The following is a 51676-nucleotide window of genomic DNA, read 5'->3' as shown; positions in this document are numbered from 1 at the left end:
CTGTGACTGTACAGACTGTATCAGAGACTGTGACTGTACAGACTGTATCAGAGACTGTGACTGTACACACTGTATCAGAGACTGTGACTGTACACACTGCATCAGAGACTCTAACTGTACATGCGATGCCCAAGCCCCTAGGGGCCACTCCGCTGATAGGTGTAGTTACTGGCAGGAGCCGGAGCAGCTGCTGAGCAGAGGATTGTCACGGTTTTGGCCCGAGGGCAACACAGCTGAGAACCGGGCTCCTGACCCTGCGGGGATACTGGGCATGCGATTCTTCGTTGTCCAAAACCAATAATTACACCAATGCCAAGGTCCAGAAACAACGGTAGTTGTATATTTATGGTAACGGTGGTAACTAGTAGTAACAGTCTCTCCGGATGCAACCAGGTATAGGGCAGACTTGGATAAGACAGAGTAATGGGCAGTGGCGTAGCTACCACGAAGGGGGGGCCGCTGCGAGGCCCTCCCGATCAATCACTCTTGTGACCGCAAGCATTGTTTTGCTTGCGGTCACAAGAATCCGGCTCCGTCTTCCCCCGGCTGCTGCGCGGCTGCCGGGGGTGTCGCGTCTTATCCCCGGCAGCGCGCGCATCCCAGAGCTCCCTGCGCGCCTTGTGCCATGACTTCTGGTTCCGGCGCCCAGGGAGCTCTGGGATGCGCGCACTGCCGGGGATAAGACGCGACACCCCCGGCAGCAGCGGACAGACCAGAGAGAGCGCGTTGTCAGGTGAGTTAAGTTAAGTTTTGTTTTGTTAAGTTTTATTTGGGGGGGGGGGGGGGAGAGGGGGGCATCTATGAGGGTGGGGGGAAAGAGGGGGGCATCTATGAGGGTGGGGGAAAGAGGGGGGCATCTATGAGGGTGGGGGGAAAGAGGGGGGCATCTATGAGGGTGGGGGGAAAGAGGGGGGCATCTATGAGGGTGGGGGGGAAAGAGGGGGGCATCTATGAGGGTGGGGGGGAAAGAGGGGGGCATCTATGAGGGTGGGGGGTAAAGAGGGGGGCATCTATGAGGGTGGGGGGGAAAGAGGGGGGCATCTACAAGGGTGGGGGGGAAAGAGGGGGGCATCTATGAGGGGGGCATCTATGAGGGTGGGGGGGAAAGAGGGGGGCATCTATGAGGGTGGGGGGGAAAGAGGGGGGCATCTACAAGGGTGGGGGGGAAAGAGGGGGGGCATCTATGAGGGTGGGGGGGGAAGAGGGGCCATCTATGAGGGTGGTGGGAAAGGGGACCATCTATAAGGGAGGGGGGGAGAGGGGGGGGGGGTAAGGGGACCATCTATAAGGGAGGGTGGGGGGAGAGGGGGCCATCTATAAGGGAGGGGGGACCATCTATAAGGGAGGGTGGGGGGAGAGGGGGCCATCAATAAGGGAGGGTGAGGAGAGAGGGGGCCATCCATAAGGAGGGGGGAGAGGGGCCATCTATAAGGAGGGCAACATGGGGGGAGAGGGGCCATCTATTTTGGGGGGGGGGGCAACATAGGGGGCGAATACACAGAGGGGGGGCATATATTATTAGGGGGTCACATAGAGTCACTGTACATATGTGCAGTGTGTAGAGAGATGAGGATGGTGCCAGTGTGAGGAGCCTAATATGTCTGTCTGGCAGATTCTGTGGATTCGTGGCTCGGAGAAGTTCTCCTAACGGCCCAGGACGGATGGAGAAGATGAAAAGGAAAGAACTCTGATCAGAGAAGACGTCTCCTGTGAGTCACCTGATATATCTGCACTGTAATGTATATGGTGTATAGAGCCTGTGTAGAGCTGGGGCCACCTCTATATGACTGGATAAGGTGATTTAGTATACTGGATTTGGTCAGTAACAATATGGTGGTGATGGTAGTGGTTGTGGTGTGGCAGTAATGTTTCCTTCCTATACACTGGTATTACTGGTAATATTGGTCTCAGTATACAGGATTTGGTCGGTAACAGTATGGCGGTTATATATATGGTGATAATACTTTCTCTACCAATATGCTGGTGTTATTGGTAATATCTGTCTTGGTGTGTATATATATATATATATATATATATATATATATATATATACACACACACCAGTAGCATCACTTGGTTGTGAAAAGAGGGGGGGGGCCCAAGTTGGCCTCTCGCATCAGGGCCCAGGAGACATTAGCTACGCCCCAGGTAATGGGTGATGCTGCAATAGGCTGTGCTGATAGCGTGCTGAATGATGGGAGAAGATGCTGGGTGGAATGAGACTGAGATAAATACTTGCTGTTGATGATCAGAGAAGATGATGAGAGGAATGACTGAAGAACGGCACCCAGATCTTGAGAATAGATGAGAATCTTGAGGACTTGAGAATAGCACACAGCTAGGAACACTTCTTGTGGAAGTGGAGCAGCAGAGCACACGTATCTCTCTCCTGACAGGGGAGAGAGGACACATACAGAACCTGTCCCCCTGATGGTGGAGGACAAGACTGAGGTAGAGAGGAAGTCACATGGTATTCCCCAGCCAAAGCTGGATGGCCATTGGAGTTACCATGGAAGCAGGGGCAGTCACGTCACATCCAGCCATTGCATCATCACACCATTAGGCATTTACAGTGAAATATACATGAGAAGTACCATACTTGAACACTGGGGGGCGACATAATACCCTTAGGCACTGATAACTGAATATGCATACAAGAAATGCAAGGAATAGAAGACCTCAACACTGAGAGGGGTGACACAATACACACAGTTTGCAGTGAACCATAGCTTTCCAGAACAGGACTGGTCATAATAAAAGTGTGAGGATAAGAGGACCTGTTCTGGGACACTGCATACACACTGCATCAGAGACTGTGACTGTACACACTGTATCAGAGACTGTGTGGGTGACAATTGTATCCATATTACTGTGCAGGAATGCGGGAGAGCTGGATGACGCCCACTGTGGGGGTGGTAATGACGGCTATATAGTCACCCACCGTTCCAAGACTCTTTCCGCTTTATTCCTGATTATCTGTTTGGTTTTAATGATTTGTATGACGGACATGGTGGCGTATTTGGGAGGACGTGTGGTGAACATTGGCGCCGTTTATTCACGTGGCACGACCTATAGTGCACTATGAACACTTCCCAGCCGTGTGCCTCACTGCAGCCGCCCTACAGGTGCACTTATATATTGCACAAGAAATCACTGCAACCACTGTGTATAGTGTAGCCACGCCCCCATGACACTTTCTTCTTCTTGTAGAATAAGTGGAAAAATCATAACCAAGTCTGACGCAATGTTCCCTAACTAAGCGGGTGTGTAGGTTTATAAAAACAACAACAAAAAATCTAAAATGGGTGCAGTACTGTCGACAGAGGCTTTGGCAAAAAAAAAATCTAAAAATCTAAGAAATCTAAATCTAAGTTAAAAAAAAGTATATTTTATTTTGTATATAGATATTTATAAATAATAAACTATACTAAATAATTTTAAAAGTAAAAATAAAAAAGCAAGTAAAAAGGAACCAAAATATTTTTTTGGGGGAAAAAAAAAAGTTTTAATATAAAGCAACAAAAAAATAAATAAAATAAAAAATAAGTAGTGTTGGGTAGCCTATACCTTCTCTTAATATGTGCCACCCCATACACTCCGGCACATGACCACAATATGGCGGTCTGTCTGCTTGGACCCCCACGGTCTTCAAAATCAACCTGATCCCCCATGATGAGATATAGGGGCTCTGCAGCATTATTTACTGCCCCCTAGTGGTCATATCTAGAATACATGCTGTATTTCGCCATCTCACAATGTATCAGCCATAAGGGAGGGTTCACACAGTCAGGTTTGTTTTTTGTTTTTTTTTTATTATAAAGTTTTTATTGTGAATTTTAAAAGTAACAACAACAATTAAAAAAAATAAAAAGGGGAAGACAAAGACAAAGGAAATATACTTCTCCAATACAAAGGAGAGTCTGGTACCACCAGGGGCGTAACTACCACTATAGCAGCCATAGTGGCTGCTATGGGGCCCGCCGCATCAGGGGCCCCATGGCCTGCTCCTGCAATACACTGGGGCCCCCTGAGCCGTCATCATTTGCAGCACCGGGTGGCCCTGCTGGTCTCCTGGGTTTTGCAAATGTCCCTTTAACTGCAAGCACTCCTGACCAGAGCTATCAGTTATGTAGTTATGACTTCACTTGACCATTTAGTGGTCAGTCGGGGGGGGGGGGGGGGGGGGGGGGCCCAATCAAAAGTTTGCTATGGGGCCCAGCCATGTCTAGTTACGCCCCTGGGTACCACATAGATTACAATGCAAGGTGAACAACTAGATGACACATTTACACATTCAGGGGTTTTTTTCATTGCAATTACTGAAGCCAAAGCCGGGAACAGATTACAGGATTTTATTAGGAAAAGGCATCTGAGAAGTGAAGCCCAGGACCACAGGGAGCTGCAGAGATCTGAAGAGTCGGGACCACAGCGAGCAGATGGTGGAGCAGGGTCTAATACTATACCAGGATACAGGGTCTAATACTATACCAGGATACAGGGTCTAATACTATACCAGGATACAGGGTCTAATACTATACCAGGATACAGGGTCTAATACTATACCAGGATACAGGGTCTAATACTATACCAGGATACAGGGTCTAATACTATACCAGGACACAGAGGGGCCTAATACTATACCAGGACACAGGGTCTAATACTATACCAGGACACAGGGTCTAATACTATACCAGTAGAAATATGTAGAAGACGGCACTTCCGTGGCGGTGGTGCTCGAGGTGAGAAAACGCAAAACGCGTCCTTGTACCATATGTTTGCTACACTACAATAAAGAAGCATAATCTACTTGGTGAGTGCCGGGCTCTTCCTAATATCTAATACTATACCAGGACACAGGGTCTAATACTATACCAGGACACAGGGTCTAATACTATACCAGGACACAGGGTCTAATACTATACCAGGACACAGAGGGGCCTAATACTATACCAGGACACAGGGTCTAATACTATACCAGGACACAGAGGGGCCTAATACTATACCAGGACACAGGGTCTAATACTATACCAGGACACAGGGTCTAATACTATACCAGGACACAGGGTCTAATACTATACCAGGACACAGGGTCTAATACTATACCAGGACACAGGGTCTAATACTATACCAGGACACAGGGTCTAATACTATACCAGGACACAGAGGGGCCTAATACTATACCAGGACACAGAGGGGTCTAATACTATACCAGGACACAGAGGTCTAATACTATACAGGACACAGAGAGGCCTAATACTATACCAGGACACAGAGGGGTCTAATACTACACAAGGACACAGAGGGGCCTAATACTATACCAGGACACAGAGGTGCCTAATACTATACCAGGACACAGGGTCTAATACTATACCAGGACACAGAGGGGCCTAATACTATACCAGGACACAGGGTCTAATACTATACCAGGACACAGAGGGGCCTAATACTATACCAGGACACAGAGGGGTCTAATACTATACCAGGACACAGGGTCTAATACTATACAGGACACAGAGGTCTAATACTATACAGGACACAGAGAGGCCTAATACTATACCAGGACACAGGGGTCTAATACTACACAAGGACACAGAGGGGTCTAATACTACACAAGGACACAGAGGGGTCTAATACTATATCAGGACACAGAGGGGTCTAATACTACACAAGGACACAGAGGGGTCTAATACTATACCAGGACACAGAGGGGTCTAATACTACACAAGGACACAGAGGGGTCTAATACTATATCAGGACACAGAGGGGTCTAATACTACACAAGGACACAGAGGGGTCTAATACTATACCAGGACACAGAGGGGGTCTAATACTACACAAGGACACAGAGGGGGTCTAATACTATACCAGGACACAGAGGGGTCTAATACTACACAAGGACACAGAGGGGTCTAATACTACACAGGGACACAGAGGGGTCTAATACTATACCAGGACACAGAGGGGTCTAATACTACACAAGGACACAGAGGGGGTCTAATACTATACCAGGACACAGAGGGTCTAATACTACACAAGGACACAGAGGGGTCTAATACTATACCGGGACACAGAGGGGTCTAATATTATACCAGGACACAGAGGGGTCTAATACTATACCAGGACACAGAGGGGTCTAATGCTATACAAGGACATAGAGGGGTCTAATACTATACAGGGTAGCAAGGAGGGGCCAAATACTAAACAGAGGAACAGAGAAGGGTCTAATACTATACTATACAGGGGCACACGGAGGGACCTATAGTATGCAGGGAAACAGATGGTCCTAATACTATACAGGCACACTGAGGAACCTAATACTATACAGGGACACATAAGGGCCTAATACTATACAGGGGTGCACAAAGGGTCCTAATACTAAACAGAGGCACACAGAGGGGCCTAATACTGGACAGGGGCTCACAGAAGGCCATACTATACAGTGCACAGAGGAGTCAATACATTACAGGACTCCGAGAGGCCTATGCTACACAGGGCACAGAGGGACCTATACTTTACAGAGACACAAAGGGGCCCAATACTATACAGGGACACACATGGCCGGCGTTAGGGGGGGGCAAGCAGGGCAAATGCCCAGGGCCCCCATCCCCCAGGGGCCCCCTCCCAGTTCCAGTAGGAGAGGAGAGCACAGACAGCGTCCTGCAGCGTCTGGGAGTGATCCCCGGCTGCTGCCATCAGGGGTCACGCAGAGGCTGCAGGACGCTGGGCTGGTGTCTGCTCCGTGTGTGTAGCTCCCCCTCCCCCTCCCTCCAGCTCCTCTCTGCACGTGACTTCCTGCTCTGGTGTGGAGCTGTCGGGACGATGGAGGAGAGGGCTGCCGGGTGAGGATGACAGCCTGCTGCTGCTGCAAGGTACATGAGGGGGATGTACCACTACACCCAGCATGCTAGAGGGGGTAAGTATACTGTACATGTAGTGTGTAATGTGTATGAATGTAGGTGTATAATGCATGAATGCAGTGTGTGTTACATGTCCTGTGTATAGTGTGTGGACTGGATGGTTTGTATCTGTATAATGTGTTTTCATGGATGTGTGTGTGTGTGTGTGTGTATATATATATATATATATAGCTGTGTGTATATATATATATATATATATATATATATATATATATATATATAGCTGTTTGTGATTGGGTGAATAAATCCTCACTATACACTACTGGAGTGCCGTCCTCGTGTTCAATTTTTTATATATATATATATATATATATATATATATATATAATGGTGTGTGTGTATATATATATATATATATATATATATTATATATATATATATAATGGTGTGTGTGTATATATATATATATATATATTATATATATATAAAATGGTGTGTGTGTGTGTGTATATATATATATATATATATATATATATATAATGGTGTGTATATATATATATATATATATATATATATATAATGGTGTGTGTATATATATATATATATATATATATAATGGTGTGTGTGTATTAGCACTGCTGACTCCAAGTGTTGAGGTAAGTAGACTGTATATAGGAGCTGCAGCCATTCTCTGGCCTCATCAGTCCTATGTAATTGCTGCAGGTGACCACTGAGGCCGCTGATTGGCTGCAGCTCCTATGTATATAAGGCAATACGGTGAGAAAAAAAAAAAAGGTGGTATTCAGTCCTTAGGTGGTGGTCACTGTATGGCGGTAATATTGGTCTGTATATAAAGTCATTATGTGGCGGTCACTCTTTGGCATTAATATTGCTCTGTATATAGTGTATATATAGTCATTACTGCCATAGATTGACTACCACATAATGACACTATATACAGACCAATATTACCGCCATACAGTGACCACCACATAATGACTATATACACTATATACAGACCAATAGTACAGCCATAGAGTGATCGCCACATAATATTGGTCTGGATACAGAGTCATTATGCAGTGGTCAATCTATGGCGGTAATATTGGTCTGTATATAGTGTGTATATAGAGTTATGTGGCGGTCAATCTATGGCGGTAATATTGGTCTGTATATAGTGTGTATATAGAGTTATGTGGCGGTCACTCTATGGCGGTAATATTGGTCTGTATATAGTGTGTATATAGAGTTATGTGGTGGTCACTGTATGGCAGTAATATTGGTCTGTATATAGAGTTATTATGTGGTGGTCAGTCTATGGCTGTAATATTGGTCTGTATATAGAGCCATTATGCGGTGGTCACTCTTTGGCAATAATATTGGTCTGTATAAAGTGTCATTATGCGGTGGTCACTCTTTGGCATTAATATTGGTCGGTATATAGTGTATATATAGTCATTACTGCCATAGATTGACCACCACATAATGATATTGCCAAATTGCCGCCATACAGTGACCACCACATAATGACTCTATATATAAACTATATACAGACCAAAAGTACAGCCATAGAGTTACAGACACATAATATTGGTCTGTATACAGTGTATATAGAGTCATTCATTATACAGTGGTCAGTCTATAGCGGTAATATTGGTCTGTATATAGTGTATATAAAGAGTCATGCGGTGGTCACTCTATGGCGGTAATATTGGTCTGTATATAGTGTATATAAAGTCATTATGGGGCGGTCACTTTATGGTGGTAATATTGGCCTATATATAGTGAGTTTTCTTCAATAACGGTATGGAGGTAATATTTGGTCCTGATTATAGTGATTTTTTTATTTTATTTTTTTAATGCAATTCATATAAATAGTTCTTGTGTTTACACCACTAGCGGCAGTCCTGGCATGTAGTGGCAGTCCCATAATGTAGCGGCAGTCCCATAATGTAGGGGCAGTCCCATAATGTAGGGGCAGTCCCGGCATGTAGCGGCAGTCCCGGCATGTAGCGGCAGTCCTGACATGTAGCGGCAGTCCTGACATGTAGCGGCAGTCCTGACATGTAGCGGCAGTCCCGACATGTAGCGGCAGTCCCGACATGTAGCGGCAGTCCCGACATGTAGCGGCAGACCCATAATGTAGCTGCAGTCCTGACATGTAGCGGCAGTCCTGGCATATAGCGGCAGTCCCGGCATGTAACCTTCTGAACTGAGTAAGGGCCCTAATACATGGAGCGAAAATTGTCCGAATCAGGACGCTATCGCTCTGAGAGGACACTGGGGAACATGATCAGGTAGTATATATCACAGACAAGGCCTGAGGACACCGGGGGACCTTAATCAGGTAGTATATATCTTTATTGTTTACTATATACAGCAAGGATTGCACACACATCACTAATGATATACTGTATATATACACATAGGGGGGGAAATTTATCAAACATGGTGTAAAATGAAACTTGCTCAGTTGCCCCTAGCAACCAATCAGATTCCACCTTTCATTACTCACATTCTAAGTAGGTGGAATCTGATTGGTTGCTAGGGGCAACTGAGCCAATTCTTCTTTACACCAGTTTGATAAATCTCCTCCATAGCTTTTGCTGCATCATAAAAGAGCCATGTAGTAGGCTCTCTAAGCGAGCTCCATTCTACCAGATTGGCGCTCACTTCTGCGGAATATCAGGCCGTGTAATACGGCCTTAAAAGTGGCCGCACACTTCCAATAACTGCTGGCTGAACAATCCTTCAGCTGACAATTATCTGTCCCATCCGGTCCCGTCCTCCCCATACACAGAAATTTGGCACATCTGAGTGTTCCTGTGTTCTCTATGAGAGGGGAAAGCCATAGCCATACAGATCTGATGCCGGCTTATCTCTCTGAGAACAAAGAGGTTGGGCGTTGATTTTCCATCAAGCTCGACCCCCTATGTCCACTGATATCATCTGTCAGAGGACTGTCCAGAGAGCCCCATACACCTTACGCTGATGGCCGAACCCACCAGGAGCAACAGGTACCACCAACAAAAGAGTAACATGTATGGGGACCTTAAATTGTTGCTAAAATATTTCAGCATTTGGGGCCCCACCTTTAACTTCGCCCAGGGCCACATCTAGTCTAAAACCGGCCCTGGGGACACAGCGTCCTAATACTATACAGGGTCACAGAGAGGCATATACTATACAGGGCACAGAGAGGCCTATATTATACAGGGTACAGAGAGGCTTATACTATACAGGGCACAGAGGGGCCTATGCTATACAGGGCACAGAGGGACCTATACTTTACAGAGACACAAAGGGGCCTAATACTAGGCAGAGACACAGGTTCCTAATACTATACAGGGACACAGACAGGCCTATACTATACAGGGCACGTAGAGGCCTTTATTATACAGGGTACAGAGAGGCCTATACTATACAGGGCACAGAGGGGCATATACTATACTGGACACAGAGGGGCCTATGCAATACATGGCACATAGGGTCCTAGACTACACAGGGACACAGATGGGCCTTATATTATACAGGGTTGCACATAGGGGCCTATACTATACAGAGCACAGTGGGGCCTATACTATACAGGGCATAGAGGGGAATATACCATACTGGATACAGAGGGGCCTATACTATACAATGCAAAGAGGGGCCTAAACTATACTGGACACAGAGGGGCCTACACTAGGGACACAGCAGGGCCTGTACTATACTGGATACAGAGGGGCCTATACTATAGGGTGCAGAGAGAAACCTAAACTATACAGGGCACAGAGGGGCCTATACTATACAGGACACAGAGGGGCCTATGCAATACATGACACATAGGGTCCTAGACTACACAGGGACACAGATGGGCCTAATATTATACAAGGTTGCACATAGGGGCCTATACTATACAGGGCACAGTGGGGCCTATACTATACAGGGCATAGAGGGGCATATACTATACTGGATACAGAGGGGCCTATACTATACATGGCACAGAGGGAGCTATACTATACAGGGACACAGAAGGAGTACAATACTATACAGGAGCTCAGAGGGGGCCTATACTATACAGGCGCACAGAGGAGGCTTATTAATCTATAGGGGCACAGTGCTGGGACATAGAGGCCTATTACCATATAGGGGCATGGAGGGGGCATGTACCATATGAAGACACAGTAGGGACCTATAATATACAGGGGCAGAGAGGGTCCTACTACTTTATTGAGGCACAGTGGGGGCTTATACTATAAAGGGTGCACAGAGAGGCCTATACCATACTCAACACAGAAGGACCTATACTATACACAGAACAAAGGGACCTATACTATAAAGGGCACAGAGGGAGCTATACTATACAGGGCACAGAGGGGCATATACTATACTGGATACAGAGGGGCCTATACTATACATGGCACAGAGGGAGCTATACTATACAGGGACAGAGAAGGGGTCTAATACTATAAAGGAGCTCATAGGGGGCCTATAACATACAGGGGCACAGAGGAGGCTTATTAATATATATACATGGGCATAATGGGAGCCAATACTCTACAGAGACATAGAGGACTATTACGTTATGGGGGCATAGAGGGGACATGTACCATATGAAGACACAGTGGGGGCCTAAACTTTACAGGGGCAGAGAGGGGCCTACTACTTTATGGAGGCACAGTGGGGCTTATCCTATATATGGTGCACAGAAAGGGCCTAATACTATATGGGATAGCAAAGGTCTTATACTCTATGGAGACAGAGAAGGGCCTTATGCTATATAGACAAATTGGAGCAGTAGCTTGAAGGGGGAGGAAGGTCATGTGATCTGCATTGTGATGCGTCTACCACAGATTCTCTTGAAGGATACATTCCCCCGTCCTAATCCATTGCGGATTAGATGCTGATGATTTCATTGAATTAAATAAATACCTAAAATCCAGACCTGATCTTATATACCGTACATACATTAGTGACCAATCCGATTTTAGTTTTCATGTTTTTTTATACATTTAGAACATTGTAATTTTTAGGAAACATAGATAGAGATATTGTCACCTTTGTTATAGGTCAGTGGTAGAACTACAACTCCCAGCACGCTCAGGTAGGACGTAGTCCTCATCTTGTCCCAGGAGGAGTCGTCTGTGTAGCAGGAGTTGGCGGACGCTCCTGTGATAGATATATTCTGGTGTATTGTCATCTGTATATCTCATCCTTTATTCCATGAGACCTTGAGATGTCAACCAGATGCGCAGTGACCAGAGAGGAGCCAACCTGGTAATGTGTGATTTAGTGATCTATTTAAAAATCTCCAGTCCTCCAGTACTTATCAGCTGCTGTATGTCCTGTAGGAAGTGGTTTATTCTCCCCAGTCTGACACAGTGCTCTCTGCTGCCACCTCTGTCCATGTCAGGAACTGTCCAGAGCAGCAGCAAATCCCCATAGAAAACCTCTCCTGCTCTGGACAGTTCCTGACATGGACAGAGGTGGCAGCAGAGAGCACTATGTCAGACTGGAGAGAATACACCACTTCCTGCAGGACATACAGCAGCTGATAAGTACTGGAAGACTGGAGATTTTTGAATAGAAGTAAATTGCACATCTATATAACTTTCTGAAACCACTTGATTTGAAAGAAAAAGATTTTCACCGGAGTACCTCTTTAATTGCGTTTCAGCAGTGGGTTAAAAAAAAAACGGCCACAAAACGTGTAAACACGTCCTGAACAAGCCCTATGTGTACCCTGCGGTTTCTGTAAGAGCAGTATACGAGGACCGGCCTGCAGGTGGCGCTGTCCCTACTGAGGCGGAACGTTCGGTGCCGGAACTTTGTTGCCTGTGAATCCAGTGAGCGGAAGCATATTGTGGTGACACCAGTGCGCTGGGCCGGCAGACTGGACGTTGGAGGCCGGGAATCCCCGGAGATAAGTGCGGAGGAGGAGGCCGGGGAGCGAGCGCCATGGCGGAGAGTATAGTGAGTGTATGAGGAGGGGGCGGCCGTGTACGGGCGGAGGGGAGGCCGGGAGCCGCTGTAGTGTCAGGCTGAGCCGCTGTGTCATCAGTGTCACTCCCGGCTCTGCTGTGTCATAGAGATGTGTACATGTATAATACACACTATACTGGATACTACATGTATAATACACACTATACTGGGTACTACATGTATAATACACACTATACTGGGTACTACATGTATAATACACACTATACTGGATACTACACACACTATACTGTATAACACACACTATACTGGATACTACATGTATAATACACACTATACTGGGTACTACATGTATAATACACACTATACTGGGTACTACATGTATAATACACACTATACTGGATACTACACACACTATACTGTATAACACACACTATACTGGATACTACATGTATAATACACACTATACTGGATACTACATGTATAATACACACCATACTGTATACAACACACACTATACTGTATAACACACACTATACTGGATACTACATGTATAATACACACTATACTGGATACTACATGTATAATACACACTATACTGGATACTACATGTATAATACACACTATACTGGATACTACATGTATAATACACACTATACTGGATACTACATGTATAATACACACTATACTGGATACTACACACACTATACTGTATAATACACACTATACTGGGTACTACATGTATAATACACACTATACTGGATACTACATGTATAATACACACTATACTGGATACTACACACACTATACTGTATAATACACACTATACTGGATACTACATGTATAATACACACTATAATGGATACTACATGTATAATACACACTATAATGGATACTACATGTATAATACACACTATAATGGATACTACATGTATAATACACACTATAATGGATACTACATGTATAATACACACTATAATGGATACTACATGTATAATACACACTATACTGGATACTACATGTATAATACACACTATACTGGATACTACACACACTATACTGTATAATACACACTATACTGGATACTACATGTATAATACACACTATACTGGATACTACACACACTATACTGTATAATACACACTATACTGGATACTACATGTATAATACACACTATACTGGATACTACATGTATAATACACACTATAATGGATACTACATGTATAATACACACTATACTGGATACTACACACACTATACTGTATAATACACACTATACTGGATACTACATGTATAATACACACTATACTGGATACTACATGTATAATACACACTATAATGGAAACTACATGTATAATACACACTATACTGGATACTACACACACTATACTGTATAACACACACTATACTGGATACTACATGTATAATACACACTATACTGGATACTACACACACTATACTGTATAATACGCACTATACTGGATACTACATGTATAATACACACCATACTGTATACAACACACACTATACTGTATAATACACACTATACTGGATACTACATGTATAATACACACTATACTGGATACTACATGTATAATACACACTATACTGGATACTACATGTATAATACACACCATACTGTATACAACACACAGTATACTGTATACAACACACACTATACTGGATACTACATGTATAATACACACTATACTGGATGCTACATGTATAACACACTATACTGGATGCTACATGTATAATACACACCATACTGTATACAACACACACTATACTGTATAACACACACTATACTGGATACTACATGTATAATACACACTATACTGGATACTACATGTATAATACACACTATACTGGATACTACATGTATAATACACACCATACTGTATACAACACACACTATACTGTATAATACACACTATACTGGATGCTACATGTATAATACACACTATACTGGATACTACATGTATAATACACACTATACTGGATACTACATGTATAATACACACCATACTGTATACAACACACACTATACTGTATAATACACACTATACTGGATGCTACATGTATAATACACACTATACTGGATACTACATGTATAATACACACTATACTGGATACTACATGTATAATACACACCATACTGTATACAACACACACTATACTGTATAATACACACTATACTGGATACTACATGTATAATACACACACTATACTATATACATATATAATACATACACACTGCTGTATAATAGACACCTACATACATATATGATATATACACACTGCTGTATGACACCTATATACATATATAATACATACACTGTATAATAGACACCTATATATATATATATATACACTCAGCGGCCACTTTATTAGGTACACCATGCTAGTAACGGGTTGGACCCCCTTTTGCCTTCAGAACTGCCCCAATTCTTGGTGGCATAGATACAACAAGGTGCTGGAAGCTTCCTCAGAGATTTTGGTCCATAGTGACATGATGACATCACACAGTTGCCGCAGATTTGTCGGCTGCACATCCATGATGCCAATCTCCCGTTCCACCACATCCCAAAGATGCTCTATTGGATTGAGATCTGGTGACTGTGGAGGCCATTGGAGTACAGTGACCTCATTGTCATGTTCAAGAAACCAGTCTGAGATGATTCTAGCTTTATGACATGGCGCATTATCCTGCTGAAAGTAGCCATCAGATGTTGGGTCCATTGTGGTCATAAAGGGATGGACATGGTCAGCAACAATACTCAGGTAGGCTGTGGCGTTGTAACCATGCTCAATTGGTACCAAGGGGCCCAAAGAGTGCCAAGAAAATATTCCCCACACCATGACACCACCACCACCAGCCTGAACCGTTGATACAAGGCAGGATGGATCCATGCTTTCATGTTGTTGACGCCAAATTCTGACCCTACCATTCGAATGTCGCAGCAGAAATTGAGACTCATCAGACCAGGCAACGTTTTTCCAATCTTCTACTGTCCAATTTCGATGAGCTTGTGCAAATTGTAGCCTCAGTTTCCTGTTCTTAGCTGAGCGGAGTGGCACCCGGTGTGGTCTTCTGCTGCTGTAGCCCATCTGCCTCATAGTTGGCCGTACTGTGCGCTCAGAGATGCTCTTCTGCCTACCTTGGTTGTAACGGTTGGCTATTTGAGTCACTGTTGCCTTTCTATCAGCTGGAACCAGTCTGCCCATTCTCCTCTGACCTCTGGCATCAACAAGGCATTTCCGCCCACAGAACTGCCGCTCACTGGATGGTTTTTCTTTTTCGGACCATTCTCTGTAAACCCTAGAGATGGTTGTGCGTGAAAATCCCAATAGATCAGCAGTTTCTGAAATACTCAGACCAGCCCTTCTGGCACCAACAACCATGCCACGTTCAAAGGCCTCAAATCACCTTTCTTCCCCATACTGATGCTCGGTTTGAACTGCAGGAGATTGTCTTGACCATGTCTACATGCCTAAATGCACTGAGTTGCCGCCATGTGATTGGCTGATTAGAAATTAAGTGGTAACGTGCAGTTGGACAGGTGTACCTAATAAAGTGGCCGGTGAGTGTATAAAACATACACTATACTGTATAATAGACACCTATATACATATATAATAAATACACTATGCTGTATCATGGACTCCTATATACACCTATAAAGAAGCACATACTCTTATGTATCAGCCTATATCTCATACATATGTAGTAATTTTTATGAAGGTTTTGTATTGCCCCCCAAAAGTTATACAAATCCCAAATATACACTTATTACGGGAAATGCTTATAAAGTGCATTTTTTCCCTGCACTTACTACTGCATCAAGGCTTCACTTCCTGGGTAACATGGCGATGTCACTTCCTGGATAACATGGTGATGTCACTTCCTGGATAGCATGGCGACGTCACTTCCTGGATAGCATGGCGATGTCACTTCCTAGATAACATGGGGATGTCACTTCCTGGATAATATGGTGATGTCAGTTCCCGACTCCCAGATCTGTGCGGGCTTTGGCTGCTGGAGAGGATGATGGCAGGGGGACACTGAGGGACACAGGGCACTGGAGGGACACTGAGCATCCCCCTGCTATCTTCATCTCCAGCAGCCACAGTCCGCACAGCTCTGGGAGTCGGGAATTGACGTCACCACGTTACCCAGGGAGTGACGTCACCACGTTACCCAGGGAGTGACGTCACCACGTTACCCAGGGAGTGACGTCACCACGTTACCCAGGGAGTGACGTCACCACGTTACCCAGGGAGTGACGTCACCACGTAACCCAGGGAGTGACGTCACCACGTAACCCAGGGAGTGACGTCACCACGTAACCCAGGGAGTGACGTCACCACGTAACCCAGGGAGTGACGTCACCACGTAACCCAGGGAGTGACGTCACCACGTAACCCAGGGAGTGACGTCACCACGTAACCCAGGGAGTGACGTCACCACGTAACCCAGGGAGTGACGTCACCACGTAACCCAGGGAGTGACGTCACCACGTAACCCAGGGAGTGACGTCACCACGTAACCCAGGGAGTGACGTCACCACGTAACCCAGGGAGTGACGTCACCACGTAACCCAGGGAGTGACGTCACCACGTAACCCAGGGAGTGACGTCACCACGTAACCCAGGGAGTGACGTCACCACGTAACCCAGGGAGTGACGTCACCACGTAACCCAGGGAGTGACGTCACCACGTTACCCAGGGAGTGAATGTACCGACTAACTACAAAAACAGGAGAGACATCAATCGAGACCAACCTAGAACCTCCGTCTGCCGGGGTCTAGAGCAGGGATGGGGAACCATTGGCCCTCCAGCTGTTGCAGAACTACATTTCCCATCATGCCTGGACAGCCAGAGCTTTAGCATTGTCTATCCTGGCATGATGGGAGTTGTAGTCTTATCTCTCTTATGGCGTCCTGTCTCTGTATGTGTGAATCTTCTCTCGTCTATAGATAATCCGGATCCAGTCTCCGGAGGGTGTGAAGCGCATCAGTGCCAGCAAGCGGGAATCTGCTGCAACGTTTCTTAAAAAGGTTTGTCTCCTTTTCTTCCTAATGGGTTAATGCTGGAGCTGTACCCCCGTAGACCATCTGCTGCACCCCCACGTTACATTACCTGTCATTATTAAAGAAGAATCTTCTGACACCTCACAGACGCACGTCAGATGTTTAGCTCAAGGTCCGAGCGTTCACCTAAGCTGAACGCTTCTCAGTAACATGGGGAAACTGGTGTCAAAGCTTTCAGATACTCTCCCCATTACATGGATGATGGGACCTTTTGACAATGATTTGGTCTCTATAAAAAGACCCTATTACACCAAACGATTATCAGCCATATTCGGACGTTAATCGTCTTGTGTAATAGAAGATAACGACCAGCCGACGTGAATGATGTTGGCTGATCGTTGCTGACGTTTGTCTTTCTACATGCCGAAAGACAACTACTAATATAGCAGCGATCTGCTGATGTCACTCCGGGGAACAGGAGTACATCAGGAGTACATGCCCAAAGTTTTTATTGTCCGGGGTTTCAGCAATGAGATCAGGAAGATGAGACGGGGTGAGTGCGCGGTGATGCTCACAGTAAGGGATTACGTTGGATCACAGCAGCACCGCAACCACATTCAGTGATTGTGGTGCAGCATGACGTTGCGTCGTCTTGTACCCCTATGCCTAATCCTGTCTGCGGTAAAGTGAACTGCTGAAAAGTGCTGCACACCACAATCCATACATCCACTCTCCTTGTGTTTTTTTAGGTAGCGAAAGAGTTTGGATTTAGAAACAACGGCTTCTCTGTGTATCTGAACAGGAACCGGACGGGAGAGATATCTGCCAGCCAAAACAAGTCTCTAAACTTACTGAAAATCAAGTGAGTACACCACCCTGTATGCCAGCGCCATGGACCATAACCCTCCATTACATAGCTACATTGTCCTTGTCTGACTGCAGGCCTGCGACCTGTAACAGAAAACAGGCTTGTGATGCAGAGTTACATCTGTAGAATGTTCCATCTGTGTGTAATGAGTAGGGGGTCACACTGCCAGGTCCCTCACATGTCAGGAGAACAAAGCAGCTTATTCCAGTACTCAGCACAGTGAAGTCTATGATGACTGTGCAGGGTGGTAATGCAGCCCAGACCTGTTCAGCTCCATCCACTTACATAGACAGAGCCGCAGTACCAGGCACGGCCACACTCATATGACTGTCGCTGTACTGGGTATTGATGATTGGGGATCCTAAGGGAGGGACCCCCCACTGATCACACAGACATCTCTAGAGAAGGAATGAGGGTCATTTTACATACTTGACAAAAAAGCCACAGAATCCAAGCAGGGATTTGCTATGTGGTGGCGCCAGGGCTCTTACCATTGAGAGAGTCAGAGAGCCACATTTTGTAACTCTCATAACTGAGTGCACCCATTTATCTGTTTATTCTCCGACTGGATGCAGCAGGTCGGTGGATTTGCTTAAAGGGTTTTTTTTTCTGGAAAGTTAATACTTAGCTATGCTGCCAGAGCTGCAAGGATATGACAATGATGTATACTTACCTTTCCCACTCCACCTCCGCTACCGGATCCCAGGTCGACAGCTCCGTGTTGCTGTCAGTGTTTTGAAAACAGCCGATGATGTGCCGTTCCCACTGGAAATGATCGCTCAGCATAGAGTTTATACTCACTGCAGATGTTATAAAAGCATTGAGAGAGAGATGTTATAAAAACTTTTGGAGAGGGGGGAGCCTAGGATGCAGCAGAGGAGGAGCGGGATAGGTAAGTATACATCACTTTTTGGTCCACGGCAGCATGGCTAAGTATCAATTTTTTGTGGACAGCCCCTTTAAGTGTTTAGAGTGGCTGTATGGCATTACTGCAGCTCCACTCCCGTAGAAGTGAATGGAACACACAGAATGGAACCTTCTGCTTCAGGATTCCTTTCTCTGTGTATGTCAGCCATATCTATAAGGATGGTCCGAAGCTGCCGAGGTTCGGGTTTGTATGAACCCGAACGCTCGGCATCAGATTCCCGCTGTCTGCCCGCTCCGTGCAGCGGGTGGATACAGCCGGAGGACCGCCTGGAAAACTGGGATACAGCCTATGGCTATGGCTGTATCCCAGTTTTCCAGCCGGTCCTCCCGCTGTATCCACCCTCTCCACGGAGGTGGAAGACAGCGGGAATAATTGGCGAGAGTTCGGGTTCGTACAAACCCGAACCTCGGCAGGTTCGGACCATCCCTAATGATAAACAATTCACGGACAGGGGTGCTGGTTTTGAAGGGGTTAAAGGGGTATTTCGGGTCTTTTTCTTTCAAATCAGCTGCTTTCAAAAAGTTATATAGATTTGTAATTTTACTTCTTTAAAAAAAATCCCTCCAGTCTACCAGTACTTATCAGCTACTGTATGCCCTGCAGGAAGGGGTGTATTCTCTCCAGTCTGACACAGTGCTCTCTGCTGCCACCTCTGTCCATGTCAGGAACTGTCCAGAGCAGCAGAGGTTTTCTATGGGGATTTGCTGCTGCTCTGGACAGTTCCTGACATGGACAGAGGTGGCAGCAGAAAGCACTGTGTCAGACTGGAAAGAATACACCACTTCCTGCAGGACCTACAGCAGCTGATAAGTGTTGGAAGACTGGAGGTTTTTAAATAGAAGTAAATTACAAAACTATATAACTTATTGATACCAGTTGATTTGAAAGAAAAAGATTTTTGCCGGAGTGCCCCTTTAAGGTTAAACACCGCAGCGTCTAACCTGTTGCTCAGTCATCCGTTCTTCTCACCCTTTATAAATGTGAGCCGCTCCCGGTTGTCACCTGACGCCGCCTGCAGCTGGTAAATAATGAATGGCTCATCGCTGTTTTGTTTGCTTCCCTTCGTAGACATGGAGACATGCTGTTCCTCTTTCCATCCAGCTCTGCTGGCCCGTCATCCGAGGTTATGGATATTTCCGCAGCTGCTCAATCTTCCAGGCCAGCAAGTGCGCCTCTAGTGGTGGAAGATGATATTGACCAGTATCTCAACAAACAAGACGGAAAGATCTACAGGAACAGAGACCCCCAGCTGTAGGTGTCATTGTCTTGGTATATTGATCTAATATGTTTGTGTCCTGACAGGAGAGTCTAGAATTTTTTTGTGTTTTAATTTTTTGCCAGTGAATTTGTATGCCTTTACATAGGCGTAGAAATCGGCGTATTTTGACAAGCCCGAGTACATAATTTGCTGGATGCTAAACTTTTCTTTGTTGATTAGGAGTCTATGGGCAGCACTGGTTTATTTACATCCTTCCAGACGTCATGGTAGTGCTGTATTATTGGTGTATTGTTTCTTTAGATGAACTATAGATTCCCCCCCATAGAGAGTTATTATATGTGGCCGGGATATTGACATCTGACTGGAGGGCTCCCCATGGTCTTCAGAATGAACCAGGACTTAAGCTTCAGTGCATAGTGATCCTCTGGGCCACATACTGTGCATGGCCCATTTACTCAATTACAGCTTTATTTCAAGTCCGTGTACAGGTGCAACATTTTGACCTTGGTCCCATAATTGTCTGTAATCACAATGTATGGGGTATCCTTGGATATTCTATACATTTAGCAGATCGGAATACCCCTCTCTCTTAGGAACCTATTACACAAAATTATTATCAATCATACTTGGTCAATTACCGTCCGTTCTGCTACATAAACATACCCACAGACACACCGTGCCACTGTGCTACAACAATATACAGTCAGACACACCTCTGCTACATCATCATACACAAACTGTTCTGCTACATAGAAAGACACACACACCTCTGCCACATAAACATTCACAGACACACTTCTCTGCTACATCATCATACACACACAGCTCTGCTACATACAGAGATACACACACACACACACACACAGTTCTGCTACATGAACATAACCACAGACACACCGTGCCACTGTGCTACAACAATATACAGTCAGACACACCTCTGTTACATCACCATACACACACAGCTCTGCTACATACAGAGATACACACACAGTTCTGCTGCATAAACATACTCACACCTCTCTGCTACATATAGACACACAAATATGTATATAAACACAAAATTTTAATATATTGTCCCTATCTACACAGTATCTGGAGTATATATTCCTCACAGTCATGTGACTAATCCGGCAGGTCCTTTAGCCCCTGTTCTTGGCGAGTTTTACTATGGGGCTTCCACTAAAGAAACCTTGATGTGATATACATCACCTCCAGATGAATCTCCTGCCCTGATCTCACAGATCGGTTCCCGGCAGGAGAATGGAGAGGACTGTGCAGCTATCGGTCGCTGCACAGTTCTCTCAGCACTCGGGCACAGCTTTATCATCGATTTGCCTAAACATTAGGAAAGCAGTCAGGGCGCTCTGACAATGTCAGGAACTTTTTAGCAAGATATTTTCTTGTTAATAAGGGCATCTTATACAAAATAGTATACAAATACAAATAGTAAATCTGTGTATGTAATATTGAAGGATGGGTTTTCTTGCTAAGATTGTTTTTCCTTCTTTCACCTGCAGATGTCGCCATGGTCCACTCGGTAAATGTGTGCACTGTGTCCCCCTAGAGGTGAGGATGGGGACATAGAGATAGTGGCAGGGAGTGTGTGTATTATCCCCTTAGATAACACTGTGTTGTCCCGCAGCCTTTCGATGAGGATTATCTCAACCATCTGGAGCCTCCAGTGAAACACATGTCCTTTCACGCCTATATCCGCAAGCTGACGGGAGGCGCAGACAAGTGAGTAGCAGATTCCACATATCTCAGACACCACTGGAAAGGGAGAGCTGAGATAACTAAGAGGATCTCATCCTGACCTATAATTCTATGTGCTTTCCAGATGACCTTGCGCCACCTATCCCAACACACAAAACCCTGTGTCACTCTTAAAGGGGTTATGCAGCATTAGAAAAACATGGTTGCTTTCTTCTGGTGTGCTTTTACAGATTGTTCCATTAAAGTAAATAGAGTTGTAATACCACTCACATCCTGAGGGCAGGGGTGGCGCTGTTTTTGGTGGAAAGCAACTGTGTGTTTTTTTTATCGTGGATCGTTCATTTGGTCTCTCCCAATCCCTTCCTATGTGTATGGGGGCTGTAAGGACATCCACTGAAGCAGGAGCGCTACCCTACTGCTCTGGCTGTAATAGACTCAGAATATGAAAAACTCCTCAGCCTTTTGGTCAGATGGAAATCAGTCCTCGTGTTTTTTTGCAGCCGATGGATCCCATTGACTTTAAAGCAGGTTCTGCCCAGAGAAGCTGCTGATAGGCCGCAGAAGCTGAATACCCCATGAGTTGATTACTGTCCATAACGTTCCTCCCCCCCCCCCCCCCTGCATTATTTATTATTGCCCTTGCGCAAATCTGCTGCCTAGGAGCATTTATGGCGTTTACCCTCCGACCCTGACCCCGAACTGATTGTGAACTGATTGTGTTTTTTTGGGGTTTTTTTGCAAATTGTGTGAATAATATGAGTTGTAGTGTGTGCCTGGTGGTGAGTGTGCCTGGTGTGGACGATGAGTGTGCATGGTGTGGAGGATGAGTGTGCATGGTGTGGAGGATGAGTGTGCATGGTGTGGAGGATGAGTGTGCATGGTGTGGAGGATGAGTGTGCATGGTGTGGAGGATGAGTGTGCATGGTGTGGAGGATGAGTGTGCATGGTGTGGAGGATGAGTGTGCATGGTGTGGAGGATGAGTGTGCATGGTGTGGAGGATGAGTGTGCATGGTGTGGAGGATGAGTGTGCATGGTGTGGAGGATGAGTGTGCATGGTGTGGAGGATGAGTGTGCATGGTGTGGAGGATGAGTGTGCATGGTGTGGACCCACCATGCACACTCCCATTATCCACACTCTCTCAACATTCATACAATTTGCAAAAAAACCCCCAATCACTTCAATTCACAAATTCACAGACAAACATACACTTACGCCTTGAGTGACCTCCGGGAGTATTGGTAGCGGTCCGAATGGCAGAGCCCACTATACATATATGAATATGCATAGTGGGCGGGATGGACTGGGCAGGGTCCGGTGGTGCACGGGGCTGGAGGGTGACGCCCAAAATGCTCTTAGGTAGCAGATTTGCCTAAGGGCAATTAGGGAATTAATAAATAATGCGGGGGGGGGGGGGGGGGGGGGGGGGCGTTAGGGACAGCAATCAACTCATGGGGTACTCAGCTTCCCTGGGCAGGACCTGCTATTAGTTTTGCTTTAAGGCTCAAGCAACATATTTCTTATGACCAGAATGGATGTTGTTTGCAATTAAAACAATGGCCGTTCTTGTCATAGAGAAATGTGTTGCACTGAAGTCAATGCAATTAGCGTCGTTTTTTCACACAGTGTATTAAACAGTTGTTCACTACGGCCATAGAAATAATTGACATGTCAATTATTTCCCGCCTTTGCGCATGGATTTCAAGGCGATTTTCAATGCAATAACGGCCATTGTTCGTACCATGTTTGAACATAGTCTTAATGAATTCTGTTGTGGTGTCCATTGTTTCAAGAAAAGCATTGCTGCGTGCTGCACTGTTATTACGGACCTCCTGGTGGAGCCCATGGTGTTACTGTAATCACCATCATAGATTGAGTCCCAAGCCTAGCAGTATGAGGTATATAGCAATCCAGAGAGATTCTTTAGGATAGGCAATGCATGTATGAGAGGAGGGGGTGACCCCCGGGATGCCCACCATTCAGCAGATGTAATAGCTGCTGCTCCTTCCTGGGCGCCTTCGCCCTTTAAGGGACAGTGTCATTAGAAAATGACTTATTGTTTAAATAATGTTTTTATGTTAAATATATTTTTTAGAGAATTTTTAGTGACACTTTTTATTTTCACTCCGCTGACCGCGCTGCAGGGATGATATAATGTCTGACGGCCACCATTGGATGTTACTTCCAGGGACATTAACGTTTTTTATTTTCAGGGGGAAATTTGTGGCCTTGGAGAATATCAGCTGTAAGATTAAATCGGGCTGTGAGGGTCACCCACCGTGGCCGGAAGGAATCTGTACCAAATGCCAGCCCAGCGCCATCACACTCAACCGACAGGTAAAGGTCTCGTCAGGTTCGACGGCAGATTAGATGAATCTAACCTAATGATATGTCCCTATTGCACAGGAGGAGGAAGGTCCTCCCTTACGTCTCTCACCGTCATCCGTAACGCCGTTCTGGTGCAGTTAGTCGTTCACTCCATGGTTCGGTTATACCGTTAGGAGCACTGCCCGTCCCCATAGCTGTGATTTGCCTCCGGCCGGCCCTCCTCTTCTGATGATTATCAATGGAGAGGATCAATTGAGGGCGGGGCATTGCTCCTAAGGGCCCTATTCCACCGGACGATTATCGTTCGCATAATCGTTAACGATTAACGATCTCAAACGACTGCTATTGCGAAAGACCTTAAAACGTTCACTCATTTCCATGGAACGATAATCGTTACTTATGATCGTATTTGCAATCGTTTTTTCTTCGTTATTTCTTCGCTATTGCGTTCGTATCTACTGCGAACGACCGAACGATGTCTTAATCAATGCGAACGTTTTGCAAACGAGCAACGATAAAAATAGGTCCAGGTTTTATAAAGCGATCAACGATTTCTTGTTCGGTCGTTAATCGTTAACTGCATTTCAACCGAACGATTATCGTTTAGATTTAAACGATTTAACGATAATCTGAACGATAATCGTCCGGTAGAATAGGGCCCTAACAGTCTTACCAGACCAAGGAGTAAACAACTAAGTGCCCAGGAACAGCGCCGAGGAGGAAGGTAAGGCTGGGGTCACACTACGCTGCATTATTGTGCATCTTTTTGGATCCGTTTCTCCATTGACTTCCATTATAAAAAAAAAAGGATTAAAACGCATCTATTTATTTTTTTAGCGCGCCCAAAAATGTGGTCAATCGCTGCAAAAAATTTGATGTATTTTGATTAGTTTTCGTGTACGTTTTTGTGGATGCGTTTTGATCCGCTTCTTCTATGATGGAAGTCAATGGAAAAAACAGATGCAAACAAATGCGTTCGTTTTTTCATCTGTTGAAAAAAAAGTATATAGTGTGAACCCAGCCTTACCTTCCTCCTCAGCATCTCCTGTGCAGTAGGGACATAGCAGCAGGTTAGATCCATCTCACTTGCTGAGAGTTCCCCTTTAATGACCTTTTCTTCTTAGCGCTATAACTTTTTTTTTAATGACCCCGTTCATTTTACCATAAAATGTAGAAAAAAAAATTATTTGTAGGGTAAAACAAGTCTAATTTTTGGAGGGTTTAGTTTTCTTGACGTTCACCGTGTGTCATCAGGTCAGAAGCATTACAGGGACACCCAACTGGTGAAAGGAGGCGCACCTGTTTTATATCTGGTCCCTGTCCCTATGGACCACAGCATCCGGGACAGGGATGGGAAACCTTTGGCAAAACTACAGTTCCCATCATGCCATCAAGCTTTAGCTATGCCTGTCCGGGTATGATAGGATTTGTAATTTTGCAACAGTTTGGAGGGCCGAAGGTTCTCCATCCCTGATCTAGGGGGATAAATTGCTGGGATGGGAGGTGTTAGGTGTCATACTGTATACACCCGTTACATATAGAGCAGACCCGCCTCCTTAGCTCACTCCATATACCCAGAATGCACTTCTCATGTAAGCGGACATCGGAATACAGCAAAGCATGAAGGGGACAGTAACAAGTAATGTATAGGACATGTAGCAGAGCTGAGTGTTTCACTGTCACAAGTTAAAGGTCCCCATTTTATATGGTTAAACGAGTTGTTCACCAGTTTTTTTTTTTTTTTCTAAATCAGTTGGTGCCAGAGATTTGTAATTTACTTCTATAAAAAAAATCTCCAGTCTTCTAGTACTTATCAGCTGCTGTATGTTCTTCAGGAAGTGGTGTATTCTCTCCAGTCTGACACAGTGCTCTCTGCTGCCACCTCTGTCCATGTCAGGAACTGTCCAGAGCAGCAGCAAATCCCCATAGAAAACCTCTCCTGCTCTGGACAGTTCCTGCATACAGCAGCTGATAAGTACTGGAAGACTGGAGATTTTTGAATAGAAGTAAATTACCAATCTCTGGCACTTTCTGGCACCAGTTGATCTGAAAGAAAAATGTTTTTTTGGGGAACAACGCCTTTAACGTGCCTAAAGAGCAGATGTTATAAGCTGCAGTAACAGATGGGATTGTGACAATAGACGCTGCTTTTCATATGTTGGTTTCCTGTTCTAATGCAAATATTGATACAGTCTGTTCTTTAGTTTCCCTTTTTTTTTAACATGTACATTCCTATTTCTTTTCCTCACAACAGAAATACAGACATGTGGACAACATTATGTTCGAAAATCACACGATCGCCGACCGCTTCCTGGACTTCTGGCGCAAAACCGGAAACCAACGCATAGGCTACTTGTATGGACGTTACACCGAACACAAGGACATCCCGCTAGGCATCCGGGCTGAGGTGGCCGCCATCTATGAACCGCCTCAGGTAGGCGATGACTTGTTCCCTATGATGATATATATTCAGGTACTGTTTTTAAGAATATTTTGTGAAACCATTACAATGACAATGGCCTTCTAAAACTTACATTCCTTTAAGGGGTACTCTTGCGAAAAATCTTTTTCTTTCAAATCAGCTGGTTTCAGAAAGTCATGTAGTTTTTTAATTCTGTTTTAAAAATCTCCAGTACTTATCAGCTGCTGTATGCCCTGCAAGAAGTGGTGTATTCTCTCCAGTCTGACACAGTGCTCTCTGCTGCCACCTCTGGCCATGTCAGGAACTGTCCAGAGCAGGAGAGATTTTCTACAGGGATTTGCTGCCGGTCTGGACAGTTCCTGACATGGACAGAGATGGCAGCAGAGAGCACTGTGTCAGACTGGAGAGAATACACCACTTTCTGCATGACATACAGGAGCTGATAAGTACTGGAGGACTGCATATTTTTATAATAGAAGTAAATTAGAAAATTTTATTACTTTCTGAAACCAGTTGATTTGAAAGAAAAATATTTTTATTTTTAGGCCTAGTTCACACTTTGTACAAATAAGGGCAAAATACAGCTTTATATAGATAAATACGGCCTGAAATAATGATCATGTTCTTTATTTCAGGCCGTATTTATCCAAATATGGCCGTATTTTTCCCTTTTTTTTACGTTGTGTGAACATGGCCTTAAAGTGGTCCGTCTAATGATAATGCCCATAATACTTCCTGCAGATATGACAGTAGAGTGTGTGTGCATTGTATCCTCATCATCTTTCTCTTTTTAGATTGGGACACAGAACAGCCTGGAGCTGCTTGATGATCCAAAAGCAAAAGTGGTGGATGAGATTGCAGCCAAGCTTGGATTAAGAAAGGCAAGGACAAAAAACTGCTTCAGAGAATTGTAACCTCTGTGTCTGGGAATGGCCATAGGTTTTATTGCTGTGGGATAATGTATTTTCCAGCTTACACTGATCAGTACCACTCAATAATGTCCTTCATGCTGCGCCTGCTTCTTTGTGTAATATATAGCGGTATATAAGATCAGGATCTCCCATTTTATCTGTATTTTGTCCATGGAAAATGACATGGCATCTGATCTCCATCCACTTAGCTGAGCTTACGGAATACACGGTAAGAGATGGATCCTGCAGAGAGGAGAGCTGCTAATAACTGTATGGACATGATGGTTTATTTCTGATTTCACGCGGAACGATTATCAGTCAGCGATGTTGCAAGAAACGCACCTGCAGCCTATAATCGACCCATGTAAAAGTCACAGTGATCAGCTAAGAACGGGGAAAATGTCATCGCATCAGCCACACATCATCCTATGTAAACAGGCAGTGTGAGGCTGATAACTATAAAGACAGACTGACAGCACAGATATGTATGTAGAATTTGGTATATACATATATCTTTGCTGTTTCCAGATCACACAGCAGTGCATACTTACCTAGCACTGCTGCTCCTGTGATCCTCTTCTCTGGCTCTTCTGTCCAGCCGCTGTGTCTTTAGGTCTGCCTTCCTCCTCACTGATTGACAACCCGCAGAGGCAGGGACCTGAAGACACAGCGTCTAGAAGGGAGAGGCGGAGAAACAGGATGCCAAGTCACAGCAGCAACGCACTAGGTAAGTACTGTATGTACCGCTGTGTGATCTGGAAACTGACAGCAAAGATACATGTATCTCCTGTATGTACAGTATATCCTATATGTATATCACTGTGCTGTCAGTTTCAATGGCTGCATTAATGATACATGGATCGTTTGTTTAGCTCGGCCAGTTGATTCGTCTTGCTTTGCAAAGGCGCTGCAAATGAGCACCGATCTCGCTGTTCGGCGCTTGTTTGCGGCCGAAAAATCTGTTGTCTTAATTGACTTGTACCTGAAACAACAGGTGCACTTTAAAGTGTCACTGTCACCACATCATAGAGAAATGTCAAAAGCTTTCATGGGTCCACCTCTGAGTGTTTACACCCGTACAGATAGTCAGGATTAGCGAAGAGAAGACCGCGCCGCAACACATCATCTACTCGCTCTGTGTCAGTATAATCATTCGGGCTCCATAGACTTACATTATGAGCCTGACTGATCATATGACAGAGTCAGGAGAGGACTACACTTAGTGCACTCTTCTTCCGATCAGTACGGGTCCGAACACTCTCCGACCCTGACCGATCAAAACTTTTTACCTGTCTCTATGACGTCTCTCTGACACTTCAAACGTTTTTTATGCTGACAGTGACACTTTAAGGATTTGCTCGGGTTCACACCGTGCTAGCTCACCATGCCATCTCTTTTTAGGTCGGCTGGATATTCACAGACCTGGTCTCAGAAGATACCAGAAAAGGTACTGTCCGGTACAGTAGGAACAAGGTAAGATCAGGATGTCCGTGCTTGAGGGGTGGCACCAGCCATTGCATGTTTTAATCTTTTACATTGCTTTACATGTATTCTATATACATTATTAAATACTAAAATCATCCGGTTCAGTTAGTTATGATTCAAGAAAAAAAATTTCCGGCATCATCCATCAGCAAACGGCGGCATACACTGATAGGATCCAGTTACTTGCTATAAGTGGAAGACACATTCACTCTTCCTATGTCTGTAGATCTATCACTCAGCCTTGTTCTTGTTTCCCAGGATTCTTATTTCCTGAGTGCGGAAGAATGCATCACGGCCGGCTTCTTTCAGAACCAACACCCAAACCTATGCCGGCTGTCTCCGGACGGACACTTTGGCTCCAAGTTTGTGACTGTGGTGGCTACAGGTAAGATGTTCTCTAACTTACTGAGTGTATGTGTTGTATATCTTGCCTGCAGCCGTTATGAACGATGGTGTAAGTTGTATGTTGGCCTTCTGACTATCCGCTGACCGATGTTGGTGGAGAGATGGGTTGGGCATGTTGACTTTGCACCTCCTGACCCTGATTAATTTGATATATTTGCCACTCTTCTGCTTGCCACTGTTCCTCTGTTATAACTTTTTATTTATTATAAACTATACTGGAGATGTTACGGTCTGGGAAATTACATCTCCCAGCATGCCGTGTGCCACCTTCAGTCTGTGTTTACCATAAAGGCTATGGCAGTTCCTTGTAATATAGCTACGACGATACTTACCTGTCCACACTCTCCCTGGTGGGGTTTCCGGTTTCACAGCTGAATGACGGCCCGCTCAGCCAATCACTGTGCTGTCCCACCATAGCCAACGATTGGCTGAGGGGGTTGTCACTCAGCTGGGAATCCAACCTGGAGTGCGGACAGGTAAGTATGGTGTCTTTATTATTTTTTCACACCACAGCAGCATCATGTATAATATTTTTAAGGCTATAGCACTGTGAGAATGGAGGGCTATAGATTTCATGGTAATTAGTATTGCAGTGGATTTCACTGCGACCCATATGGGGGAAAGGAATGACTATCTGACATCCCACAGTGACGTCACTGGATCACGTGTCCTCCGTCTTTGCAGTGGGCTGGGTTGCAAGTGCTAGCCTGGCCCGCTGGAGAGCTGGAGGACACGTGATCCGCTCTTTTGTTTGTTTTAATTTAAAGTGTCACTGTCGTGTTTTTTTTTTTTTATATTCCCAGCGTACTAGCCGTTTTCTATTAGAAAACAGTGCTGTAAGTGTCCGGCCTAGGGATGACAGAAGCTGAGGCCATGCCAGCAGCAGGAGGTGTGATTAATAGGGACTGTGGGACTAAGCAAGGGCTCACACTGCATTTGTCTATACGTATAACGTATACCTTTTATACTCTTAAAAGTTATAAAAACCTATATGGTAAACAGATGCTAAAGCCATACAGCAGAACCAGTCTCCTATTTACTTACATAGTTAATAAGGGTGAAAAAAAAGACGCGTCCATCTTGTCCAACTTGATATCACATGTAATCTGGTGTCAGTAACATTAATAATAATTTAGGGATCTTTTATACAGCCAAGAACAGAAATGGAAACCAGTGAATTACACCAGTAAAACACAAATCACAGTGTGAACCAAACCTAAAAAAGAAAATCCTTAAAAAAGCTAAAAAAGACATTTTTGGCACATACTAAATTTTTGGCAAAAATGTAGAAAGTTCAAGTCAAAAACCTTTGATCCTATTAATCTAACAACATGACCATTTTCAGTACAGGTTGTTTATCTGGTGCATTGAGCCTCATGGAAAACACCTGGCATCCTGGGCCTGAGGTGCGCAGCTTTTGTTGTTGTTGAATCAATGGAATGAATACTGATAAAAAAATAATAAAAATCCTATGTGACCCAACATGAGGCCAAGGAAAGCTACAGTGCGCCTGTAACAAGCATGGCCCCCACACCGCTCTGCTGGCGGAAACCTAAAAAATGTATGAGTCTATGAGGGGGGCAACAAAGTGCAGGAAAAAAAGAAAGACACAAAAATTATAGCACTCAGTGCAGAAAAGATCCAACCATAGACGGTGGATACAGAAGCCAAAGGCTGTAGCTGAACAGACATCACACTGACAGTAATATCAGTAATGGGAACATTGTACTTTGTGAGGTCACTAGAGAAAATATAATATAAATATAAAACTGGAAATAAAAGTCCTGTTCCTTATAAAGAGGTTGGGGACAGGGGATACCTGTGTGATGGCCAGGGTCCAGCTGCTCCATTCTGATGAGAGACTCTGCAGTCAGATCCCCTGCCATCAGATGGTAATTCCTTATCCTGAGGTTAGGGAGGTGACCTTGTGGATTGGCTCAATCCCTTTAAAGGGTTAAAGGGGTAGTCAGGTTAGGTAAAATGCATGTTGAATCATCCCCCCTCCTACTTGTTTTTACCTTATCAGTCTCCTCTCCCCAGTTTTCAGCTGCTGCTTTCAGCTGAAGACACAGAAAACAGTGTCTGAGCTTTTCTCTACATTGCCCCCTCCCTTGTGAGACGGCTGATGTAAACAGTGTTACTAGCTGTCTCTGCACTATGTAATGCCAGAAGGGTTAATCACAGTGAGGTCATCATCAACTTGCCCTTAGTTTAACCCCCCTGGCATCAGATGCAGCCGGCCAGGGGCAGAGTGCAGATGCAGCCGGCCAGGGACACTGTTTACATGAGCCGTCTCAAGAGGGGGAGACAGAGAGAAAAGATCACACACAGATTTTTGTGTCTTCAGCACAAAGCAGCAGCTTAGAACTGGGGGAAGGAAACTGAATAGATAATAACACGTTTGGAATGAAGTGTTAGTCTCCTATAGGGGGATAAGGTTTGATTTAATATGTATTTTACCTGGGAATACCCCTTTAAATCATGTGAGGACATTCTAAGGTTCAAAGTTTTAGTTACAACAACCACTGGAGAGCCATAGGTTGAAGACCACCGCCATGTGACATAAGGGTCATCTCTGTAATGTTTTGCATTGGTAAAAAAAATTCTTTGGCTCGTCTCATGATCACATACAGGAAAAGCCCTTTAGGGTAGGTTCACACACTGCGGGTCTGCTGCAGATCAGTTGCAGAAGGTGTGCATGGTTCCTGCACCAGTCAGTGTATTTGGGATCTGACGTCCAGTAGATGTAAAACTGATATGTATGTATGTGTGTGTGTAAATGTATGTGTAAATGTCTATATGTATGTGTGTATATGTATGTATATGTATGTGTTTCCTGACTTCTTCTCTCTTCTTGTCTTCCATAGGAGGCCCGGATAACCAAGTGCACTTTGAGGGATACCAGGTGTCAAATCAGTGTATGGCGCTAGTACGGGATGAGTGTCTCCTGCCCTGTAGAGATGCTCCAGAGCTGGGCTATGCCAAAGAGTCAAGCAGTGAGCAGTATGTTCCTGATGTCTTTTATAAGGTCAGTCACATCTAAAGGCTATTGGTAGGGAAGAGATGGTTCCACTCGGATGAACACTTCTTAAAGGGGTTCTGCAGACCAAATTAATTGGTGTTAGAAATTATATACATTTGTAAATTGGTTCTTTAAAAAAAAAAAAATCTCCAGTCTTCCAGTACCTATCAGCTGCTGTATGTCCTGCATGAAGTGGTGTATTCTTTTCAGTCTGACACAGTGCTCTCTGCTGCCACCTCTATCCATGTCAGGAACTGTCCAGAGCAGGTTTTCTATGGGGATTTGCAGCTGCTCTGGACAGTTCCTGACATGGACAGAGGTGGCAGCAGAGAGCACTGTCACATAGCAGAATATGGGTGACAGCATCGGAGTACCAAGTCCTTGTAGTGCCTGTTGATTTACTCAGTGTTTTGCCCTTTGCAGGATATTGACAAGTTTGGCAATGAGATCACACAGTTGGCGCGGCCTCTACCTGTAGAGTATTTGATCATTGACGTGAGTATTCTCCATTTTTGTCATCTAGTGTAATGGCAGTAGCAGCTATAGACTAGAGCAGGGATGGGGAACCTTCGCTTTGGCTATCAAGGCAACAGTTTTGCAACAGCTGGAGGGCCGAAGGTTCCCAATCCCTGCACTAGAGACTCATGTTAAGGCTTCTTCTTGTCTTTGGGGCCACCGTCCTGCTGTAATACCACACCGTTAGAAGACATTGCTTAGTGACAAGTATATCTCTGTTAGCCGTTGCTGAATATGCCAGACCTGACAGACATCGCACATTTATAAGTCTGCTACTAGACCTAGCAGAGCAGGGATAAAGAACAGACTTCTTATCAGCTCTATATTATTTCTTAGCAACCTTTTATGTAGTTTTCTGAGTTGATATTAGTATTTAGGAGGTAAGGGGTAAAGTGTCCCATGCACTGTGGAATCATAATAGCAGTTAGCTCTTAGTTCCCACTAAAGAGGCACTCCGCTGAATATCTTTCTTTCAGATCAACTGGTTTCAGAAAATTATATAGAACTAATTTACTTCTATGTAAAAATCTCCAGACTTATCAGCTGCTGTATGTCCTGCAGAAGGTGGTGTATTCTTTCCAGTCTGAGACAGCGCTCTCTGCTGCCACCTCTGTCCATGTCAGGAACTGTCCAGAGCAGTTTTCTATGGGGATTTGCTCTGGACAGTTCCTGACATGGACAGAGGTGGCAGCAGAGAGCGCTGTGTCAGACTGGAGAGAATACACCACTTCTTGCAGGACATACAGCAGCTGATAAGTACCGGAAGACATCAGATTTTAAAATTAAAGTTAATTGCAAATCTCAGTTGATTTGAAGGAAAAATATTTTAGCCGTAGTTCCCCTTTAACTACTGTATGTGTTATTTCTGATAGCTCAGCCCTTATAGGAATACTAGTTGTTTTGGTCTCCTCATCCCCTCGTATCCCTAAAGTTTTGCATATTTTTCCATGTACAGATCACCACCACATTCCCAAAGGATCCAGTATATACATTCTCCACCTCATCCAACTTGTTTCCTATTGAAAACAGAGAATCCCTTGGGGAGACCCAGGTGAGAGCCGCCTGTCATGTGACCTGATGGATATATAGATAATAATACAGCTCTATGTCCTTGTGATGTCAGGTTTGTTATTAGTCACAAGCCTGAACATCGGGGTCCAGTTTCTTCTGTAACCAGGAGAGTTTAATAGTCAGTGGCCGTTCTACAGCTTCTTCAGTCCTTACATCAGCATTGGAGTCCTATCACACCAGTCTTTCCAGTTGATAATCGCTTGGTGTAATGGGTCGTGTTCAACAATTGGCTGATCATTGCCTTCTAACATGACCCGTTACACCATGCGACCTGCATTACTGTGCCCCAATACTACTAGTACTGCAGCACTGAGGGTGGCAGCACGTGCATGATCCCCATGGCCCTGAGTACAGCCGGCCAGCCCTGTGCCGGGTACAGGCTCTGAAGCAGGTCTAGGTATTTGCCTGGTTTATGCCTATTTCCAGGCTTAAACCTTGATAAATTAGGCGCGGGAGGAGACGCCCACCCCCTCCCGCAGGTAAGCAGGGAATACGACTGGTGTATGCCAGGGAGAAGATGAGAATCTGCCAGAATCAGGGGCGCTGCCTGCATAAATGTCCCCCATAGTGTATATGTACTGTATACTATATATAAATATGTAAACTATATATATGTATATATATATATCAGCTAGACCACTGCTTAAAGAGCAGAGTGGTGGTCGGTAACCTAGACAACAGGATGGAGGGAAAAAAGCAGCATATCAAGAGAAAGGTCAATCTTGTGTGGTTTTTACCCAGTCTGTAATGTTCCATCCGTTTTTCTGTGTGTCACCGATATGTTTCTTTCTGTGTGTCACCGATATGTTTCTTTCTGTGTGTCACCGATATGTTTCTTTCTGTGTGTCACCGATATGTTTCTTTCTGTGTGTCACCGATATGTTTCCGCCTCCACAGGATTTCCATAGTCTGGCCACATATCTCTCTCAGAATCCATCATCCATCTTCCTTGACATCATCTCGGATTTCCATCTACTCCTCTTCTTAGTGACCAATGAAGTGATGCCTCTGCAGGTGAGCACACACATACAGGAGGGGATATTAATGGAGTGTATATCATGGCGGTCAGCGTGTGGCAGGAAGGACTGGACCTATGATAGCCAATGTGCACAGGGAACGTGTCAGCAGCAGAGAGCTCGTGGTTTCCACCAAAAATAAGTGACATGACAATTATTTCCACAACAGCAAAATATTGGATTTTCATGCAAAATTGGAATGGGGAAAAAAAACCTTTATGGGAACGTCTTAAAGGGGTACTCCAGCGGGGGGGGGGGACTTTTTTTTTTCCAATCTGGCCGGGGAAGAGGTGGATGAGGCAACGACGTGCACCCACCTCCCCTGGACGTCGTTGTCCTCAGCCACCTCCTCCCCGGCCAGATCAAAAAAAGCCCCCCCGTCAGAGTACCCCTTTAAAGAGACTCTGTCAGCAGAGTCTGCTCTCCTATCTCAGGGTAGCATAAATTGGTGACAGAGAAGCTGAGCAGGATGATGTATCACTTACAGATACAGAGATCTCCTCCTGAATAACATGGACAATAAGTAGTCCTCTCCATTATGTGCATGAGCCCAGTAGTCCTAGATATTCATGAGAAACAGAAAACTCCGCCCACCAGCTGCTGATCGGCAGTTATCTATCCATGCTGTGTATAGGCAGTCACTTGTCAATCAGCAGCTGGAGGGTGGAGGGAGGGGCGTGGCCAGAATCCTATTCTCCTGCATATTAGGAGAACAGCGGAACAAAATGATGTAAGTAATACACCGATCTGTTCAGCATTTCTGTCACTAGTTTCTGCTGCCATCATTTAAGGCGGAATAAACCTAGTGATCCTTTAAGCCCCTCCCGCAATTGTGCAATTAACGTTGCTGCAGCAATGTTAATTAACAGGCAATGGACAGATGTTGTGCCTGTGCTATCCGCGGTCGGTCCTTGCTTTCAATGCCTGAATGGTAGCCGGGAACTTGCCACAACTATCCATACCCTATAGATGCTGTGGTCAGTGTGAAGTGATTAGAGTCCTGATAGTAGCCAGGGCACCAGGCCTCACCAAGGTCTCCGATGTCCTGGCTCTTGAAGCTAGTCAGGCTTTGATCTGTCTGATCATCTCTGCCTGTCAGTGAAACACAATAATGCAGTACTGATCAGCACTGCAGTGTATTATACCTGACATGGCACAGTTAAAGGGGTACTCCGGTGAAATGTTTCTTTCAAATCAACTGATGTCAAAAAGCTATATAGATTTCTAATTTACGTCTAATTAAAATTCTCCAGTCTTCCAGTACTTATCAGCTGCTGTATGTCCTACAGGAAGTGTTGTATTCTCTCCAGTCTTCCAGTACTTATCAGCTGCTGTATGTCGTGTAGGAAGTGGTGTATTCTTTCCGGAGCATAAAAAAAAATCCCCTCTCCTGCTCTGGACAGTTTTTGACATGGACAGAGGTGGCAGCAGAGAGCCCTGTTACACTAGAGAGAATACACCACTTTCTGCAGGACATACAGCAGCTGATAAGTACAGGAAGGCTGCAGATTTCAAAATTTTAGTTAATTACAAATCTATATAATATTCTGAAACCAGTTTATTTAAAAGATTTTTTTTTTCCTTTGAGTACCCCTTTAAGTCCCCTTGTAGGACAGCTAAAAAAACAACAACACTAAAATAAAGTTAAAAATAAACACACAATGCTCCACGTTGCAGTTTATTAATACCAGTCCATGTATTTGGTATCGCTGGCAACAACATTATCACCTGCTTTAAACTACTCCGGGATGGTTACAGAGAATGGAAGGAGGTAGAGACAAAGGGTTTCTGAATTCTATCTCGCTGTCTCTTCCCATTGATCTGTGTGTTAGTAAACTCATCTGACCCAACGCTTTAGGGTGAGCAGCCATAACATTAGCTCGGGGCTGAGGCAGGAAGGAGCGTGGTGTGTTACGCAGCTGCCGCCATCTCGCCCGGCTGTGACAGCAGAGATCCCTACATAGAAATCAGTGTCCTCCCAGCTATGGACACAGATGGCGGCCGCAGACAGAGCCCCTCCTCCTCCTCAGCTCTGTGTATGGGTGCTGACACTTAATTTCCACAAAGTTTTAACCCCTAAAGAGAATGTACGGCCTAATCTCATGCTGTCCTGCTAGCATATGGGGGGCGTACACAGCTGGGCAGCACATGGGAGCGTCCCGCACTACATCCTGCACATCAGGCCAAGAGTTCACAGATGGAATCGGGGAATTGTGAAGCAGAATTCATTCTACTAATGCAGGGGTAAGGAACCTCTGCTCTCCAGCTGGTGCAAAACTACAACTCCCATCATGGCTGGGAAGCCAAGTGGTGTATTCTCTCCAGTGTGACACAGTGCTCTCTGCTGCCACCTCTGTCCATATCAGGAACTGTCCAGAGCAGCAGCAAATCCCCATAGAAAACCTCTCCTGCTCTGGACAGTTCCTGACATGGACAGAGGTGGCAGCAGAGAGCACTGTGTCAGACTGGAGAGAATACATCACTTCATTCAGGACATACAGCAGCTGATAAGTACTGAAAGACTGGAGATTTTTTAATAGAAGTAAATTACAAATTTCTGGCACCAGTTGATTTTGAAAGGAAAAAAATAAATTGGTGAACACCCCTTTTAAAGGGACACACGTTCGGTATAATGTAATGAGTGTCTATCATAGGACCAAACGTTAAAACTCAAAGAGTGATTATGTAAGAGATCTAAAATGTGATGGTCATCCCGGTAGACCCCCATGTGCGTATTAGCATCTATGGGGGGAACATACGATCCCTATTTCAGCTTTTATAGGGCACATGTTTGTTTTTTCTGTGCTATTTTACACACACAGAGACTTTGTTCTCTTCCACCTCAGAAACACAAGCCGCAGCCACTTCTGTAGTGTGCCAGGTGCTAAGTGCCAGGACTGAAGCCATACTAGAAATGGGAGATCCTAATAACTGCAGAAGACTAGTGCCATGGAGCTGTCCAGGCCCGGCCCCGCCGCTGTAAGACTGCCATGGGGCTGCTTCCACACTAGGTTAACACCTTCATTGCTGGTGTCTCCACCTCCAGCCCCAGCAGCAGCATGGGGAGCTCAGATACAGATGTCAGTGCCGGCCAGGGACCTTCCCGCTCACACTCCCGGTTGGCAGCCTGTGACACTGGCCGGGGACCAGTCTTTATTTTATTGGCAGGAAATTATTATCCACTTATAGAGAATGTGCATAGCAGCTGGGCTGTGCGGGCTCGCCTGGTGGTCAGGACCCGGGACGTTCTATATCAGGATTGGGGAACCTTCTGCCATCCAGCTGTGGCAAAACTACAACTCCCATCATGCCTGGAGAGCTAAAGCTTTGGCTGTCCAGGCTTGATGGGAATCGTAGTTTTGCCACAGCCGGATCCCCATCCCTGCTTTATGTACTGGTTAGTTCTGTATGTACTGGTTAGTTCTATATGTACTGGTTTCTTTTATACCTATATACTGGTGACTTCTATACCTTTATGTACTGGTTAGTTCTATATGTACTGGTTACATTTATACTTTTTATGTACTGGTTAGTTCTATACTTGTTGTGTACTGGTTACATCTATGCCTTTATGTACTGGTTAGTTGTATACCTTAATATACTGGTTAGTTCTATATGTACTGGTTACTTCTATACCTTTTATGTACTGGTTAGTTGTGTATGTACTGGTTAGTTCTATGCCTTTATGCACTGGTTACGTCTATGCCTTTATGTATTGGTTAGTTCTATATGTACTGGTTACATCTATATCTTAATGTACTGGTTAGTTGTGTATGTACTGGTTAGTTCTATGCCTTTATGTACTGGTTAGTTCTGTATGTACTGGTTACATCTATATCTTAATGTACTGGTTAGTTGTGTATGTACTGGTTAGTTCTATGCCTTTATGTACTGGTTAGTTCTGTATGTACTGGTTAGTTGTATATGTACTGGTTAGTTGTATATGTACTGGTTAGTTCTATGCCTTTATGTACTGGTTAGTTCTGTATGTACTGGTTACATCTATATCTTAATGTACTGGTTAGTTGTATATGTACTGGTTAGTTCTATGCCTTTTATGTACTGGTTAGTTCTGTATGTACTGGTTACATCTATATCTTAATGTAGTGGTTATAGTTGTATATGTACTGGTTAGTTCTGTATCTTAATGTAGTGGTTAGTTGTATATGTACTGGTTAGTTCGATACCTTTTATGTACTGGTTACATCTGTATCTTAATGTAGTGGTTAGTTGTATATGTACTGGTTAGTTCGATACCTTTTATGTACTGGTTAGTTCTGTATCTTAATGTAGTGGTTAGTTGTATATGTACTGGTTAGTTCTATACCTTTTATGTACTGGTTACGTCTATGCCTTTATGTACTGGTTAGTTGTATACCTTAATATACTGGTTAGTTCTGTATGTACTAGTTACATCTATATCTTAATGTACTGGTTAGTTGTATATGTACTGGTTAGATCTATGCCTTTATGTACTGGTGTACAGTATTTGGCTTTTATACTATAAACCCGCTTGAAGAATACTCCAGTCAGCCGCCTCCTAAGCTGAAGTGGCTGATACCAGAGAGTACAGGTGTGTTCAGCCTCGGCGTATCATGTATTTCTCCTGTAATCCCAGTGCTCTTCATTCTGCAGGACAGTATTAGCTTGCTATTGGATGCTGTGAGAACCAGGGATGAAGACCTCGCCCAGACCTGGAAGAAATCGGAGCAGTGGGCGACCATCGAGCAGCTGTGCAGTGAGTAGTGCAGAATGGGGCAACTACATGAGACCGCATATACTACCAGAAACCCACATTTAAAGGGGTTCTCCGGGGACAAAAAATATGTTGAATCATCTGGTTTCAGGAAGTTATATAAAATTATAATTTACTTCTTTTTAAAAATCTTCAGTACTTATCAGCTGCTGTATGTCCTGCAGTAAGTGGTGTATTCTCTGCAGTCTGACACAGTGCTCTCTGCCGCCACCTCTGTTCATGTCAGGAACTGTCCAGAGCAAGAGAGGTTTTCTATGGGGATTTGCTGCTGCTCTGGACAGTTCCTGACATGGACAGAGGTGGCAGCAGAGAGCACTGTGTCAGGACATACAGCAGCTGATAAGTACTGGAAGACTGGAGATTTTTAAATAGAAGTAAAATACAAATCTCTGGCACCATTTGAGTTGAAAGAAAAAAATATTCTTTTAACACTCCTAGTAACCTGAGATTCTTATATGGGTCAGACTTTGGCCTGCAGGGTAGTGCTAGCCCACTTTCTAGCCCACTGTAGGAGAGCTCCTCTGCATCGTGTATTTGATAGAAAGCTATCCTGGAGGCTGTTCATAGTGTGTATCCCAATTGACGCCCAGTTATGTTTAACCGTTTGTGGTGTCTCCTTCCGTAGGCACGGTCGGGGTACAACCGTCAGAGCTTCACGATTACGGAGCCATCGGAGGATCCACGCACGCAGCCTCTTCAACCTCAATGTGGTCATGTCAGCATTGCACCTTCATGAACCAGGCGGGAACAGACCAGTGCGAGATGTGCCGCCTGCCCCGGACCTAGCAGCCGAGCGCCGACCATGGGGCTTAGCAAGAAAGCACTACTATAGGGAGCCCATCTTCTGCCAGCCCCGGCCTATTAAAATTGCTTGTGTAGGGCTGCTTGAAGGAGGCGTCTTGAGTGTGTCCATTCTCCAAGGGGTAGTATGTAGGGGTGGAGAGCCTAAGAGCCCGCCGGCCACGACTGCAGCCTGTTGAGTATGGATGTTGTCTTGCTCCTTGCTTTGCCTACAGGACTGTCTGCGGCCGGTTGCGCAGCTCGGCCCGGCGGCACCACTGACCTTTCCTGCATATCTTCTTACACAATCACCTCCTCCGGTTGACTACGGAGCCTGGTTAAGGCCGCCGTGTCCTGATCATTTTCTCTTTTTTTTTCCCCCCCTATTGAAGATGTAACTTATTTGACATAGCGGCTCCGGCCCCCTCGTTCTTTTGCGATGCCGCAACGCTTTATCCGTCAACATCTGGAATTGCGCCAACATGGGCGAATAGGTCTTCATCCACCATTACCGTGTTCTGCAAGTATTACTTTAAACGCTAACAATCTTAGATTAATAGCAAACTTCTGGGTGGACTTCATGTCATTGGTACCTTTTTTTTTTTTTTTAAATAAGGGAAATATTTATGTAAATCAGAAAATATTTTTTTAGTTTGAGGCCCCCCTTCCCCCAATATTATGGAATTAGCGATGAGAGAGATTTATAAAGACAATAGATCCCTGTCCAGAGGTGAAGGTACAACTTCTATCGTCACCTATAGGAGAAACCCGCCATTACATCAGTCATACATTGACTTACATGATGGCCAACCAATAGGTGGCGCTAGTGATCCTCATTCTGGGGAAGGGTCTTTTTTTTTTTTTTTTTTTTTAAGTAGGAACAGAACTATTCTTAAGGGTACAAACACACACACCGTATTACAGCGTACTTTCTGCTGCGATACGCAGCAGATTAGATCTAAATAACTGAACACAACATCAAATCTGCGGCAGATCTGCTGCGTATACGGTGTGTGTGTTTGTACCCTAAAGAGGTATTCTACTCAAAATAACTTTTGCTATGTTGCTGCCCATGGTGAGATTAGCAATTCCTTCTATACTTGTTATTACCTATTCAGTCTCCCTCCCCCAGTTCTCAGCTGCTGCTTTCTGCTGAAGGCACAAGAATCTGTGTGTCTCACCATGGGCAGCAACATATCAAGTAGTTATGTTTGAATAGAATAACCCTTTAATGGTTTTGCAGCTGAACCCTTATTCAGAAATATTCCCACAAGGCCGAGCTGCAGTACCACACTTGGCCATGGGTGGCGCTGTTTATAAAGAAAAAAAAGACCCTTTAATTTATTCTGCTACAACTCTTACCTTGTCCCACCCCAAGGATGTTATATTTATTAGGCAATCACCACCGCTCCATGCCGTTTTAATAATTTAGCTTTTTTTATAAGGTCATACAAGGCATAAGGCCCCATTAACCGCAGAGGAATCTGCACAATGTTGTATCTCTGACCTTATAAACCCGGCCGGTGTAGCAGCTGATTGGGAGCGACCGGGACATTCAGCTCGCACCCGCGCCGGGGCTTATACCGTAAATCTTTGCTGTGTTTGATAGACTACCATAGAGTTATACAACCATAATGGCAGATACAATCAGTCCGAGCCTCTCAGGGCCAAGCTAGTGTATTTAGATGAGGAGGGAAATAGTCCATATATTTCCGTATATCTGACCCCCCCCCCCCCCCCCCCCCCCCCCCCCCCGTGATCACATGACTTTGCAGAGTGCCTTATTCTTACCGCCCTAGTGGACTCACTATTATTTCCCTAATTGGATTCCTTAGGTGGGAGGGAGATATTTTTTTTTTGTATGTTTAATAGAATCTAGAAGAGAGATGAGGGGGAGGGGGGTGGTTCTGAGGGTCTGACCAAATCTACATGAAGCCCACCCTATTGGCAGTCGCCGTGTCCTTCAATATTGAAGCCAGCCAAGTGTTGTCCGTGGAAAGTATTACTCATGTGACATCTTGTTTCCACTAGAAATAGGCTTCTTAGTCATTCTTTGCTAAATTTGATGGCAGATGTGTGACTAGGGCAGCCAGCGTCCATACTGATTCTTTACTGACACTTGCTGATATAGGGCACCCGCCGCTTGTCTGTCCTTCAGATTAATTGGAGATGTGGTTGGTTATTTTGTATGGGGCCATGTGGTATACAAAAGTCGTAGTCTGGTTGCTTTGGAAAGCCCTTAAGGGGGTATCCCACCCAAAAATAACTTTTGATATGTTGCTGCCCATGGTGAGACTAACAATTGCTTCCATACTTGTTATTATCTATTCAGTCTCCTTTCCCCAGTTCTCAGCTGCTGCTTTCTGCTGAAGACACAAAAATCTGTGTGTGAGCTTTTCTCTCTGTCTCCCCCTCTTTTCTGAGGCAGCTAATTTAAACAAGTCCCTGGCAGGCTGTATCTGCAACATTGCAGCTTCTTTGTATTGCTGGCAGGGTTATTCTGAGGCCAAGTCGCTGATGAACCTACAGTGATTATCCCTCCCAGCATTACAAAGAAGCTATAGTGTTGCACATACAGCCTGCCAGAGACTTGTTTAAATTAGCTGTCTCAGAAAGAAGGGGGAGACAGAGAGAAAAGCTCACACACTGATTTTTGTGTCTTCTGAAGAAATCAGCAGCTGAGAACTGGGGAAAGGAGACTGAATATATAATAACCAGTATGGAAGGAATTGTTAATCTCACCATGGGCAGCAGCATATCAAAAGTTATGTGGAATACCCCTTGCAGTGTTAGTTATATGACTCATGGATTATCCATTATGTCTGAGACTTTGGGTCTATTGTTCTGATTACTGGAAGGTATTAATATTTAGCATATTATACTCTTCATGGGCAGCAACATATCAAAAGTTACATTTGAGTGGAATATCCCTTTAAAGGAGCTGTCCAGGATTAGAAATATCCTGCACAGCGCCTCTCTTGTCCTCAGTCTGTGTGTGATATTGCAGCTTCATCGATCCTCTGGATCTTCGTTTTGTGACCGGAGAGAATACATAGACATGTGGCTGAGCGCTGTGTGTAATGCTTCATATATCCTGCGGTGGCGCTGCAGGCAGATTGAGTAACTCCTGCCGGTGTTCCGAGCGAGTTACAGTTGATTGCAGATAAGTGAAAATGGTTCCAGTAGATGAGACGAAACAGATTGTACAGAATTGGGGACCGTCATGGCTGCCTTTGATTCTATTCCCAGATACAAGACTTTCTTATCTATTGGAAATGAGCAGCTCAGGTGAATGGGGTCAATTCGGTGTGGGGCTAAACTGCAGTATCCAACACAGTCCATATATTTTAGGGGGGCGCTGTGATGTCAAGGAATCAGAAAGGGTGGAGCTACCTCCAAAAGGTGACAGCAGAGCTTATTTGCATATGCGAATTCCCAGAATTCCCAGTGGCCCACAAGTCTCTACACATCTCCTCAAGGAGAAACATCTATCTGTTTGGTCCCACAGCTCAAATAAGCCGAAATAGTCCAAAAACAACACAAAGGACATTGGTTTAGTCAGGATGGGTTCACACTGCGTCTTTGCTGTCTATTTGATGTATATATTTAAAGGGGAATAAAAAACAGATGCTGTTGTATACAATACTGCCGGGTCTAAAAAAAAAAAAAAAAGTTTGTAGTGGATGTTTTTTTTTATTTTCTTAACGTACACAAAGACTTGGTTGACCAAACAGATACAAAAACGCGGTGTGACCCCGGCGTTAGGGTCCTATTACACGGAGCGATTTTTAACGACTAACGATAAACAATCGCAAACAAGATTATTTATCGTTAACCTGAAATCGTTCACCATATTACACATATTACATAGTTACATAGTAACTATTACATAGTAACGATGGTCGTTAGGATCATTACTACGATTGTTATTGCGATGGTTATTACGATCGTTTGTTCCTTCTGATCTCAGCAAAACAATCGACAATGCGCAATTACACTGAACGATTAGTGAAAAAATGCGGAACTTGAGCGAACGAATGTGGAATTACAGCGAGCGATTAACGATAATTTTAGGTTCAGATCTAAATCAACGATCAACGACGACATACAAACAATTTTTTGATCATTGCCTGCAATTACACAGAAGATTATCGTTTAAATTCGAACGATATACCGATTTTTCGCACGATAATCGTCCCATGTAATAGGGCCCTTAGGAAGCCTCCCCTAGGAATCGGCCACCTGTAATTCCAGGCGACTGGGCGGCCAGGTCACAGACTCATCCCCATCCACCATCATAATACTGCAGCCAAAGAGCTACAGATTCCTGGATCCATGTACAGTAATACCTCCGCTCTAGAACTTAATTGGATCTGGAAGGCTGTTCTGGAACCGAGCTGTGTGAGAACCAGCCAGTGAGCGGCGGCTGGTCAGTGGCCTGGAGAAGGGTCCAGGGGCTGGAGGAGCTGAGAAGCAAAGGCGGTGCAGAGAATTCCAATAGCCGCCTGTTCCTGCCTCTGCTGCAGGGAACACCGGTTTAGGGCGCCTTCACACACACCGGATCCGCTGCAGATTTCACACTGCGGATCCAGTGTCATTCAACCCTATCAGAATACATCAATCCTGCTGGGAGTATGTATGTTAACCCCGCTGAAATCTGCTGTTGATCCGGTGTGTGTGAAGGCACCCTTAGAGCAGGGATTCCCCTCATGATGAGGGGAGTCCCCGCTCCTGTAACCTTGGTGTTCCCCAACAACTCAATAGTTCAGCTGGCCGTTACCTCCCCTGATTTTGTGCGAATACCGAGGTGTTCAGGAGCTGAGGTATTACTGGATAAGGATTTTTACTAGTTGGAAGGATGATGTGGTGAGCGGATTGGGTTGACCAACATCAAATATTCTGCTTTAGTTGCTGTAACTACCAGTCAGTAATATTAACTGGGGTCCAAGTCGTAGTCCATGGGGGGTGTCTGCAGGCGGCTGATGGCTTCATGTCTCATAGTCTGCTATGTGTCTGGAAGGAACCACCATGGGAACCCTCCAGGCCCGTCTGATACCCAACCGGACTTGGAGCCTGTGCGGCCTGCCTGCTCTTAGATGTTCATAAGTTGGAGGCGTCCAAGTTGCTTCATGCATAGCTATGGACCCCGGGGGGAGGCAGTCCCCTCCATGTGGGCTTGATCTGGTGACAATGACTTTATGTAGGCCTCTACCTTTCCAGCTGGGTTGTCGCCTGCCTTTCTGTCGCCTGGTCCTATGGGTAGGGTGACCACGCAGGTGGGGGGCTTAGGGTGGAGGGTTATATAGGGTAAGATGACGCTCCCTCACATAGTGTCCCCCTGGTTGTTTGCAGTGAGTAGACCGGAGATCTCTTTGCTGTGTAGTGCCGCTTGCCCTCTACCATTTTCTTTTCTCCTCTCTCCTCCTTACGGTGGACTTTCTCGCTGGGGCTGGAGTATGGGACACGAGGCGTCAGACAGAGCCGTGTGTATTTTAGCACTGAGAAATTGAAATAAATGCTTGAAAAATACCCAGTATTCTTATTGTCTTATTATTATTATTATTATTACAGTGGTGCCTTGGATTAGGAGCATAATTCGTTCCGGGACTGAGCTTGTAATCCAAATCCACTCTTAAACCAAAGCAAATTTTCACATAAGAAATCATAGAAATGCAGACAATTGGTTCCACGCCCCAAAAATAATGATTTATTATTCTGAACAACATGTAAAACAAATGAAACAAACATTCAGAAACAGCAGAATATGTGATATTATAAGTTACTGTGCTGTAATAGAGAGGATGGGAAACACAAGAGCTGAGAGAGACTGCAGGGAGCATGAAGGACCGAGCAGTACAGATGTGGGCACATACATGCAGCACTCTCTGTCCGGGGAGAGAGGGGTTACAGCTATGAAGAGATTACCCCCCACAGTCCTGTCCCCTGATGTAAGCACCAGCCTGAAGTGGATCTGCTATGATTTGGAAGATGAGGGAGACTTCCTGGGTCAGAGTACAGGGCTGTAGACCCCACTATGCAGACCATGCCCCTCTTCCACTCGCGCTCCCACCCAGTACAGGGAGCTCTTAAACCGAAGCAATGCTCTTAAACCAAGTCACAATTTTTAAAAACTGTGAGCTCTTAAACCAAAATGCTCTTAAACCAAGTTACTCTCAAACCAAGGTACCACTGTATTTGTCTTTGCTAGTCGTAAGAATTCAAATGGGCACTGTCATTATAAAAAAAAAAAAAAAAACTTTGGACACATCCAACATTTTTTAAGGTAACGGACAGGGGTGTTTGCTTCTTCTGATGATGTCCTGGGTGAAGGTCTATTGGCTGACTGACATCCCCTTGTTTCCATGTTGTAAGTGCTTTGTAAGCCTGGGTTCACACTGCGTTTTTGCAAAAAAACACAAAACAAATGTATTTGTGTGCATCCATTTTGATCAGTTTTAAAAGATTAAAGCATCTGTTATTTAGCACACACAAAAATGTGGTCAGCGTTTTTCATCTGTTTTTTTTATCTTTTTTTTTTTATAATGGAAGTCAAGTGGAAAAAAACAGCTCAAAATGGCTGCACACAAATGCTGGTGTGAACCCAGCCTAACAGATTTCCATAACTACGACCGCCACCTCTATTCTTTATAGGTGCCATTGCTGTCTGATTTCCATGTGTGCGGTCATTGGGGGTCTAGGCTCAGACTGTACAGAGTGCTGTCATTGATCTGGTTCTAGGTGTTCACACTCCCCACCATTAGTGAGGTGGAGTTGGGAGAAGTGCATGGCTCGGCGCTTCTCTCCCCGGAGATGGTCGCTATTGTAAGTCGCTCTTCCCTCTTTATGTAATGATCAGTGGGAGATCTGAACACCCAGACCCAACCAAACCAATTTTTGAAATGTCAATTTTTTTTTTTAAGTGGCAGGAACACTTTTAACCTGTACATTTATTATATGTTTGTAAACCTCAGTATCTTCGCATTATTAATGGTAATAAGGGCATTGATCCATATTCTTCTTATCACACAGGAAAGGTTTTCGGACCCTGCGTATGCTGCGTTTATTACACACCTCGGCACGCCGGGCCCCATGCCTGTCACCCAAAAATTGCTGCATGGAGGATTTTTTGATCTGATGGTCCCTAGGCCCGGTGCAGTACCCTTTACCCTATTGCAAAGTGGCAGCTTGTTGCATCCGGTGTCCCCCCACATATCCACAAAACAAAAAAGACCCTCGAAATTATCTGACCATACCCTTATGGTTAACCAAGGAAAGCATGGAGTGCCACCCCTGCCCCAAGGGGGTGTCTGGCCTGGCTCCTTATCCCTTATCCCTATCTACTTCATTGAAGTTAATCTGCAATACCACTTACAACCTGTGGACCGGTGTGGTGCTGTTTGTGGAAGATAGGCAACCCTGGTAATATTTGGATTTTATGACCATATTGCTTCTTTAGCCAATCTAGTGAGAGCGAAAGGCTGGATCTCCCACTGGAAAGGGAGGAGATAGAGAAGAGTCCAGAGTGGGCGAGGACTATAAACTGTCCGGACTGTAGAGAGTGTGTAGGGATCAGGACCAGGGAAGGTGGAGAGACGGCTGAGGAGCGGCGCAGCAGGTAGGAGGTTAACCGCATGGAGTCCCCACACTCCCAGTAACTTGGACTGGCATAGTACTGGAGATCCGCACCGCAACTGGGGAATCTCTCATCACCCAAACATCCTCTTACATAAGAGTCCTGCTGTTATTCAGATACAGTGATGTAGCAGAGCTGGATGTGTCATTAACCGGCCTCTTCAGATGTGTGTAGATTTACATGCAGTCCTATGGGAAATCTGGCAAAAAAACACATCCTCATAGCATCTCAACACAAACACAACTCCGCTACATCTGTAACACATCAGCAAAGCTTTATAACAAACAGTACTGCTACATCTGTAACATCATAACAAGCACAGCTCTGCTACATCTGTAACATCATAACAAGCACAGCTCTGCTACATCTGTAACATCATAGCAAGCACAGCTCTGCTACATCTGTAACATCATAGCAAGCACAGCTCTGCTACATCTGTAACATCATAACAAGCACAGCTCTGCTATATCTGTAACATCATAACAAGCACAGCTCTGCTACATCTGTAACATCATAACAAATACAGCTCTGCAACATCTGTAACATAACAAGCACAGCTCTGCTACATCTGTAACATCATAACAAGCACAGCTCTGCTATATCTGTAACATCATCATAACAAATACAGCTCTGCTATATCTGTAACATCATAACAAGCACAGCTCTGCTACATCTGTAACATCATAGCAAGCACAGCTCTGCTACATCTGTAACATCATAACAAATACAGCTCTGCTACATCTGTAACATCATAACAAGCACAGCTCTGCTATATCTGTAACATCATAACAAGCACAGCTCTGCTACATCTGTAACATAACAAGCACAGCTCTGCTACATCTGTAACATCATAACAAGCACAGCTCTGCTACATCTGTAACATCATAAATACAGCTCTGCTACATCTGTAACATCATAACAAATACAGCTCTGCTACATCTGTAACATAACAAGCACAGCTCTGCTACATCTGTAACATCATAACAAATACAGCTCTGCTACATCTGTAATATCATAACAAATACAGCTCTGCTACATCTGTAACATCATAACAAGCACAGCTCTGCTACATCTGTAACATCATAATAGCATCATAACAAACAGCTCTGCTACATCTGTAACATCATAACAAGCACAGCTCTGCTACATCTGTAATATCATAACAAATACAGCTCTGCTACATCTGTAACATCATAACAAGCACAGCTCTGCTACATCTGTAATATCATAACAAATACAGCTCTGCTACATCTGTAACATCATAACAAGCACAGCTCTGCTATATCTGTAACATCATCATAGCGTAACAAACACAGCTCTGCTACATCTGTAACATCATAACAAGCACAGCTCTGCTACATCTGTAACATCATAATAGCATCATAACAAACAGCTCTGCTACATCTGTAACACAGCAAGCGTTCCCTGAATACCCGGCTCTTGGTATAGCAGAGTTATACATTGAAAGACATTTGATGTTAGGAGTTGTAGTGTTATATATGTATATATGGGACTGTGGTGTTCTATGTACTATATGTTCATGTCTATTGGAAGGGTCATGTTGGGGGTTGTAGTGTTCTATAAACACTAGTGGTATATTACAACTGTATCCTGTTGGAGGTTGTAGTGCTCTGTATATAGAATAAAATATTCTTATGGTCATGCTGGGAGGTGTAGTGCTCTGCTTATAGTATGTATCATCCTCATGCTAGGGTTGCACTGTTATATTTATAGAGTATGAGAATTCATTGTATTATTATTATCATGTATAGTGATCAGGACATGTTGGGGGTTGTAGTGTTCTATGTATAGAGTATAATAGCATTATATTCTATTCATGTCCATTAATCAGTCCTGGTGGGGGTTGTAGTGTTCTGTGTTGTGAGGGAGGAGGCATTTCTTGTATACCTCTCACTATAGGATGGGGGTTGTAGTTCCTTGTATACCTCTCACTATAGGATGGGGGTTGTAGTGTTCCCTGTATACCTCTCACTATAGGATGGGGGTTGTAGTGTTCCCTGTATACCTCTCACTATAGGATGGGGGTTGTGGTGTTCCTTGTATACCTCTCACTATAGGATGGGGGTTGTGGTGTTCCCTGTATACCTCTCACTATAGGATGGGGGTTGTGGTGTTCCCTGTATACCTCTCACTATAGGATGGGGGTTGTAGTGTTCCCTGTATACCTCTCACTATAGGATGGGGGTTGCAGTGTTCCTTATATACCTCTCACTATAGGATGGGGGTTGTGGTGTTCCCTGTATACCTCTCACTATAGGATGGGGGTTGTAGTGTTCCCTGTATACCTCTCACTATAGGATGGGGGTTGCAGTGTTCCTTATATACCTCTCACTATAGGATGGGGGTTGTGGTGTTCCCTGTATACCTCTCACTATAGGATGGGGGTTGTAGTGTTCCCTGTATACCTCTCACTATAGGATGGGGGTTGTAGTGTTCCCTATATACCTCTCACTATAGGATGGGGGTTGTGGTGTTCCCTGTATACCTCTCACTATAGGATGGGGGTTGTAGTGTTCCCTGTATACCTCTCACTATAGGATGGGGGTTGTAGTGTTCCCTGTATAGGGGCCCCGGTTTCCATGCTTGGGCCCCTCTCCTCATACACATGCCATGAGCTCAATCTCCTCAGGCTGTGCGGACCACAGGGGGGACACGTCCAGCTGTTTATGGAGATAGCGTGACTAGTGAGACGCAGGAAGGAGATATAAAATGTTCTGAATGCTTTCATCATCCTGAGAACACATGTGTCTTATCAGATACGTCCCCTCCC

The 51676-nt window shown here is 44.6% G+C and overlaps 1 protein-coding gene across 1 annotated transcript; it reads left to right on the top strand.

Moving 5' to 3' along the window:
• The first annotated feature begins 12669 nt into the window (after positions 1 to 12669).
• Positions 12670 to 41362, top strand: NPLOC4 (NPL4 homolog, ubiquitin recognition factor). The gene is made up of 17 exons (XM_069952834.1): positions 12670 to 12812; positions 17760 to 17840; positions 18563 to 18675; positions 20678 to 20860; positions 22346 to 22394; positions 22471 to 22565; positions 24754 to 24877; positions 27123 to 27302; positions 28085 to 28171; positions 29603 to 29674; positions 29945 to 30071; positions 32959 to 33119; positions 33537 to 33608; positions 34585 to 34680; positions 35598 to 35714; positions 40352 to 40454; positions 41098 to 41362. Exons 1-17 carry the CDS (start codon positions 12798 to 12800, stop codon positions 41256 to 41258), a joined length of 1836 nt encoding a protein of 611 aa, XP_069808935.1. The 5' UTR covers positions 12670 to 12797; the 3' UTR covers positions 41259 to 41362.
• The last annotated feature ends 10314 nt before the right edge of the window (positions 41363 to 51676 follow it).

The sequence above is a fragment of the Dendropsophus ebraccatus genome, chromosome 14 (genome assembly GCF_027789765.1).
Source record: "Dendropsophus ebraccatus isolate aDenEbr1 chromosome 14, aDenEbr1.pat, whole genome shotgun sequence".
Lineage (NCBI taxonomy): Eukaryota > Metazoa > Chordata > Amphibia > Anura > Hylidae > Dendropsophus > Dendropsophus ebraccatus.
The sequence above is the reverse complement of the archived record's forward strand: the minus strand, read 5'-3'. Positions and strand labels throughout refer to the sequence as shown.

Bases quoted from the DNA above. Each gene is read 5' to 3' on its own strand.
- NPLOC4 (XM_069952834.1), top strand. The intron at 27,303-28,084 runs GTAGGCGATGAC...TTCTCTTTTTAG, and splicing joins CCATCTATGAACCGCCTCAG to ATTGGGACACAGAACAGCCT. The intron at 30,072-32,958 runs GTAAGATGTTCT...TGTCTTCCATAG, and splicing joins TGTGACTGTGGTGGCTACAG to GAGGCCCGGATAACCAAGTG.